Source organism: Talpa europaea (assembly GCF_964194135.1).
Source record: "Talpa europaea genome assembly, chromosome: 5".
In the NCBI taxonomy this organism is placed as follows: Eukaryota; Metazoa; Chordata; class Mammalia; order Eulipotyphla; family Talpidae; genus Talpa; species Talpa europaea.
The window spans coordinates 143,091,455-143,150,512 of NC_140071.1; the positions used below are offsets into that span (position 1 = coordinate 143,091,455).

The window sequence follows — 59,058 nt, forward strand, 5'->3', positions numbered from 1 at the left end:
CTGAACGAAGATGAAGAGCTGACCCACTACGGCCAGTCTCTGGCAGACATGGAGAAGCACAATGACATCGTGGACAGCGACAGCGACGTGGAGGACCGGGGGACGCTGTCGGGTGAGCACAGGAGGCGGGAAGGGGGCGGCCCCCTGAAGCCCTTCCGCCTGCCCTTTAGGCCGGCTCTGGGTCAGGCTGCTGCAGGTTTCCCCTCGGCCCCTGCCAGGGATGTGAGACCGGAGGGCGTGCAGCTGCCCTGGCCCTGACTTGCCACCCGCCCCCCGCCTGTCTTCCATGTGGCCTGAGCGCTGCCCTTGGCGTCTCAGATGCTCAGCTTGGGGCCAGGAGGTGTTTTTCTCTCTGGGCTTTGCTGGAGGGAGCCAGCTGTGCTGTGGGGGCTTTTCCTGGTATGTGGAGTCAGTTCTCTGGGTGCAGTTGGGAGGTGCTGGCAGTGCTGCCCCCAGCACTGGTGACGCCCCTCCCCATGCACTCAGCTTCACCCAGGGTCTCTGTCCTCTGTCTCCAGCCGAACTGACCGCAGCCCATTTTGGAGGTGGCAGCAGGCTCCTTGCTAAGAAGGCCCCTCAGCAGCAAGGCGAGGAGGCCGAGAAGCCAAAATCACGCAAAGAACTGATTGAGGAGCTCATCGCAAAGTCAAAGCAAGAGAAGGTGTGGAGCGCCCTGGATGCGGTGGCCACAGTGCTCTGAGTCTCTCTGGTCCGAGGCTGTTTTTCCTGTTGACACCTCGGGTGCGGAGTAAGTCGGGGATCCTTGTGTGTGGCCTGCACACTGACGTCAGGCTGCCCTGTCTGTCCTTTCTCCCCAGAGGGAGAGGCAGGCGCAGAGAGAAGACGCCCTGGAGCTCACGGAGAAGCTAGACCAAGACTGGAAAGAGATCCAGACTCTCGTGGCACGCAGAACGCCCAGGCCAGAGGGCAGCAACAAAAAGGAGAAGCCCAAGGTGCGCGTGGGCAGCGCCAGAGCCAGGCTTCGGCCGCCACCTGGCCATCTGTGGGGAGGGCGCCGTGCGGAAGTCTGCCTGTGGCCTCGGCTGGCACCTCTGGTCTCCATATCTGTGAGGGTCTGCATTTACTGCTGCGCTTTTCTGTCAGCTTTCCCACTACCCGAAGGGAAGAGAAACCTTTCATAAGCCCCCGTGGTGTAAAGCCCAGAGTCAGCGACCATTAGTTTTTATTTTATTTTTTTTTTAAAGATTTATTTTACTTATTTATGCATAGAAGAGCTGGGGTACAGGCCAGAGGGGCGGGGGTGAGAGGACTCACCAGAGACAGAGTGGGGAGCAGAACAGGGGGATCCACTGAAATGCACTGCTGAGGGGAGCAGCGGGCAAGACAGGAGAGGTCTGCTGCGCCCTGTGGGCAGCTCCCTGGCTGGGGACCGAACTCGTGCTGCAGTGGCTGTGGTGGCCCCCCCACTAGTTTTTTTTTTTTTTTTTAAAGATTTATTTATTTATTTATACAAGCACTGGGAACAGTGAGAAGCGCGGGAGGGTGAGAGGATCCACCAGAGCCAGAGCAGGGAGCAGAGCAGGCAGAAGGACTGAAGGACACTGCTGAGGGGAGCAGCGGGCGGCAGGAGAGGTCTGCGCGCCATGTGGGACCCTCCTCCAGTGGCCAGGGAGCAGCTGGGGATCGAACCGGCGCTGCAGAGGCTGCGGGCAGCTTCACAACCCAGCGCTCAACCGCTGCGCCACCGGGGAGGGCCCCCCCACTAGTTTTTATATGGGAAGATATTTCAGTGTTTGCAAACCTAAATGTGTCCAATCGTACCAAGTAGCCCACAAAGCCTGAGCTGACAGCAGCGCGCGCACACGCGGGCGCCCGAGTGGGTGTACAGCCTTCCTTCCGGGAAGGGCGGGCTCACCTGGACTGGGCGTGCTGCTGAGCAGACATGACGCTTTGCCCGCTTTTTACCTTTGGGTCTCTGTGAGCAAAGCAGGCGCCAGCACAGGTCTTTGTGACAGTGCAGCGGTGTGCCACGGGCCTCAACGCGGGGCCCTGCATCTGGTGTGGTGTCCATGTGGATGCCGGTCCTGACCTGTCCTCCGCCTTCGTGGTGCCCCAGAGGTGTGGGCTTCCTGGGGCATGCGTGCACGCCTGCAGGAGCACTCCCCCCCGCCCTCCCCCCACGGCGTCTGGTTCTGCGCACTCTGTCTGGGTTGCTGGGAAAGGCTGCGTCATCTGAGTGCCTGGCTTCGAGAGCCGAGAGCTTCACCAGGTGACCTCAAGCCATCTCAAGTCACCCTTCTGTCCACCCCAGCTCCTTTGGGGGCTTATCACGTAGGTGAGCTGCATTTAGTTTTGTTAAAGCAGATTTTGAGAAGAATTTTCTAGCAGAGGCCCAGTGATCACAAAGCATCCCGAAGACCGGTCCCTGAAGACGAGCCTGGCAGGGCACGTGCAGCGTCTCTGTGGCGTCCAGCCGGCTGCACAGATCTGTCCTTAACAAAAGGCTGAGCGTCGACAATTTCCCCCCGCTGCCCTAGCCTGATGCGTACGATGTGATGGTGCGTGAGCTCGGCTTTGAGATGAAGGCGCAGCCCTCTAACAGGATGAAAACCGAAGAGGAACTGGCCAGGGAGGAGGAGGCGCGGCTGCAGGGCCTGGAGGTGAGGCCTCCGCCAGTGCCACAATGCTTATTTTATTTTTGTTAAAGTCTCCCACCTGCTGCTCCTGGACTGAACCCAGGACGCAGCCCGGTGGCTGGGGCACCCCCTGCAGGCCTAGCCCTGAGGCTGTGCTTCCTCCTGCCCAGGCTGAGCGGGTGAGGCGCATGCTGGGCCAGGACCAGGATGCGAGCGCCAGGAGACCCCCCCACGCTTCGGCCGATGACCTGAGTGACAGCTTCGTCCTCGATCACGACGACAGGCGTCTGCTTTCTTACAAGGTAAGGTGCTCCCTTAGCTTTCTTTCCTTTTTCTTGCTATTGAGAACCTCCCTGTCGCTGCATTTAGGAGATGCTGGCCACGGGTGGACCTCGTACCTCTAGAAGCGGTTTCTCCGCTGGGGATGCCATAGGCCCTCCACCCGGGAGCGGGAGTGGTTGAAGGAGGAGGCCCAGCGCCAGTGCCGCGCCGGCACCAGGCTCGCAGCCCGCGCAGACAGGGGAGAGGCGCGCCCCGCGCGCGTGGCGTTTCCACAGGGTCACAGGAGGCCGTGGCCCACTCCCGGCGGTGTCCCTCCTCTGTGCCCAGGATGGAAGGATGGACGTGGAGGAAGAGCCAGGCCAGGATGCCAGTGATGGCGAGAGAGAGGAGCGGGGGGGCGAGGACTCGAGCGAGGACGACGCAGAGCAGAGCAGTGGCCCGGACAGCCACTCGGACTTGGACTCGGACCTGGACTCGGACGCAGAGAGCGAGGAGCGCGGCGAGGCGCCCAGGGGGAGCGTGCCTGGCGAGGACCCCAGCGCTCGGGCTGCGGCCAGCACAGAGCTGCCCTACACATTCGCAGGTAGGCAGATGCGGGTGTCCCGGGCTTGGGGGTGACCACGCCCCGGCCGCGCGCCTTCTGTGCTGGGCTGCGGTCTGGAGTGGAGCCGAGGATGCACGCTGGACGCGTAGACACATCCCCGTCCACGTGACCACGGGCAGTGGGTGGCCACCGCAGGTGAGGACACGCGCCCTCCTGTGGAGTCTTCTGCCTGCCCCGTAGACAGGTGCTGCCCACGAGGCCCAGAGTTGCCTGTGACGCGGCTTCTTCCCTCAGTCCCGGGCGTCCTTGCTCGGCCACGTGTGCCTCCCGGGATGTGGCTGCTTTGTCTGGCGCACAGAGAACCCGCCCCATGACGCAAGCGCCGTCTGGGGAGCAGGGCGGCTGGTGAGGCGGGCCTCCACCAGGCGGACGGCTCGGCTCGGGGCTCCTTCCCGCGCCCTCTGACCCAGCCTGACTCGTGGCATGTCGGGACTGAAGCGCATTCTAACCAGGGAAAGTTTGGTTGTCTCTGCTTTGAGCCTGTTCTCGGGTCCTCCCGGTCCTCAGGACGCGCTGGTGCCTGTGGCTTCTTCCCACGTGAGACGAGACCCCGCCCCTGTGAGCTGGCCAGTTCCCTCTCGGGCCAGTAAGCGGGCGGCGTCCGTGCTGTCGGCCGTATCTCCGCGTTGTCAGGAGCGTGCGTGACGCTCACTTGGAGCGCTCAGTACGGGTGTTGGTGGTTTGGACAGCTCCCGAGTCTTACGACGCTCTGAAGTCTCTGCTGTCGGGACGACCCCCGGAAGAGCAGCTCCTGGTGGTGGAGAGAATCCGGAAGTGCAGCCACCCCAGCCTGGCAGTGGGGAACAAGGCCAAGTTAGAAGTAAGCTGCAGGGGCCCCGGCTGGGGAGGGGCGGCTCCGGCAGCAGAGGCGTCGCATCAGTCATCGGTGGGGCGGACATGCCGACCAGGCCCGCGGTAGACCCAGGAAAGGCGCCGTGCCCTTGGGTGCAGGGAGCGCGCCTCACCTGCCTGTGGCGACGAGCACACATTCACTCTGCTCTGAGTAAATGCCGAGCGCGTGCGGAGCGGGGCCCCGCGCTGGGCCTCTGCTCCCTGACAGGTCACCGGCTGGCCTGGGGACACAGTCCTCGCGCTTCCCTTCCCGCCCCGCCCGCTCTGGCCAGAGCGCTGTGAGCCTGCGGTGGCTCGTGGGTCCCCCTGAGCTGTGCCCACTCACACTCCTGCAGAAACTATTCGGCTTCCTCCTGGAGTACGTTGGAGACCTGGCTACGCGCGACCCGCCAGACCTCACAGTCATCGATAAGTTGGTTGTGTGAGTAACACGGCTGTCCGCAGCGTGGGCCTGAGCCGAACAGGGTGTGTCCTCTTGGGCCTGGGCGTGCCTTCCCCGTCAGCCAGCCCAGCCCTTCAGCAGCCACGCAGCACCACGAGCGGGACTGCGCCGGGGGTGGCCGCTTGGACGTGTCCTCTTGGCCAAGCCCCATCGGGCCTCTTCCGGGTATTGGGCGGCTGTTTCACTCACCGGCAGGACCCCTGGCTCTGCTTGGCTGGGCAGAGGTGCGGGGCCTGTGGGTAGCACCCACTGCCCCCGGGAACACCCTGCAGTCCGCGCCCCAAGGTGCTGGGGCACCCTCGCGTTAGCACCCCTCGGGGTAGGCCTTGCCACATTGCTGGAAGACTGTGCCTCAGGGGTGCAGGCGGCCTGGGGGCGCACGCCACGTCCTGAAGCCTTGGCCTCCGGGTGCGTTCACACGCCCAACGCCTGGGCCGCGCCGTCAGCCGCTCGGAAAGTTACCTGGGCGACCCAGGCCCGCGAGCGGAAGGCGAGTCCCCGGCGTCAGGGCCCCGGTTCTCGCCTGCTCGGAGGCGGCCCCCAGGAGGACACCAGCACGGAGTTGTGGCGCTTTCCGTGCCGTCCCTGGACGTGGCCTCCTGACTGGCGTTCCGACTCGCAGGCAGCTGTACAGCCTCTGCCAGATGTTCCCCGAGGCCGCGAGCAGCGCCACGAGGTTTGTCCTGCGTGACGCCATGCACGACGTGGAGGAGCTGGTGGAGGCCAAGGGCCGGGCTGCCTTCCCGGGGCTGGACGTGGTGAGCGGAGCGGGTGGTGCCGGGCAGGCGGGGGCGGGCACTGAGGGGTCACTCCCCCCTGCGCTGCCAGGGCAGGCGTGTCTAATAAGAGGAGAAGCCCTGGCTTGAGTCCACGTGACTGGCGCTGTTTGGCGGTAGCAGCAAAGGGGTCTTGAAGCAAGCACGGCGCGTCCCCCAGGAGCCCTGCCCTGCTCTGAGGCGGCGGATCCAGCCAAGGGGGCGCTCTCCGCCCCGGGGCCCAGTCTCCGTCCACGGCTTGCCGCGCTCCCGTAGCGCTGGTCGGTGCTGGAGCTGCTGCCGGAGCAGAAGGGCGAAGTGGGGCTCCCGGTGCCGACAAGCCCCACCGTGCTCGGGGCCGCGTGTCTCGGGAGCTCTCGATGCCCCTGGGCACGCTGGGGCCCTCCGGAGCCCCCACGGCCTGGCTGCCCTGACCCTAGCCGGGGTGGGGTGCCCTGAAGCCCCACCCGGGCCCTCGGCCCCTCCCCCGCCTGTCCTGTCCACCTGGGTCGGCTGAGGCGTGTCCACGCGTGTGCGGGACGGTCCCTCTGTGAGCCGCCTTCGCACGGCCCCCGCCCGTCTCTCCGCCAGCTGGCGGGCGTCTCGGAGGCCCAGGTGTGTGGGGTGACGGGGCTTCGCCCGGGGCCGCTTTTAGCGAGAACAAGCCAGTGGGACGTGCGGGGTCCTCTTCGCTGGTAGCCGCTCTCCTGCCCGGGGCTATGCCGGCTGCTCCTGCCTCTGGCCCGGGCCCCCCACCGCTGCGCAGCGCCGCGCTCCCAGCCCATCCTGCGGGGCCAGGCAGGCCAGGACTCCGTCTCCTCGGCCGCCGTGGAGGCTGTTTCTTCCGAGTGGCCCCTTTTCAGAGGTCCCGGCGTGACGCGCGATGAGGGCAGCCTGTCCGGGGCAGGCTGGCGGCCCGGGTGAAAGGGGCGCCTCCCGGGACGCCGAAGCCATGTCTGCGGGCCGGGCGAGCAGCCAAGGCTGCTCCCGTCACCGTGCAGGCCGTGGGGCAGGCTCCGGGCGGGAGCAGAGAGGTGGGGAGGGCCCAGCTGTGGCCCCCCATCCTTCCCGCTCACAGAGCCCCTGTCCTTCCTGCTGGACAGGGAGGGCGGGCTAGAAAGAGGCTCCCCTCCCTTGGAGCTGGCGCCCCAAACAGCTGACAGTGCTGGCTCCAAGCTGCGGCTGGCTGGGGAGGAGGGGCCCCTGCGCCCCCGTCCTGGAGAGGCGGCGCTGGGGTCCTCAGCAGGGCCAGGCTTGCGGGGAGCCCCCTTCCTTGCCCGGGGCGTGTGCGGCCACCACGATGCACGTCTGGATGCTTCGTGGCCTTTCAAGCCCTCGGGAGGCCTGGTTTTAGCCGCCGCTGCTCCCTTGACGCTGTGGTGCCCTCTGTGTCCAGCTCGTTTACTTGCGAATTACTGGGCTGCTGTTTCCGACCTCTGACTTCTGGCACCCCGTCGTGACCCCTGCCCTGCTGTGCATGAGCCAGCTGCTCACCAAGGTGCGTCTGCCCCCCTCCCCCAGCCGGGCTGGGCCCTGCAGGCGGACTGGGTCCAGAAACGTGGGTCAGCGGGAGGGGCCTGGCAAGGCAGGCGGCGTGGAGAGAAAAGCAGCAGAGCTGGGGGCCTCGGTAGCCCCGGGGGTGGGGGTCCGCTGCCGCCTTCTGTTCCTGTCTAAAAAGCGATTCCCTTTTCCCTGGTGGGCCAGGAGGGGGCGCCCGCTGCAGGGATCTGCCACGTGGGGGCGGAGCCCGAGCACCCCGCAGCCTGATGGGCCTCCTGGGGTCCTGCAGCACCAGCGGGCTGCCCTGCTGGGGGGCGGGGAGCGGGGGCGCCGGCTGGCAGGCGGTGGGTCACCGGCCTGCTCCCCCCGCAGTGCCGCGTGCTGGGCCTGCCTGACGTGGTGAAGGGGCTCTTCGTGTGCTGCACCTTCCTGGACTACGTGTCTCTGTCCCGGAGGCTCATCCCCGAGCTGCTCAACTTTCTGCTCGCCGTCCTCCGCATGGCAGCCCCCGGCGGGCCAGGCCAAGGTGAGCGGCTCGAGGGGCCACCCGCAAGAATACTGTGCTTTTAACTGTAGAAAGCTTGGGGTGTGCGAGGTGGAGGACAGCCCCCCGCCCCCCCCAGGCCCCTGACTCCGCCGGGTGGAGCCGCGGCCCCACCTGCTGCCGAGGCGCACGGAGCCCGTCGTCGGGACCGACTGTTGCCAGAGGGGTGGTGTCGTGCTTCCGGCCGAGCAGCGTCTCGCTACGACTTGTCCATGCGCTTTCTTAGACTCTGGTCCCCTCCCTGTGGGCCGCAAGACTCCGGCCGCCGCAGCGTCGGGCCTCTGTCAGCAGTGGTCAGTGCCACCCTGCGCCTGGCGGCCTTCTGTCCGTCCACTGCTCCCTTCCAGTACGCCGCCCAGTCTGTTCCAGGCCGGTCTCCTCACGAGGGCCGGCCAGCCCGTCTGGGGCCTGGCCCGCGGCCCTAGAGCCACATGGCGCTTAGTAGGCCCACAGGAAGCACCGGTTGAAAGCAGCCTCCGGCGTGGGGGCAGGCCTGCGTCTGCTGCCCCCCAAAGCTGCCCATCCGCCTGGGGTGGACGTGCGGGCTTCCGTGCAGTCTGCCCGGGCGCTGCAGCCCCTCCTTGCCCGTCGTGCTTGGCATTCAGGTCGCCCCCCAGCACACCCTGTCAAGGCCCTCGGGAAGAGCGCGGAGCTGCTCTTGGTTTCGGATGACGAGGACGTGGCCACGTGGCAGCGGAGCAGCCTTTCCCTCCAGTGGGCGAGCGGCCTGAGGGCCCAGACGAGGACGGAGGCCAACCACGCCAGGTGCGGGCGGCCCGGGCAGACGCGGGGTCTCCCCTGGCAGGCGGGTCTGCTGAATCCGGCAGGTTGGGGTCCCGGGCGGTCAGCAGGCTGTGCCTCAGGAGGGGCGGGGGCTGGGGGTGAGGGCGCCGAGGGGGGTGGCCCTGGGCCTGTGGGGGGCAGGGCGGGGCCATCCCAGCTTCTGCTTCCCGGTTAGCGAGGGGCAGCGCAGCACCGCCGCGGGGTGTGCAGGGCAGGGGTTGTGGGGTGGCCGCAGGTGTTGGCCACTACCTGCAGCCACCCCAGAACCCGCCTTGCTGGTCAGGGCTGCCGCGCACACTCGCTCCCCGCCGCTCCCCGGCTCCCGGCCCCCCTTCTTCCTCCTCTGCGGGCCGGCGCAGGGGCTTCCTCCGCCCCTGCCTGGGCTCGCCTGGCCAGCGGCAAGGACGGGACCCCCTTCTCTGGGGCGCGGTGGGCCGGCGCGCCTCTCCCCGGCTGAGCGAGACCCCCGCGGCCTCCCGCAGGCTGTCCTGCCTGGCCGTGTGCCTGGACCTGCTGCGGCGCTGCGCGCTGACCTACGGCCCGCTGCCCGCCTTCCACGACCTCACCCAGCCCCTCGGGGCGCTCCTGGAGCAGCACCTGGCGCGCGGCGTGCGCCCCCCGGAGCTGCAGGTGAGGGCCCGGCCGGGTCTGTCTCCGCAGCGCCCCTGCCCCGTCCACCCCCACGGCCGGGGCGCGCGCACAGCGTCTGCACCCACACCCCGTTATTTGGCCAGGGGCGGGGGGCTCAGAGGCCTGGGGGGGCCGCGCCCCTGCCCTTCCAGGCGCTGTACCGGAGCGTGTTGGCGGAGATGCGCGCCCAGGAGCGGCGCTACCGGCCGCTGGTGTGCGCGAGGAGCCGGCCCGCGCCCCTCAGGCTCTTCACGCCGCGGCTGGTCAGAGTGTGAGTGCGGGGGGCCGGGGGGGGCGGGGGGGCCGGGCCGCCCCGCGCGCGCTGACCGCCGCCGCCCGCAGCCTGGAGTCCGGGAGGCGGCAGGGGGGCAGCCGCGAGGAGCAGGAGCGGCGGCGGCTGATCCACAAGCACCGGCGCGAGTTCAAGGGCGCGGTCCGCGAGATCCGCAAGGACAACCAGTTCCTGGCGCGCGCGCAGCTCGCCGAGGCCCTGGAGCGGTGAGGGCGCGGGGGGCGGGCGCGGGGCGCGGGCGCGGGGCGCGGGGAGCCGGCGCGGGGGGCGGGCGCCGGGGCGGGGGCGGGCGCGGGCACCCCGGGCTCACGCCGGCCGCCCGCAGGGACGCGGAGCGGCGGCGGCGGGTGCAGCGGCTGGTGCAGAGCCTGGCGGCGCAGGAGGGCGAGTGGAAGGCGCTGAGGAGGAGAAAGTGCAAACAATAAACGCGTTTCCCACAGGCCGGCTCCGGCTCTCCCTGCGCGGCGGCGGGCGCGGGGGGTCGGGGGGCGCCGGGGGTGCGGCCGGGGGGCGGCGGCTTCTCGCGGGGGGCCGGGCCGCGCCCAGGTCCCCCTGCCGGGTCCCCCGGGCGGCGGGGCGCCGGCGGGCGGAAGGGGAGGCGCGGGGCGCAGCCGCTTCCGGGGCGGGGGCGGCCGGGCGCGCAGGGCGCGCAGGGCCGGGCGGGGCGCACTCGGCTCCCGGGGCGCGGGCGGGCGCGCGGGCGGCGGCGCGGGCTAGAGGCGCGGCGTGCGCGGGGCGGCCCCGGGGCTGGGGGCGCGGGCCCGGCCCTCGCGGGGAGGGGGCGCGGGCGGGGCAAGCGGCCCGCCATGGGCTGGGGGGCCGGCGGCAGCTGCACCCCGCGCCCGCCCATCCGCCCGCGGCCGGCGTCGGAGCGCCGCGTGGTCGCCGTGGTCTTCCTGAGCCTGCTGCTGGACCTGCTGGCCTTCACGCTGCTGCTGCCGCTGCTGCCCGCGCTGCTGGAGCGCCACGGCCGCGCGCAGGTGAGCGCCCCCGCCCCGCGGCCCCCCGCGCGCCCCCCGGCCCGGCGCGCCCTCATCGCCGCCCGTCCGCAGGACCCCCTCTACGGCTCCTGGCAGCGCGCGGTGGACCGCTTCGCCGCGGCCGTCGGGGTGCCGGCCGAGAAGAGCTACCACAGCGTCCTGTTCGGAGGTGGGGCCCGGCGCGCGGCGGCTGCGGCCCGAGGAGCCCGAGGCCGGGGCGCCGGGCCGGATCCTGACCGAGGCCCGGCCTCCGCGCAGGGCTGGTGGGCTCCGTCTTCTCCCTCCTGCAGTTCCTGTGCGCCCCGCTCACCGGCGCCGTCTCCGACCGCCTGGGGCGGCGCCCCGTGATGCTGCTGTCGCTGGTGCGGCCCCTGGGGTGGTGCTGGGGGTCCGAGGGGCGTCGCCCGGCTGGCCGGCCCCCCTCCGGGCCCCGTGACAGCACCTGCCCCTTGGCCCGGCCCACGCAGGCAGGACTGGCCGCCTCGTACGCCGTGTGGGCCGCCTCCTCGAGCTTCGCCGCCTTCCTGGCCTCCAGGGTGATCGGGGGCGTGAGCAAGGGGAACGTCAGCCTGTCCACGGCCGTCGTGGCCGACCTGGGCTCGCCGCCCGCCCGCAGCCGGGGCATGGTGAGTGCCGAGGGCCGCGCGGGCGGGGGCCTGGGCGCGGCCTCCCGCTCAGCCGGCCTCTCCCCAGGCGGTCATCGGGGCGGCCTTCTCGCTGGGCTTCACGCTGGGCCCCATGCTGGGCGCCTCCCTGCCGGCCGACGCGGTGCCCTGGCTCGCTCTGCTCTTCGCGCTCTCCGACCTGCTGTTCGTGCTCTGCTTCCTGCCGGAGACGCTGCCCCCGGAGAAGCGGGTACGGGCCGGGCCGCCGCAGAGAAACCTGGCGGGCGGGGGCTGGGCCGGGTCCCCAGAGGGCCGCCCTGGCTGAGGCCGAGGCAGGCCCTGCTGGCGGGGACTCCTGGTGTTCAGGGGCCACTGGGGCCAGGGGGCCGGGGCCTGCGGGGCACAGTAAGCTGGGTGGGCGCAGCCCGACTCCCCTCGGCGGCTCCAGCTCCACAACCCCCGCCCAGGCGCCCTCCTTCGCCCTGGGCTTCCGGGCTGCCGCGGACCTGCTCAGCCCCCTGGCCCTGCTGCGCTTCTCAGCTGTGGCCCAGGGCCGGGACCCACCCTCGGGAGCAGGTAAGAGCCAGAGCCTCCAGGGCAGGGGTGGCGGGCTGGGGGGGGGTGCGCCCCACCCGGCAGGGCCGTCTGCCCCCAGCTGCTCCTGTGCCCAGGGCTCAGCCGCCTGCGCCGCCTGGGCCTGGTCTACTTCCTCTACCTCTTCCTGTTCTCGGGCCTGGAGTTCACCCTGAGCTTCCTGGCGCACCAGCACTTCCGGTTCAGCAGGTGGGTGTGGGGCCCACCCAGGGGCCTGCTGGCTCCTGGGGGGTGGGGGCTGGGGACGTGGGGGCGGGCCGGCGCTCACGCTCCCTCCCAGCCTGCAGCAGGGAAAGATGTTTTTCTTCATCGGCCTCACCATGGCCACCATCCAGGGCGCCTACGCCCGGCGGATCAGCCCTGGCCGGGAAGCAGCAGCCGTGAGGCGGGTACGAGGGGCTCCCTGGAAGAAGCGGGGGTGGGCGGCGTCCTGCAGCTGAGGGACGTCCTGAGTTGGCCGTTTGTCCCCCAGGCCATCCTGCTGCTGGTCCCCGCCTTCCTCCTCATAGGCTGGGGGCGCTCGCTGCCAACACTGGGCCTGGGCCTGCTGCTCTACTCCTTCGGTGAGTGGACCGGCCAGGGCTGGGGGGCTGGAGCACTCGGGGCCTGCCTCTGGCTGACAGGCTCCCCGTGTCCCCTCAGCTGCCGCTGTGGTGGTGCCCTGCCTGTCCTCCATGGTCGCCGGCTACGGTGAGTGGCCCGTCCCCCGACAGGGAGACCCAGGCCCCTGGGGTGGGGGCTGGCCCCTGACAGCCTTCCCCACCCCCCCCCGCAGGCTCACCCGGGCAGAAGGGCACCGTCATGGGCACGCTGCGGAGCCTGGGCGCCCTGGCCCGGGCAGTGGGGCCCGTGGCGGCCGCCTCAGGTGAGGGCTGCAGGGAAGCCCCGGGGCGTGGGGCGGCGCCCCGCCTGCAGCCTGCCCCCTGACTCTGCTCTCCCGCAGCGTACTGGCTGGCCGGAGCCCGGGCCTGCTTCACCGCCTGCTCGGTGCTCTTCCTGCTGCCCTTCCTGCTCCTGTGGGACCTCAGGCCTCCGGAGCAGACACTCAAGGCCCAGTAGCTGCAGCCCCGCAGCCCCCGGGACATGAGACCTGCCCTCCCCGTGCGGGGCAGCCGCCCTGTCGTGCCGGCCAAGCGGGCTGGGCTTCTGCGCTTTCCACCCCGCGGACAGCCCAGGCCTCTGAGCCACAAATAAAGCAGCTGTTACCACAAGTGCCTCTGTCATAGCCCAGCGCCCGCCTCGCAGGCCCCGCCCTCAGCAGAGGCCGCGTGCGGCCACCGGGACGTGCAGCCACCGGGACGGCCGTGCAGGGACGCTCTGCTGGGCTGTCCTCGCCACAGGTCCCGCCCCATCTAGGCCGATCGCGGGGGACGGGCACCGGGACACGGCCTCTGCTCCTGCCCCCACCGCAGCCCAAGGCCAGCTCCAACGCAGGCACCCGCGGGGAGACGGGCGGGGGGTGGGGGGTGACGCAGCGCGCTCCCTGCTGAGGTTCAGGCGAGGAAACTGCTTAAAGGTTTTATTTGTGAGTAAAACACATTAAGGTGAAGGACGCGGCCCGTCCTCCCAAGCCCGCGCCCGTGCGTGTGACTACACTTCATGTGGTGATACGAAGAGTTAAAATAAACTACAAAAGGGAAATCAAGGAGCTGCATGTGTGGGAGGCGGCAGCGGGGCTGCAGGAGGCGCTGGCGCCTGGCCAGGGGACCACGCCCGCAGCCTTGGGTCCTGCCGGGCCGGGCTGGTGGGACCCCGGGTCTGGCACTGGCCCTGCCCCTCCCAGGCCTGTCTGGAGGGGCTCCTGGGGCGGCTCCATCCCCGGGAAGCATCCAGGTGCCATCCAGGGAAATAAACTAAGCCTCGAACCGGGCTGGGGGCGCCTGGGACGGCGGGTGCCAGGCAGGAGCCGCGGGGACTGTCGGGACCGACCGACTCTACCTTGAGTTACGTTTGCGCGTGGTCGCCGTCAGAGGCGGGGCGGACCGCCGGCCTGCTGAGCTGCTCCAGGAAGGTCTCACCCGCTCCTGACATGCCCCACTGAAGTCTGGGGGCCCAGGGGGTGAGACACGGCCCTGAGCCCGGTTCTGGCGGGTGGCTGGCGAGACCATGCATAGGTTGAGCTGGGGGCGCACAGGGGCGCTTGCTGCTGGGGTTCCCACCTTGTCGGGGCCCTCGGGGCCCCAGGCGGGCACTTGAGTTCTCACAGGACTGAGGGTTTGTACAGGAGCAGAGTCACCGAGCGGAGGACGCCGGCGGGAAGCCCCGAGACCTGGGGGGGGGGCCCAGCAGAGCGCGGCTGCCAGGCTGGGTGACCCACCCTGCCCGCCGGGACGGCAAGACCGAGGCGGGGAAGTGGACAGAGCGGGCGCGGAGGGGCCAGGAAAGCGCGTCTCCTGGCGGTGGGCTGGGGGTGGGGGCGGGGACCGCGCGAGCACGAGGGTAGCACCGGTCTCCGAGGGGCTGGTCACGCTGAGGGGAGCGCTAGCTACGTGGCGGGCGGGCGGGGCGGGCGTCGCATTCCATGGCGTGAGAGGAGAGATGAGAGGAGACACAGGGCGGGGGGGGCCTTCAGGCGTCGCTCCTCTTCTTGGTCTTCTTCAGGAAGGAGGGGGTGCGGAACTTCTTCTTCTTCTTGGACGGGGACTTGCCGGGGGACCCGTCGCTGCCCGGGTCCGCGGGGGCCCCCTCCTCGGCAGCGGGGGAGGCAGCCTCTTCCGCCGCCGGGGCTGGGGCCGGCTCGGGGCCGGCGACCAGGGTGGGCCCTTGCGGCTCCGAGGCCGGGAGGCCCGCTGCGTCCACGGGCTCGTCAGGGGACAGGTCGGGGAGAGTTGGCTTGAAGGTGGCCGCGTCGCTGTCGTCTCCCGAAGTTGGCTCCGGCGGCAGGTCTGGGGGCGGGGGAGGAGAGGCCGGGTTAAAGGGCGACTGCCCAGCCCTCCAGGGGGGCCCAAGACAGGCAGCGTCCCCCCGCACAGAAGCTGCCTCTGCGCCCAGCTCGGCGTTCCCCGCGACCGGTGTGGGCGCGCCGAGGGGCTCGGGGGCGTGGGGCTGGGCCGCAGCGTGGGCGGCGCGCCCCGGGCCCTCGTGGCACACAGGGAGCCGACCCACCCAGCCCGGCCCAGGCGCGTCCCGTGGCTGAGGACACCCCAGCCATGGGGACATGGAGGGAAGGTTTGCTCCAGAACCTGGGGCGAGTGGGGGGCCGGGGGCACTAATAGCAGCAGCAGCAGCCCTGAAATGATTTGGGTCCACAGCACCTGGTCTCCCCGAAGGGGGAAACCACGGAAGCCGGTGAACCCCCCCAGACCACACACGCTGCAGAGCCAACAAAGCCGCTGCCGGCCCGAGCTCATGGACACGCGTGCGCAGTGGCTGGCTTTGAAGAAAGCCAGGGCAGGCCCCGGGGAAGATTCCGCGCGGTTGGGGGAAGCCAGTTTTCTGGATTGTGTTGATCAGCCTACGAAGTTGCAAGCGACGGGCCTGTTAGCAACACGGGGTTTGGCCGCTGGGAGTCAGCCCAGGGTAGGGCGGGGAGACCTGACTGGGCGGCGGGGCGGCCGTCGGGCTCGGCCGTCACACGCGGCACTGTGGTGGCGCCTGCCGGAGCGAGGCCAGACGGGCGCGGCCCCCATGGCCGCCCGCCCCGTCTGGGCCCGCCTGGACTGTGTGTGACCCCACACGGCAAAACCTTCCCACCAAGTCTGCGCTGAACAGGACAGACTCTGAGGCCCAGGGAGCCCGGGCAGCGCACTTGGGCCCCTACCCCTGCCCCTCCCAGAGCGCAGGGGCCTGTTTTTATGTGGAATGAACAGAAAACAAAAGCGGATGAACAACGAAGGGGGGGGGCAGAGCAGGCGAAGCGCGGGCTGGCGGCGGGCGGTACTTACTATGGCGACAGGTACTCTAGCACATCCGCCTCCCGTCTGTGCCGCAGCCACAGGGAGAGAAAGCACAGGAAGAGAATCTACGCACGCGGCCGTGGCCCCGTCACAGGAGAAGGGCCGGGCCGTCCCGGGGCCGCGGAGGGCGTGGGAGGCGAGCCGCGGGCTCCTGACAGGCAGGGAAGCACGAGGACGAGACCGGGGCGGACACACGGGCCACAGACATGCGGGGGCCGCCTGCGGGGCCGGACGCCCCCCGACGGGCAGGCAGGCATCCTGGCACCGACACACAAGACCTCTCCAGAGGGGAGTCGACAGCGAGGCCCAGAAGGTGCAAGCAGTGGGCAAAGCCGACGTCACAGGAGGTGGGCCCGAGTCACCGCCCACCTTGGGGGGGCACCTCAGGCGGAGTGTTCGGCCTCAAGTCACCAGGACAGAAGCAGGCGGGCGGCCCAGAGCACGTGACGGACGGTCTCCCGCGCACACGCACGTCTCCACGCGGCCTGCCCTCCCCGCACGCCCAGTGCCCTCCTGCTGGATGACAGCGCGCCCCCACCTGGCCCGGGGCTCACCTTCCTCAGGCTTCACCGGGGTGCTGGGGGGAGTGTGGGGGGCCGTCGGGTGCTCTGGAGGGCTCTTTTCTTTCTGTTCTTCAGGCTCATCCGGGTTCTCTGCAGAAAAACGAGGAGGAGGAGGAGGACGCGGTCAGGATCGTCGGGGTGCCACGAGCCCTCCCATCTGGCCATCACAGAGGGGGCGGCAGGGAACTCCAGAAGCATTTACTCAACCTTGGACATAAGGCTAATTTCCACCGTTACCTGGACGAGAACCTCCCCCAACGGCCCTGCTGCGCAGGGAGCCAGCGGCACCCCCCAGAGGCCTGGCCCGTGAGCACTGCTCTGGCTTTTCCCACGTTGAGTATTTTCTACCAGGGATTGTAATTTGGCCGTTGTAAGGCCTGTTTTTAGTTTCTGAAGTAAAATACATGCATAAGGACCAGAGGGAAAATGGCAGGAATTAGGGCCCAGAATTTGGAAAATCTACTTTCTCATTTAAAGAAAAATGCAAGACCATATTATCCTTCTTCTTTAAACCTCCTCTCCTTGCATTTTTCACATTACTAACTTGAGCCAATAGGTCCCACTTTGGAACAGCAGCTGTGAGCAGAGCCTCAGGCCTCACAGAGCTACCAACCACCTTCCTATGCCAAAGGCCTGGGCAAGTCTTGCCTGCATGAGCCAAGGCGAGGCTGCCCGTGGCCACCCCCACCAGAGGGACTGATCTTGACACACACCTTGAATTTTACCCGTGACTCACGGCCCCTGGGCCTCAAAGGCCAGCATCAGTGGGGGCCGGAGTCTCCTGGCAGCCGCTCACCACTGACAGCTCAGGATGGAGGGCAGCTGCACCACCCCCCGCACTGACGTGCAATAATGTCCCTCCTGACAGGGCTCAAATGAGGGGACACTGTGCATCTTGTAATTTGACTCAAAAAAAAAAAAAAAAAAATCCAGGCTTTCCAGCTACCCAAGGGCCGCCACACTGAGAGGCACAGAGGGCACCGGGTCCCGGACAAGGGCCAGCATGCCCAGGCCGTGCACCCAGGGTGAGGGCTCAGGCGCTGTGTGCAGGGAGGGGCCCCCCGGGGGACACACGTGGAGGCAGGACCAGCGAGGGCATGCAGAGAGCCTGCCTCGTGCACACCACTGACAGGAACCAACAGGCTAGCCCTCAACCCAGCTCAGCAACAGCGTCCACACGCTGCGTCAGTCACACAGACTGGAGAGGCAGGCTGGGACAGACCTGGGGCGGGCGTGGGAGCAGAGCACAGCTCCCTGATGAGCCCCACCTGGAGGGGGATGATGTGAGCCTCCTGGGGGACCCAGGGCACCTGGCGCCAGGCAGGGCACTGGGGAGAGTGTTCAGACCCTCCTGGCAAAGGGGTCAGGGGAACCCCATCTCTCGTCAACCTTCAGGCAGCTCACAGCCCAGAGCCCGCCGTGTTGAGCAGCCCGCCCCATGGCTCCAGCTGGCAGCCATCTTACTCTTCTGTGGTCAACTCGTCCCATCACGTTCACCGAAAAAAGACTGCCCTGGTCAGCGAGTTACCGAGAGAAACAAAGACTGCACAGGCATGAGGTCGCCCTCACCCGTGAGCGGGGACGGGCTGGAGCAGCCAGCACGCCAGACCTGCCTGGGGTCCCTGGGAGTTCTGGAGGCAGAGCACCTGTGAGGAACCCCGTTGTGAGGACTGAGAGGAGGGTGGCTGTGGGGATGGCTGGGCACGTGGAGCCGCCGACGCCAGGCCTCCGCGTGGGGCCCGAGAAGGTGCCGGCAGATGTGCTGGGTGAGCGCCCACAGGACACGTGGAGGAAGGAGCCCCGCTCAGAGGCTTTGGCAGAGGACAGCGCAGGCCACTGGCCCCAGCACCTCAGATGACTGCTTCGCAGACGCCACCTTCTCCAGGAGCAGGCTGGCAGGGCCCACGTGCAGCCTGACACCCCCACAGCAGGGCCCGTGTGTCTGTGTCACACTTAACCAGGCGTGCCCGCTGCCCTCCAGACACAGCAGTGCACACGCAGCGGTGTCTCCCACCACGGAGCTGTGGCACGTGTGACCAACCGTGCCGTGTTTCCACCGGACACATCCAGGCAGGCTTCCCCACTAACAACCCTGGTCAGGAGTTCCTCTGTCAGTCCTGCCTGCTGCCCAGGGCCCCGGGGGCAGAGAACCCTGTGAGCACTGCCAAGGCCTGGTAGGGACACCCGGGCTGCTGTGAGCGCCACACGGGTCCACGCCCTCCTGGCCCTGCCCTCCAACCCGCCGTGTGCAGGAGAACGGGCCTGGCTGGTGCTGGTGGGCACATGCGAGCCAGGGCCCCACCGTGTCTGGGGACAGCACAGAGGCTGTCTGGAAGTCAGGGGAGGGATGTGGTCTCTCACACGGACTCTGGGCCCCTGCTGCCCAGGACCACTGACAAGCGTGTGTGCCTTCCGGGCCCTTTAGACCTACTCGATCGAGTGGGCGAGAAACGGCACCGGCATCGTTCTCCCGCCTGTCCTCAGTGCCACCTGTGCCACCCTCTGCCCAGACCTGCTCACCTTCAGGGCCCCTCTGCTTGCGCGCCACCTCCCTGCGGTACTCCTCCAGCTCCCGGTCGGTGAGCGTGTTGAAGGGATTGGGGCCTGTGGTGCTCACGATGACGTGGGGCTGGTACTCCTTCTCGATGATGGCCTTTGAGGCCGTGACCAGCTCCCCCTGTGAACGACAGAGACACCCCATCTGCAACAGCCTGCCAGGAGTAGGGCTTCCCTCCTCCCAGGCCAGGCCTCAGGCGGGCGGGGTGCCCCTCAGGACTGCAGAAGCCCCCTCTCCTGACACAGGCGTGGGGGAGGACAATCTGCCAGCTCCATCACCCTCCTGACGCCAGAAAGGGCCCTGGGCCGCAGCACTGGGGAGGCTGCCTGGGGCTCTGTTTTCTGAAGAGCACAGCTACGTTCTGTTCTTGATGATGCGTTTCGTTTAAAATCATCGCCTAGAACTTCCCCCAAAACCTTTAAAGATTACAAAATGGTGCCAAACAGCAGCGCTTATCTGGGAAATCTGGGAGACTGAAAATGGTACTGCACAAAGGGAAACCAAGCCAGGCACAAAGGGGCCTCCCAGGCCAGGCCTCAGAGCGGGGTGCAGGCAGGCCGCCCGCCTGCCCTGCACGGTGCTGTGCCCCCAGGCTCTGCGGCTGCCGGAGGGAGTTAAGCAGACCCAGGCCCCGACACCTGGACAGGTGCTTCAGAGCCGCTCGGAGCCCAGCCAGGCCTGGTCGGGGCTCCTCTCAAGGACGGGCAGCACCGGGGCGGGGGCGTCCTGCATCGAGCACATGTGGCAGGACCCGGGAAAGGGTGCATGTGACGGCTGGCCAGGCCGCAGACCGGGGGCGGGGGGCGGGCCAGGGTCTGCTGGGGCGGGCAGCCTGTGACCAGACAGCGGGAAGGCCAAGGGGAGCCTCCTCCTGACAGCCTGACACCTGGCTGGCAGTCTCCTTTACAGCAGCCCTGCCTCACTGGACAGGGTGGCGCCTGCGCCCGTGCCTGACCCAGGCCTGCCCCCACCTTCCCGAGGGTGCTGAGCCCCGCTGAGCACTGGCGCGCTGGGATCTGGGCCCCTGGCTGGTTGCATTTGCACCAGGCTTCCCTGCCAATAAAACTAGGTGGTAAAAGGCTGGGGAAGCACCAAGGTCACGTCAGTCAGAAGTTCAAAATCAGTAAAGGAACCAACCGCAACCCATGGGCAGCCTGGCCCTGGGCTGGGCGCAGCGCCAGGTCCCGCCCCCACCGGCAGGGGGCCCGCCTCCAGAGGTGCCCAGCCCCGACAGGACCTAGGGACAGAGGCAGCAACCTGGGGGAGAATCGAGGGCTAACTGCTCTCCCCCACGGGCCCCACGGAGGCCCTGGTTTTCCTGCTCCCAACCGCCTAACAGGCGCCTCGGCAAGAGATGCCCAGGAGCCACCCGCACCCAGGCATGACTGGGATCGCGGCCCTGTCGCTGACGCGGGGCAAGGGGCTGGCCTCGCTGAGCAAATGGGCTCATCTGTGAAACCCACTTGGACTGTGACATACACCCTTAGCTCATCATGGGTGCTCAGCACCCAGCCACCACGTGAGTCCACAAGACAGGCCCAGGCCCTAGGCATTTCTGCCCCCCCCCCACGGCAGGGTAGGCACAGGCCAGGGAAGCTGTGCATGCAGATGGCAGAGGCCTGCCCACCCTGAGCTCAGCCTGAGCTTTCACTGCTAGACTTGTCTGTAACGAGATCCAGAAGGCAGTTCAAACTGGGTATGCCACGCTTGAGGCTGCGGCCCTTCCTCCGCAGAAGACGGGACAAGACTCCCCTGCAGGATAGGCCAGGCCTCCCTGGTGGCGCAGGCGGTTGAGCACCACACTGTGAAGCTGTCCGCAGCCTCTGCAGCGCGGGTTCGATCCCGCCGGGCAGTGAGAATCCCACATGGCGCAGCAGACCGCTCCTGTCTGCCCGCTGCTCCCCTCAGCAGTGTGTTTCAGTCAGTCTGCCTGTTCTGCTCCCCGCTCTGTCTCTGGTGAATCCTCTCACCCCCCTCCCCGCATGTCTGGCCTGTACCCCGGTTCTTGTATGTATGTATGTATGTATGTATGTATGTATGTATAAATAAATAAATAAATAAATAAATAAATAAAGGAAAGGCCGTCTCCAGGAAGAGAGAAACCGACCCTTCCAGAAAAGCCCACTCCGAGTCCCCAACACCAGCCCTGCAGGTCTGCGACCAGAAAGCAGGAGTCCAGACACTGGCCTCCCAGGAAAGAAATATTTTCAGGTATTTGTGGAACACCATCCTCCCCACCCCATCAAGGAGAAATCTGACTTGCTAGTGAGCCAGAGGGAGCAGCGTTACCTGCGCTGAGGCCCACGCGGGCCGGCCTGCCCCAGCGTCGAGGGCGCCAGAAAGGAGAATCACAGCCAGCCAGCGGGTACAAGCGCAGGCACCAGGAAGAGCACAGTGGACAGGAGAAAATGTGGAGCCCAAGAGGGTTCCAGGCCTGATGCCCCAGCCCTGGCTCAGCACGCTGCCGCTGCCCTCTCCCCCTGACCCAAGCCCACTGCGCAGCACTGAGACTGGAGCATGAAGAACTGTCAGAAACCCCAGCCCCGCACAGTGACTCCCAGGCAGCAGAGCTGGGTCTACACTTCAGGAAGCCACGGGTCGCTGAAGCCACCACGCCTGAGCTGGACACCTGACTGGGCCGGGTTGGTCCCAAAGGCTCCGCTAACACAGCCAAGCAGCCTGCCTCACTGCGGCACTAGCCAGGCACACCCCGCAACCTTGCACCGCAAGGCAACCCCAAGTCTGCCAAGTGGGGCTGTGGGACAGGCGCTGGCTCATGCCCTCACATCTGAGACAAAGACTTACAGGACCATGACCTTGACCCCTCACGCGCAGCACCGAAGCAGGACAAGAGGCCGAAGGAGCCAAGGACCGGCACGGCCTCTGCCCGGCTCTCGGGGGTGCCCCCGAGATGGCAGCAGGAAGTCAATCCCAAGGGCCAGGAAAGGAAAAGCAGGCCCATCAGAGACAGTGGGGAGCAACATGTCACTGGCGGGGTCCTAGACAGGACTGCAGAGTCTCGTGACCGGGACACGGCTCAGGTGCTCTCACTGGACAGCGAGGCCTGAAGACAGCCCCTGGGGTGCCGTGAAACTCAGGCCGGACTGGACAGAGCCGCAGCCTCCTCTGCCCTCAGCACTGAGCTCCGCACTCCAGCAGCCCGCGGGCCAGAGGCAGTTTCCTTCTGCCAGGAAAGTCAACCCCGAGCTCCCACCCATTCAACAAGGAAGTGTGCGTGTACGTGGAGAGATGAACGCTCTGGATCTCAAATATTCACGTCTCTCTCCCTTGTAACATTCAAGGATTTTATCCAGTGTTTTCAGAGGTGAAAACGAGCACAGCGCATGCATCAACAGGGCTGACGAAAGCTGCCTTGTCTGATTCACACTCTCCTGAACTGATGTCTTCCAGTCAGACAACCCTAGTGCTGCCGGCCTGTGGCATCCAAGGTCACGGCGCAGCAGACAGGTGGCAGCTGCTGGCAAGCAGCACCTTGTAAAAGACAAACTCCTAAAACCCCAGAATATGCACCAACCACAGCCACATGCAGAACCTTGGCAACGCCTACACCCCGGCGACGGGGGCCTCTCGACCACAGCGCGCAGCCCAGCGTTGTGAGAACCCCCATCACACACTTTAAGAGAAGGCAGCACAGAACCTTCTGTGGGCTCACGGACAAGCCAAAGGTCCCTACCAAGCCACCGTGGCAGACGAGCCAGCGCCTGGCGAGCGGAGACCAGGGGCGGGGGGCAGGCCGAGCAGCACTGGCAGGCGGGAGGCGCGGGGCAGTGAGTACCTTTCTACAAGACAGAGATCTAGCGGGGCTAAAGGTCTGCCCTGTGAGCTCGAGCCCTTCGATTGTCTCCGTACAGTCAGAGAGGGGCGCATCCTGCAACAGTAAACTGAGTCATCAGAGCCCACCAGTCCCAAGCTGAACCCCCCCGGCCTCCCTCCCCGAGGCAGGGCGGAGCTGGCAGGAGCATGCAGGAGGGCGTTGGCGGGCAGGGAGGGCGGTCACGTGCAGCAGGCTGGCAAGCCACCAGGCTGGCCAGATCCTGGGAGCGCAGCCCGCCAGGTCGCGGGGCCAGGCAGCAAGCACCAGGCGGCGCCTGACCCTCCGAGGCCACTACCCTCGCACCCTCTTCCAGGAACACCAGGGCAGCCCTTCGTAGAACGCAGCGGGCGCCCCACACTCACCACCTCCGTTGCCAGGCCGCGCCGTGCCGCGCACAGCAGCATGTATGGAGCAGAAGCCCAGGGAGCCCACCCTCTCCTGTGGCTGGCACTCACACGACCACCTCAGGCCAGGACTACCCAGAGCAGGTGGCCAGCTGTGGCCCCAGAGGCATGCGGGCACAGAGGGCAGGCTGGGGACATGGCCTCGCATGCGGGGGGGGGAGGGCAGCTCAGCGGCTTGGGGGAAGTGGGCAATTCCTTATCAGGAATCATTTTCAACACCCGGTTGCCTCTGACACTTACCTCGGGGGCTTTCACAATGTAATGGTTTCGGGGTCACCATCAATAAGGTCACACCCATTCATGGCACAGACACCCTGAGCTCTCACCTGGACGAGGCTCCTGTCCATCACAACGCCGCACAGAACCTGCGACTGGGGGCCCGCCGTCTTGATGTCCTGTAAGTTCTGCTCCCGGATCTGAGGACCACAGAGTGACAACAGGTCAACAGCGCAGAGGCCTCGCAGTGCGTCAGGCATAGCCGCACTGCCACTCTGCCGTGCCCATGGGCTGGGGGCCACCACGCGGCTGGATGGTGCCGCTTTGGCCTGCCGAGGACCTCGTGCAACTGAGGGGACAGAGGGCCAGGCTGACTTGGGCAGCTTCCCAGAGCCCTGGCAGGCTTGGGTCGCCCCAGTGCGCAACAGGTCAGAGCTGCCCACAGGTGTGCACCTCACGTGGCTCTGCGAGCCCTGGCAGCTCATGTGCTGCCACCCTGGACACTCAAGAGTGTCTGAGTGAACCCTGAAAGGCAGGCAAATTTGGGCTGCACCCCAGGCATAGGCTTTCCAGCTTCCAATTCTGCTCCGTCACGTGAGCCAGCAACAGCTCAAGAGCCAAGGGCCTCAGTCCGTCCGCTGACCTGGCATCACAGGTGAGCGCAGCTGCAGAAGTGGTGCAGGAAGCCGCGGGCCGGGACTATCTGCTGCAGCGCAGGCCCGCCCACCTGCACACCCCTCCCTTGGGCCCCCCCAGTGCCGCTGGCGGCCATACGCACCTTGTTCCTCATCTCCTGGACCTCTTTGGGGTTAGTGTTCAATGGAACAAACAGGTTAGGGACAGCAGAGGTGGAAGTTCTATGTCCCTCCTCTTTAGTCCACTGCAATATCAAGAACAGCGACAGTCAGAACGAGGCACTGTCGGGGGAGCACAGCGTCCACGTCGCCCAGCGCATCTCACACCTGGTCATGCACTGAACGTCACAGAGAATGAACCAATGACCACACCTCCTGTGTCACCACCGCGGCAGGACGGCCACCAGAGTGTGACTGGCTGGCCAGTGCCATTTGGAAAGCCCAGCTGAGGCTTGGGGCGCGACCGGCTGACGACAGCCAGGGCCCAGGCCGGCGCGGGACCACCAGAGCACATTGGTTCACTGCCCCGGGCGTCGTCAACACCGAGCCAGCCGGAAGCATGAGATGACAGGCCGTGGAAAGCGATGAGATGTCGCCCCCCCCCACCCCCCCACCCCCGGTAGAGAGGAGGCTGGGCTGCACGGGCGTCGCCGGCGCGGCGCTGAGACAGCATGGGAAGCGCCTCCCTGGGCCGTCTCACCTGAGAGGACTGCTGTCTGCACCCTGACCGGGGCCGCCCGGAGAAGAGCTGGGTGACGCCGAGTATTTCACATCACTCAGTACTCAAGTACTACAAAATACCCCGGGCTGGAGGCGCTGCGTGAGCCTGACTTAAGGGGCCATTTTAGCTGCCAGTGCATCTCGGCGGTGCGGCACCTTGTGCCCCGACGCCGCCTTTTGGATTCCAATCAAAAAGGAGCATTTTAGTCAAATTCCAGCTGTTAGGCGCAAGCAGGCACTGAACATTAAAACAAGCCCATCCTAGAAAGCAAATGTTACATCTTTTGGGATATTTTCAGGGCGATCGGATGGCCATCAGCCGCAAGAGTGTCGAGGAAGCAGGGCACTGCCAGGCGGGGCCGCCGCGGAGGGTAGGAGGGCATGGGGCCGAGAGGTACTCACTGACGGCATCTTCTCAGAAAAATAAGTCCAGCTTTTTGTTAGGAACAACTTTTAGTCAAAACAGTGAAACAGCCTCAGAAGTCTGAACAGTTAGGGCAGGTCAACATACCAACCTGGAAGCTCTGCACGGACTCTGCGTGACTCCAGAGCAGCGAGAAACAAGCGTGACGGTAAGCAAGGTCTCCCGCCAACGCACACACTGACTCAAAGACCAGAAGTGGCTGAACGTCTTTTCAGACCAACGGGAGCTACAGCTTGAAGCTGCTGCCTCTACACACACTTGGGAAACTGTCGGTTTCTCGGCCTATGAACTTGCGTCATCAGCAGAAGGGTTTTTAAGGCGCATTGTTGTTTAACAAGCAAATTACATAAGAACTAAACAAACGGAAATAAAAACAAGGGGAGAGGGAGGCAAGGAGGGAGAAAGGAGGTAGCGGCCGCGCCCACACCAAGCCGGGCCACGGCCAGAGTCTGCGCCGGACCCGACGGTTCAGGACACTCCAGAACCACCTGGGGGAGAAAGAACTTTCCTTCAAGTGACTCTGTGAGTGAGAGCACGTCATGGGCCCGGGAGGCGGGGCTGCCGTGGGGGCCACCGCTCTCAGGCCTCCGCACTCATCCAGCAGAACCGACAGCCGTGCACACAGGAGTGCGTTCCGCCTGGTCTCCGCAGAGACGCCACCCAGGCCTCTCCTGCTCTGCACAGCCGGACGTAGTGAGGGCTGGGACCCTGCAGCCCCAGGACAGCGGAGTCACGGCGGCGGCACCGCACTTGGGTCATGCCGCACCCAGCAGGAGCCAGAGGGCCCCACTATGGCCGTCTACTCACATGCAACAGTCCATGCAGAAGGTAGCTGGCTGGTGGCGTTCGGAGGCTTTGGGACAGCAAGCAGGGGACAAAGCTAACGAGAGAGGACGAGGGTCAGCTGAGAGAATGCCCACGAGTCACGAGGGAAAACTGCTTAAGAAAACAGAAGACTTTTGAGAACAAGCTCCAGAGACTGGGTGGGAGCACCGCGTCCACCACGGCGAGCCCCAGGAGGCGCGGGCGCTCCTGTGGGGCAGTGGCCGGAGCAGGCCGCGGCCGTGCCGTGTCGCTAGCGGTTCCTGGAGAGGAACAGTGAGCGCATCTTAAGCAGTTTCAGGCCGACAGCAGTAAGTCACAGCGACTGCACACAGTGGGCGTGGCCCCGGCCAGAGGAGGCTAGTGAGGAGGGTTCGCGGTCAGAAGGGCTGGATTCCCGAAGCCTCCGAAGCCCCAGCTACCCAACTTGCTCTACATCGTCTAACTATGAACAGTAAGGTAGGCACAGACCAAGCAGTTGGTAATACAGCTTGGCACGCAGACACCGGACGAGAGAGACTGCAGCAAGGGTTTCACGTGATCGTGTGTAATGTTCGTCCACACCTTAGTCTTCGCCTTGGGACTGCTTCCATTCTGCCCTTCCTCTGAAGCATCGTCACCCCGGCCAGAGTTCAGCCATCTTGTCTTCTCTCGCTGCTGCTTCTGAAAACTGTGTCTGAGAGGGGAGCCAGCGCCCGAGTCCCCGTCACTAGCAAAGGAGTAACCTGTGACGCTAGCAGGGACCTCCACGTCGCTGTACTTTTTACACCTCTCTCTCAGAGCAGGGTAGCGGTAAGGGTAGCCGGTTCTGTAACCCTGGGGTTTAGAAGAGGAAGAAACAGTCAAAATCCCGCTGGAAGGTTGTGAAGACACAGCTGCCATGGCAGAGCACAGCCCCCTCGGCTCAGCGCCTCCGCACCCAGGCGCACAGCCCCAGGGGCTCAGGCACACGCCGCCGGAGCAAGGGACGAACGCCACCGCTGCACCCCTCCTGCTGGTCACCCCCAATCAGGCGCAGCCGAGAGCCCACAGTAAGCGTTTGCCGACTCGTACGCTGCCCCTGCACAGGACACAGCTGCGGCACACAGAAGGGCCCCACCAGCCAGCGCCGAGGCCACAGGCTTCGGAGAGGACGCCGACTCCACCGGGACTCTTTGCCGCAGGAAGAGGGACAGTTGGCGCCCTCGGGTGGGCTGAGGGCTGAGGGTGCTGGTAATGGAGTGAGCTCAGTTCCTCTTTAGCGCGCGGAATGCCCGCCTGGGTGTGCTCTCCCAGTACACGCTGCACCGAAACCCAACCCGGAATGTAGAGCGCCAGGGCTCCGCGGCGCGGCTCCAGCGCAGGCCATGCGGCCCAGCCCACACGCTGACACATTCTCCCCTTTGAGTCACGCCGAAGCAGCATGACAAGTCACTTGTCACTGCCTCTTGAAGGGTCAGCTGTCAGCCCCAACTCTGCCCCTGACATGCCCTGGGCTCGGTCAACACACCCCCTCGGCAGGTGGCTGCAACAGCGCTTACCCCGGTGCTGCCCGGCCGGCCACCGGCTCGGGCACGGCTCGCTGACAGCGACCAACGCAAGGAAGTGCCTCGTGCCCCCTCCTGAGCAGGGCTCTGTGTGGAGGCAGGAGGGGCCACAGGGCCACACAGGCCCCAGCTCCCAAGCTGCCCTCCTTGAGCACGGGAGGGGCCTGGACTTGCTTCCAGCACTGGAAGTGGGCGAGAGTGGTGGACGAATCACACACGAGGGCAGTGCCCACCAGGAGCGCCGTGTCCGCTCCCAGCTCTGAGGCAGCAAGCTGCCAAGGCTTCCCATCTGAGCAAGGAAATTCTGCCCAACACCCGGGGGGCTCGGAGAGAACCCTCCCCCTTTAGGCAACACCCTAAGTCAAGGACCTGGCTGGCTGGGCCTGGACGCCAGCCACATGGTTTTATGCTGGGGTTCATGTTCCTGGCACCTTCACAGCATGGACCCCACAGGGCTGCTCACGAAGGCCCCGAGCCCAGGGGCTCTGGAGTCACTCACCTATCTCTCCCCCCAGGCTCTCCTCACATCGGGGCCGCCTCTACAACCACCACTCCCTTTAACACACTTAGAAGGGCAGTGCCAGCCTGCAAGCGCCATCCTCAGGAGGCCGGGCGTGTCTGCACTAGGGCGCCCCGCTGCGAGCAGGCTTGGCTGAGGAACCGCAGGAGTGACTCGGCTATAAGGAAGGCCGCAGAAATACCGTTATTACTGATGCAAGTCTCCTCTGGCCTCAGGTACCGGGGCTCTTGAGCAACCTCCAAAACACCAGGACAAACCACCCAGGAACCCCCAGAATTTCACCCTGAGAGGGTTTGGGTTTTTCTTTATTACATGCTCTCAAACCGAAGTGAGAGGAGGTACTCGGAGCTCAGGTCTTCCAGTTAAGAATATCGACTGTTCCTTCACTGAGAAGCTGGGACTGCATCTTGATTGGGGGGAGGCAACGCAGCGTCTCTCCTACTAGTATGTGCTGAGCGTCTCTTACGGCATGTGACTTGTAGGCGGCGCCCTGCCCCGCGCGGTGACCAGCAAGCGTGGGCAATGCGAGCGCTCGGTCAGAGACTGCCCTCGGTCTCACCACCACGTGGCCTTCTAGCACGACAAATGCGACACTCACTCCTGGGTGCAGGGAGCCCATGAGAAGACCCCGAGGACGCTCACCACACCCTGATCAGACCCAGACGTTCTTTTCACTCCGAAATACTCAGGAACGTTAAGCCTCTGGCTCCTGAAGCACCTGGCCAAGCTGGCCTTGACGGCGTCAGGCTGGACCGTGCCCCACTGCCCCAGGGGCCCACGCAAGGAGGCTAGGCCTTCTCGAGGCTTCTCTCCCCCACGCCGGCTCCGAGCGGGCCCCCCCGTAGCCCAGCTGCAGCACGAAAGGGTCCCGCTGTGGGCTGTGTGTCTTACATCTGGTCCCTTAGTCTGAGTACTTAAGCCTCCAGGTCAGACCAAGGGAGAGCCTGAAAGGCAGGCGCCCACCATCCTCCAGGCCTGTCCTTTCCTCGTGACCCTCCTTGACGCAGCCCCCATCTACCATGCCTCACTGGGTGCCCTGGCCATGCCATGTCCTGCCACCATGGTGTCCACACCACTGTTAGTCCAGAGGCGCCAGCCCCACAGCTTCTGTGCGGGCAGGCTGTGTCCCGGCAGGAGGTGGGCAGCAGGTCTGTGGGCACAGCGATCAGGTCCCGGGTCACTACAGCTCACGCCCGGAGCCTGTCCCACTACTCCAGACTCTCCCCAGCTCCCGCCCCATGCAGGCCAAGCATGACCCACCCCTCTCACGCCATCACACTCTAGCTTCAAAGTGAAACTGCGCTGCCGCGCCTCTGCACCCCGAGGGCGGAACGCCAGCACAGCACCAGGACAGCCGCCCCTGCGCGGTCAGATAAACGCCACCGCGTGCTCTGAGCGTGGTCTCTATCGTCAAGTGGCAGCACAACTCTTACCAGATTGTCGAGCATCCTCATGAGGGCTTCAAACTCTTGCTCGCCAACCTGCCACTTGGGAGGCGCGCCGCTGCCCCCCGCCACTGGGGAGCCTGGGGAGCGGGCCTTCGCTTTGTACTTTTCAGGGTCCAGCAGGACCAAGTTGTCCGGTCCTCCCGAGCTGGCCAGAGTCCGGACCTTTTTGGAAACAAGCAAACATGACGGTGTGATGCCCGGACCGAGCGCAAGCAGGGCCTGGCCCAGAGAGAGTGCGTGAGCGGGAGCGCAGGATTCAAAGGGCCACATCAGTAGGGCAAAGAGTGAAAACTGCACGGGGAGAGCCGGAGGCGAGTCACAGGGCCCTCTGCATCATTCCTTCCCGGACAGGAACACTGGCGCTCGCAGTGGAAGGGGAGCGGAGGAGAAAGCACCTTCAAGAGCGCGGAAGGAAGACTCAGCTGTGAAGCAGCTGCCCAGAGAGAGCCAGGTGAGTGGCCCTCGGGGCTCGGAGCGGGCAGCTCTGTCTCCCCGCACCCGCTTTCCCGCAGCAGAGCCGGGAAGGGCAACCAAAGTGCCCCGGGTGACACACGCAGCGCCTGACAGCAGGGCTGGCACAAGGTCGTGTTCCGTAAGAGGCAGTGACTTGTATTTGAAAAATTAGAAATTAGAAATGAAAAGTCCACTAGTCATCTGCCAACTTACGTCAGTGAAACGGCATTTGCCCTGGCCCATCTCCAGATCTCGGAGCTCCTTTTAGCCAAGGGGGCTGCTCAACGAGTCAGTCCTACGCAAGCGCCAACATGGAGGGGAGCCCCGCGACCTCCTGGGGCTGCGGCTGGAACGGAGGGCAGGCCTACCTGGATCTCGCAGGCAACCACGAGGTTGTGGATGTGGTAGAAGGCCTCCTCCACGCTCCCGCCGACGGACACGAGCCCGTGGTTGCGGAGAATGAGGACCTGGGGGTGCAGGCTCCCGTGAGCTAGGTAGATGGGGTGCAAGGCCCCGTCCCCCCTCGAGTACCGAGATGCCACATCAGACGCTCACTGACCTTGCTTCTAGGGCCCAAGTTTTTCTGAATTAAAACTTTCTCTTCCTCATCGACCAGGATGCCGTGATAGTCGTGGTAAGTCACTTCTCCAAGGGACAGGGCCTCTGGGGACAGGGGTAAGAGGCCGCACCTCATGGCCGAGACCTGGAAACCGAGGCACTGGCGTGAGCGGGAGCAACACACACCTGGGACACCCTGCCTTCCCTGTAGAGTCAGGCCAGGGCGACATTTTAGGTTGTCTCCCCTCGGAAGTAAATGCACCCAGGAACTATATGGAAGGCTTCCTACCAATCTCCACGTACAAATAAAAGCCATCCCTGAGCCGGGAGAGGCTCAGAAGGAACGTGACCTCTCCCTGATCTCCCACCCTGACCACGGACACACGCCCCCAGACAGCACTGCCGGAGCCCAGGTCCTGGGAGGCTGCTGTGAGCCCCGCCGTAGACGGCAGGCGGGGTCCAAAGGCCTGCACAGTAGATCACAGCGAGCTCACTGGGGGGGTTTGTACGCCACAGCACTTGTCCACGTGTACGTAAGTAAAGGCTGCGTGTTCTACAGAGCCCTCATACTGCATTTGAATTTCTCGAGCTGACTTGATGCTAAACTTGATGTCCTTTTTACCTAAAGAGGCTCCAGAAATTCAAATATCCACAGGCACAATTCCAACAGAAAAGCTCATCTAAAAGGAATGGTATGGGATGCCACAAAAAAAAACAAGCACCAAACCATATTTCACCCCGTTTACAGGATCAGCCTTCCTGTAAGAAGCAATTTCCCCACCAAGTAAAGTTATTTTGATCAATTTTAAAACAAGCTAGAAAGCAGCTGTTTGCAGCCACTGTCTCCGGCGCCTCCCTAGGCCTGCACGGCCACTGGCTTGTGTGGAGCGCGTGTACCCTCCTAGGAGGAGTTGCGCTGCTCAGAAGGGCACGGCAGAGACAACTGGCAGCTCTGCAGTAAAACACCAGCGCAAACAGGCACCCAGCGCCCCCAGGGCACGAGGCAAACGTGTCAGACACAGTTGGTCAGCATGACCGAGCCAGCGAGGCCAACTGCCGTCCAGGTCGTTCATGCCTAACACGGGTGATAAAGGTGGGTTCAAGAGAGGGCTTGAGTGTTCGGCTTTCGTGTGTCCTTGTGCCCAACAACCAGGACATGCATTTTCATTCTCAGAGGCCTGGGTGTCGTCCAGGAGGCCATTTTGCGCCAGACGCACTGGGCACCGATGGTCCACACCGTCTGTGCCTCTCCCTGTGGTGACACACCTGGGCTCCAGGGGCCACAGAAGGTCTGTGGGGAAGCCCCAGGTTTCTCTCCTGGGCCTCGCCCCTGGTTTCCTTCCCAGAGCCCACAGCACCACCACCCCCACCCCCACCCCGACCTCCCACCCTGTGGAGGTCCCTCCCAACTGCAGTCTTCAGCACTTCCCTGCCTGCCCCACGCTGAAACGGCACCACCGCAGCTGGCCGCCGGGACGCTCTAACTGTGACGGTTAATGGACACGAGTCCTGGAGCTTTCCAGCCCAGGCAGTCTGTGGGTTCTCTGAAGAGTCTGTGAGTGTAATTCCAAGGTTATGTTTACTGATTGTTGCAACAGGAACAGGCCTCCGGGGGAGCAGGTGATGGTGCCAAGAAGCCGCCTGGGGGCACTCACCGCGGCCCCAGCGGGCGTGTGAATGTGCACCACGCACTTCACGTCCGGCCGCGCAGCGTAGATGGCGGAATGCAGCGTGAAGCCAGCCTGGTTGACGCCGAGGTTGGTGCTGCCCCGGTCCACCACATCACCTTGCAAGTTGACTTTGATCTGAGGAGGCAAGAGCGACAGGACAAATGTCAAGGCCATTTCAAATTCCCCTGCCTCAAAAGCCCTTCAACCACACTGTGAGATGTTTGTGACTCATTGTAAAGGTTTCCCTGAGTTCAGCACTCCCCATCTCCTCCTCCCTGGGCTTCCTCTGTCTGACAGGACTAGACAGTCTTCGATGACGTGAGGGGCCCGCGCCGACGTGAGCCCGCAAGGAGAGGGTGCATTCTTACCAGGCTGGACGCAGTCACTTCACTGTAGAGAAGCCCAAAAGGCACAATGAGGAAGTGCTCCTGCTCGGAGCTCACTCTGGTCTGTGAGAAAAATCCTGAGTCAGCTCTAAGTCGACTGGAGGGACCTGCATTTCCTCCAGGCTCCAGCCCGCACCCACAGGCCGCGGGGGGGGGGAGGGGGGGGGGTAGATAGCGCAGCCCTGCTCCCGGGACGAGCGCAGACACTTCCCGGCACTGGGCCGCAGGTTACCAGGCACACACAGGCCCCGGGTCACGGTGTGACAGACTGTGGAGGAGGGACCGCTCTGTGCTGGTCTGGACAGGTCGCAGGCTATCGGGAGGTGGCCCTACCTGGTTCTGGTAGACACAGAACCAGGCTGGGCAGGACATGACAGCTCTGCACTTTTTTTTTTTAAATTAGTATTTATTTTGCGTAGAAGACCTGGGGTGCCAGCCAGAGTTACAAGGGGTGAGAGAACTCACTAGAGACAGAGTGGGGAGCAGAACAGGCAGATCTACTGAAACCAACTGCTGAGAGGAGCAGTAGGGAGACAGGAGAGGTCTGCTGTGCCCTGTGGGTCAGCTCCCTGGCCGGGGATCTCATTCAGGCCACGGCAGTGACAGCCTGAGACTCAACCCCTAGGCCACAGGGAAGTCCCAGCTCTGTGCTTCTATAATCACCTTTTTAAAAAATTAAAATATGATGTCTGATGAGGTATTGCACTCTGGCTGTAATTTAGAGTTTCCCGGTTACTAAGGAGCTCAGCAGCCTTTCAGATGCTTATAAGCCACTCTTATTTTCCCTTCTCTGAAATTCCTTCCTTGTCCTTTGTCCATTTTATACTGGGTTATTCTTTTCTTATGGATGGTTCTTTATCTATTCTGGTTATTAGTTTTTTGTAGATGACCTGTGAAGCACTATCTCCCAGGTTGTCGCTTTTACTCTCGCTCTCTTTATGGGGCCTCTGGATGGCAAGAAGTTTGCTGTTTCAGAGTCGTCAGACTGTCCAGGGGCTATGGTGGGCGCCCTGGTGCCCTAAGCCATCCAGCCTGAGGTCAGAGGTGGCGGGGCTTCACCTATATTGATTCTAAATTAAATGAAGCGTTGCCTTTCCATTTAATCCTCCCCATTGGCGCTGCACTGGAGTATGTAGATGAAGGCAGGAATCCAACACGACTTCCAGCTCCTGTCCTTCAGCCTGTCTACGCCAGCACCGGCCACTGTCCGGTCAGCACCCCAGAGGCCTCCCGGCTCTTCACGCCTGATTCCAGGCGAGGCCCTCCGCTCCGCACAGGCCCAGTGTCTCTTGTCCCCAAAGCCCACGATTCTAATCACCAGCAATTTAGACTACGTTTGACATTTGGTGGGAAAACTCTCCGTACCTACTACTTCCGAATTCTGTTAGCTATTCTTCATCTTTTTTGCTTCCCTATAAATTTAGATGCAGGCTGTCGGCTCCACACTAAGGAAATACCACCTAAGGGTTTTGAATCATTCCCCTTTTCCATGTCTAAATGTGCACGTTTCAGACAGCTGTGAACAGCATGTACATTTTGTTTTCTTTTTTTAATAATTACCGTTCATATTTTCATATGTTCCATACAGTTACTTTTCATGGTGTTCATGGCATAACATTCCCTCAAATTAACGTTAAATAAGTAAGTCACAACTGAGTGATTTCCACAATTGCTGGATTTTGTTTAGGCTTTTTCTTAACTGATATTCACTTCAGGAAATCAAGTCTGCAGACACAACGCCGACTCTCCAGGCACGCCCACCTCAGCCGTACCACAGACGATGCCGTAACGTGCCTGCACCTCACACTTTCTGATTTGGCTTGATTTCAGTAACATTTATTTCCATGGTGAGCTTAACAAATCCACACATTTCAATAGGGAGAAGTCTAAACGTAGGATTTTCTGAGTCTGAAGCACACCTGACAACGCGCGAGATACTGATGTGGCGTGAAAAGAGAAGTCATTTCAGAACAAGCCGGCTTGGCTGGGTCCCTCCCGAAGGACCAGCACCGGCCACACTGAGTCTTCCCAGGACTCACTGTCCCCGCAGCCTGGAGGCTCATGGCACATCTCAAGTCACGTCTGCCAAGGCCCCACATGCATCCCCGAGCACGGGGCACCAGTCCACAGGCTGGCTCTAGACCACACCCCAGTGGCTGGCATTCCCTGGGGTCCAGAACAGAGCCAATCCCGGCAGTCACTGACCCGAGAGGCATTCACGGATGAAAAGGCCTGTCCACAGGCATAAAACATAAAAGCACAAGCCCTGTTTGTCGTGTTAACTGGGTCGAACTGTCCTCTACCCGCCCCCCAACCCCGGAAGCATCTGCGTGTCCAACGACTCCTAAGATGGAGCTCCGATCCACATACCCCTCCCCCGGCACCTGGCAGCATTTCGCCATGCCTGAAGAAAACCCCACCAATCCCCCAAAGGGTACAACAACCTATTAGCGATCTGTGATTGCACTGACAGATACTATTAAGATTTCTTTTGTTAGGTGTTGAAATGATAACACCTAGATTGTGAAACAAACAAGAGAAGCTATGTGTGCGTACAGACAGACAGACATACACATGCAAACAAACTTTCCTCCTCAGAGTCCCTAATACAAAAGACACAGGAGAGGGCCTCCCCTGTGGTGCAGTGGTTGAGCGCTGGGTTGCGAGGCTGCCTGCAGCCTCTGCAGCACCGGTTCGATTCCCGCCCACCGGGCGAGGGTCCCACATGGTGCGCAGACCTCTCCTGCCGCCCGCTGCTCCCCTCAGCAGTGTACTTCGTCACTCTGCCTGTTCTGTTCCCCTCTCCGGCTCTGGTGAATTCTCTCACCCTCCCGCGCTTCTGACTGTACCCAGTGCTTGTATAAATGTATAAATAAATAAATAAATCTTTAAAAAAAAAAAAAAAAAAAAAGACACAGGAGATATTTTTTAGTAACCTGAATTTCTTCTTAACTCAGTAAAAGAACTCAAGCAGGTCACTTACACAAGAGCAAACACGTAACCAACATTTTGATTCTGGCAAGTCCTAAACGGTACAAGGGTTGGAAACAGCAACCAACCTAAGAAATTCAAACTACTGCCCCGGCTTCCGTGACAGGACTAAGTGGTAAACGGCATTTAAAAGTCTCAAAGGACAAGAGGCCGTTGTCAAAGCCGAGGGTTACATTTCCTGCTACAACCTGCACATTTTCAGGGAACCAATTTCTAGGCGACCATTAGCATCGCAGTGAGCGGCTACCCAGGTCGCTCTGCCCATGAGGGGCGGCGGGCACAAGGGAGCAAGCGCGTTCTGCTGGCCAGGCCCTGCTCAGAGCCAGGCCACTGTGAGCCTGCTCCGTGCCCACCCCAGCTCCTGGCGATGCAGCAGCAAATGCAGCTGGGAGCTGAGCCCCGTGGGAAGAGGTGGACAACACACAAGTGGGCAGTAAGGGGCACAGCCTGTGCTGGGGGACGGATGCAGGCAGCAGAATGGGGGCACTGCGCTGCCAGCCTGTGTGACAGGTGCCACGGGACCAGGCCTGCATTCTGGAAAATTCACTTTAGTAGCATCCCAGACCACCAGCAAGGAGAGAGTGACTCGGGGTCCCTGGCATCCGAGCAGCACAGAGAACTGGTCAGCACCACCAAAGTTCCCGCCTCAGAGTCCAGAGTGGAGCTGAATCGAGCACCACAGGTTGTGAGTTCAGCCCACGCGAGCCGCTGAGAAAAGGGCCAGCAAGCAGAGGGCGCCGGCCTCTCAAGGAAGGAGTTCTCCGGGCACCGGAGTGAGGTACCTGCTCCAGTGAGTCATTTAAAACATGCAGAAATTACCCCAGGAAACTGAGATTGGAAAAAGGAAGTCAAAGGAGACTGGGATAAGTATAAAGTCAGAAGAAGGAGCCATTCACAGAAGGCACGGCCCCAGAGGAGGAGAGAGGGGGGCCGCGCCGCGAGGAGGAGAGCTGGGAGGCTTTCGTCAGAGAAGGAAAGAAACATCTTCATTCTTAGACGTTCAGGACTAAACGTCACCTCAGGACCCACCTGGACCTGGTGCACACTCCCGTGCAGGGAAGGGCCTAGAAGAACCACTGCTCTCGACATCTGCACTCAAACCGCAACTCCCCAAACAGTGCTCAGGGTCGGGAACCGGGAAGCGGGGGGCTGCCCTCCGCCCTCCCAGACAGCGCCCGCCCAGCGCCCCCAGCCCAGAGGCCCGGCCCCGCTTACTGTGATGTGGTTGTAGATGAGCTGAGCCCACCCAAAGAGGTCGGCCAGCCGGTAAAATGCCGCCAGCTTGCAACGCAGCAGCTTCTCCCCTTTGTCGTAGGCGATGGAGTCGGACCCTCTCAGGTCGTTCACAGGCGTCACCATGCCGAGGCCTGCAACCAGGAAAGCAAAGCTCAGAGGCAGGACGAACGCTTCCTGTCAAATGCAGCCCCGCAGCAGGCTAGAGTCAGTCTTTGGAAAATTGAAGACCTCGTTCTCCACAGCTCTGTAACACCGCTAAATTAGAAGTCAGTAACAAAAAGCAAAGTGTGGGGGCCTCCCCTGGTGCGCAGCGGTTGAGTGCTGGGTTGAGAAGCTGCCCGCAGCCTCTGCAGCGCCAATTCGATCCCCGGCCGCTGGGCGAGGGTCCCACATGGCGCGCAGACCTCTCCTGCCGCCCGCTGCTCCCCTCAGCAGTGTCCTTCGGTCCTTCTGCCTGCTCTGCTTCCCGCTCTGGCTCTGGTGAGTTCTCTCACCCTCCCGCGCTTCTGACTGTACCCAGTGCTTGCATAAATACATAAATCTTTAAAAATAAATAAATAAATAAAAATTCTCTTAAATTAACCATCCAAAGGGCCTCCCCTGGTGGCACAGCAGTTGAGCACTGGGCTGTGAGGCTGCCCACAGCCTCTGCAGCACCAGTTCGTTCCCTGGCCGCCTGCGAGGGTCCCACCAAAAAAAAAAAAAAAAAAAAAAGTAACCATCCAAAATTGTCTTCCACAGCAGTGACACATTAAGAAATTTGTGGAAACTAGAAACCAATCAAAGTAATGCAGGACAGGGAAAAAGAAAGGAAGAGAAAAGAAAATCTAGGTAAAAGCGAGGGAGGGGGACAGAACAAGACTTCATTAATGGAGCTGCCGGGTAGATGGATGGATGATGGATGGATGGATGGATGGATGGATGGATGGATGGATGGATGGATGATGGATGGATGGATAGAGACAGAGAAATACAGATCCTTTTTTTGCCATATATTTTTGGAACTTCACAAAAACAACAGAAGAGGGAGCACGAGAGCCATGACATCGAGAAGCTTTCCTGAAAGTCCCCAAGGGAAATCATTTCATGTAAAAATGAACCAAAAATGGTCATGCAAAATATTTACAAGAAAAAACAGAATAACGTTCCTAGAGATCATGAAAGCACATGGGAAAGACATGTCCACAGAGCAGATAAGAACTATGACCTATTGTTTCATAACAAGGCAATAATAAAGGCATTAAGAAAATAAAAGCTGGGCATCCCCGATGGAGCAGCGGTTGAGCGCTGGGTTGTGAACCTGCCCGCAGCCTCTGCAGCACCGGTTCGATCCCCGGCTGCTCCCCGGCCACCGGAGGAGGGTCCCGCATGGCGCGCAGACCTCTCCTGCCACGCTCGTTGCTCCCCACAGCAGTGTGAATTTCGTCGCTCTGCCTGTTCTGCTCTCCCCTTTGGCTCTGGTGAATCCTCTCGCCCTCCCGCGCTTCTGACTGTACCCAGTGCTTGTATAAATAAATAAATAAATCTTTTTAAAAAAAAAATTACCTCTGCTTTAAAAAAGAAAAAAAAAAAAAAGAAAAGAAAAGAAAAGGGGCCTCCCCGGTGGCGCAGCGGTTGAGCGCTGGGTTGTGAACCTGCCCGCAGCCTCTGCAGCGCCGGTTCGATCCCCGGCTGCTCCCCGGCCACCGGAGGAGGGTCCCGCATGGCGCGCAGACCTCTCCTGCCGCCCGCTGCTCCCCTCAGTAGTGTCCTTCGGTCCTTCTGCCTGCTCTGCTCCCCGCTCCGGCTCTGGTGAATTCTCTTGCCCTCCCGCGCTTCTGACTGTACCCAGTGCTTGTATAAACAAAACAAACAAACAAACAAACAAATAAATAAATAAAAACATGCCTCTAAAAAAAAAAAAAAAAAGAAAAAAGAAAGAAAAAAAAAACTATGAAAGAAAAAATTCATAAATTAGGGCTAGAACATAAAAAATCAGATAAAATAGAAAAATAATTTTAGAAGTAAATATCAAATTAAGGTGAAAGGAGATAAAAAATTTCAATCAAAGGGCCTCCCCGGTGGCGCAGCGGTTGAGCGCTGGGTTGCGAAGCTGCCCGCAGCCTCTACATTGCCGGTTCAATCCCTGGCCGCCAGGCAAGGGTCCCGCATGGCGCGCAGACCTCTCCTGCCGCCCGCTGCTCCCCTCAGCAGTGTCCTTCGGTCCTTCTGCCTGCTCTGCTCCCCGCTCTGGCTCTGGTGAATTCTCTCGCCCTCCCGCGCTTCTGACTGTGCCCAGTGCTTGGATAAATAAATAAATAAAAATAAATAAATAATTTCAATCATACATGAAGAAGTTAACATGGACTTGGAAACCATGCGCATGACAAAAGACAAAGAAAACCCAACCTTTAGGGGCCACTAAAGAAGGAAACAAAAACAAGAGAACAGAATAAACACTAAAAACCAACTCAAGAAAATACTTCTAATGTATGCAAGAGCTGGAAGGTATATCACCTGAGAAAATTGACCCAAAATGACCAACACTAAGACACTAAAATCTAACACTAAGATCTCTGGTAAAACTTCTGGACTCCTCAGGAAAAAAAAATATTTTGAACATTTAGGGGAAAAAAGCCATATTTTTATGAGAAGATGGTCTTCAAATTTTAACATCAAAGCCTTGCACCAACAGAAAATGAATTCCACATTTAAGACACAAAAAAGAAAAATATAAACCAAGAATTTTATACCCAAACTAACCAGACCAAGTCAACACCGAAGGCCACGTGCACACACACTCAGTGAGCCGCGGGCAGTACCCTCCAGGGCGGCTCCACAGCACAGCGCGGGCTGGCGGGCGCAGGAATCCAATGGAGGAGAGGACAGTCACTGACCACAACACTGAGCAGCGGGGAGATGGTCACACACAGTGGTGACGTGCTGACAGCACAGAGTGACCACTTCACAACATAGGCCCCTGCCCAGCACCAGTGCTGCATGGCGTGTGAGGAAAAGTGCATGATGACGTAATACTCTGTTTTGAGAACCAGAATTCTTGGGGTGGAAGAAAGGAAGACAAGTGTTAAACAAAGAGGGCAAATAAAAATCCCTTAATAATGAATTTTAATTGAGTCATGACTTCAATATATTTATAATTTACTTACAATTTCAATATACCAATAAAGAATACTACCCATGATTTCCTATTTCTGGCCACTAAAAAGTAAAAGAAAGATAACGTGATGACAAAGGACATTCCCAGCACCCACACGAAACTCCACTGCCCCAGAAGGAACAAGGTTTCTAGGAGAGGGCTGTTCCAGACGGGCAGGGCCAGCACCGGGCACCGAGACCCGCCTGCCAGAGACAGCCGGCCGGGAGGCGGTCAGAGACTGCTGGGCTCAGGGGTGGACTTGGATCTCCCAGTGGTCCAAGATGGGACAATTTGGGTAAGAAAAGGTATAACTACAACGTTTCCAAACACATTCAATGTACTGAAACCAGTAAGTTCAAAATAATACTAAAAACATGGTGCCTGGTCACCTCAGAGGGATGATAGCAAGCAGACTTCTTATTTTAAACAGGGTTGCTTTCCTGCACAAACCGTTCCGAAACACACTGGGTAACCAAAAAGAGGACGAGGGGATGAATTCCTTCACTGAAAAATTCCAATAGCCATGGAAGGAGGAGTGACCATCTTGGCACCTTGGTTACGTAACGGCATGGAGCCTCCACGGCTGCTGACCTGGCAAAGGGACCCCGCGGACACCAGGCCTCCTGAGAGGGCACCACTGTCTGCGCAGCACAGCTGGCGAGATGGCAGCCGGGCCTGAGGTCATGGCAAGTGCAGAAAATGAAGACACACTAGTGCCGGGGATGGAATCAGCAAAAATCAGCATCTGGGCACACTGCACAGGTCAACAAACCCATCTTTTTCAAACTTAACTTGCAAGGAGGAAAAAGGGAGATGAACTGTGACCTGTGGTTTATGTATTTTTTTTTTTTTAATAGAGGCATGCTTTTTTTATTTTTTATTTGTTTGCTGGTTTGTTTTTGTTTATACAAGCACTGGGTACAGTCAGAAGCGCGGGAGGGTGAGAGAATTCACCAGAGCCAGAGCAGGAAGCAGAGCAGGCAGAAGGACCGAAGGACACTGCTGAGGGGAGCAGCGGGCGGCAGGAGAGGTCTGCGCGCCATGTGGGACCCTCCTCCGGTGGCCGGGGAGCAGCCGGGGATTGAACCGGCGCCGCAGAGGCGGCGCGCAGTTTCGCAACCCAGCGCTCAACCGCTGTGCCACCGGGGAGGCCCATGTGACCTGTGGTTTAAAGAGGGTTCACAAGCACTCAGTAAACACAGAGCCGCACAGAAAGGTGGGGCAGCCCCGGCCCGGAGCAGTCAGGGCAAGAGGCCAGCGCGCATCCTCGGCCGGGCGGTCACACGGGCGTCGCCCCCCAGTCACCTGCAAGCTCAGTATCATCTGTCCTGTCACTACCTTCTGTCTGCATTATGTTCTACAGCGAAGGATAACATCTGTTTCTAAAATTTTAGGAAACTCTTAGATCAATTAGGGCGAATTCTATTTTTCCCTTGCTTTTTCCTGTGGCATTACTGAAATAAAATTTCCTCTATCTGATTAGAAAACAATATGTAGGGCCTCCCCGGTGGCGCAGCAGTTGAGCGCTGGGTTGCGGAGCTGCCCGCAGCCTCTGCGGCGCTGGTTCGATCCCCGGCTGCTCCCCGGCCACCGGAGGAGGGTCCCGCATGGCGCGCAGACCTCTCCTGACGCCCGCTGCTCCCCTCAGCAGTGTACTTCGGTCCTTCTGCCTGCTCTGCTCCCCGCTTTGGCTCTGGTGAATTCTCTCACCCTCCCGCGCTTCTGACTGTACCCAATGCTTGTACAAATAAATAAATAAATCTTTAAAAAAAAAAAAAGAAAAAGAAAACAATATGTAAGTGCCTATTATTCTTTCATTAGCTAATAGATGTGAAATGTCATCAAAATCCATTAAGAGGTCATGTGAAAATATGAAAACCTTTCTAACTTCAAGACAGAGGTTTGCGCTGCTAAGTCAGCGATTCTTAAGCCTTTCCAGACACTAATGACATCACGCTGGTGAAGATCAGTGCATTTCTAAGAACACCCTGGGACAGAGAGAGAGACAGCAAACACCAGGTGACCGAACAGAAACCAGCTCCTTCCCTCGTTCGCACAGAAGCTGGCTAGCCCACGGGCCGTCGGAGACTGGCGGGCACAGCACACGACAGGTCAGACTCTGCCCTGGGTGCCGCCTTGTCACGCTCTATTGACACACTTAACAGCCGCGCAAAGCTCTGCCCTCCTGGAGCTGACCATTCTTTGCTCACATTCACCATCCAGCATCTCCCTCTGCTCTCCCTCGGGGAGGAACAGAGGGAAAGGAACACTGGCCTGGCTGCAGTGGGTCCCAGCAGTACTGACTTGCGCCTCCACAAGTGTCCTCTCACGGGTCACATACAGTCACCTGCCTGAGAAAGGACAGCCTCCCTGGCTCACAACAGATCCCTCCAAACTCAAGACATTTTCAGGTGCACAGCCTCCCCGTCACTCTAACTCACACATGCTACTTCCCCAGAGATTCAGCACTGTGTGTGATGTGGTCAGGTGTCCATTCACTTCACACGAGAAGGGCCAGAAGTTCCACACGCAAACAAAAGCGCACAGACAGAGCCGGGAGCTACTCACTCATGTTCAAGGCGGCCATCCCTCCCTGCGGAGCTGCTGGGTAGACATTCGGGACGTTCGTGGTCATAAAATCCGCAATCTGCTGCAGTGCCAACAGGCCTGTGGGGTTCTTCCCCTTCTTAAACTGCTCCTGGATCATGGATTCCAATTCTTCACAGAAAGCCTGAAAAAGGCAAACCGAGACAGTGAGACGCCCCTGCTTCTGTCCGGGGTGGGCAGGCTGAACTGTCACACAGACGGCTCCACTCAGTTCTCGGGCAGAGCAGCACGGCACACGCATACGTGCATCCAGCCCACGGCCAGCAGCATCCTAGGCTTGCCTCCGGGAGGGAGCTGAGTGGTTGGAAAGCAGGCACTCCATCCCTGAGAGAAGCGCTTAGGAAATAATCACAAGTGTGCTCAAAGACGTATGCACGGGGCCTCCCCGGTGGCGCAGCGGTTGAGCGCTGGGTTGCGAAGCTGCCCGCGGCCTCTGCAGCGCCGGTTCGATCCCCGGCTGCTCCCCGGCCACCACAGGAGGGTCCCACATGGCGCGCAGACCTCTCCTGCCGCCCGCTGCTCCCCTCAGCAGTGTCCTTCGGTCCTTCTGCCTGCTCTGCTCCCTGCCCTTGCTCTGGTGAATTCTCTCACCCTTCCGCGCTTCTGACTGTACCCAGTGCATGTATAAACAAAAAACAAAACAAACAAACAAATAAATAAAACATGCCTCTATTAAAAAAAAAAAAAAAAAAGACTTACGCACGCCTGCGCTGGCGACAGAAGGGAAAGAGGCTACGGCACAGAGAACTGACTGAATACACTGACCGCCTCACAGTGAAATTCATACACACGCATTCAACATGCAAGGTCAAAAAAATTAAGTAACTGCTCCTGATCTGTTTTTGAATGAAGCTTACAAAGCACATAACCAGTTTTCATAAGAGCAAGCATGTTTCTGAAAACAGAAAAAGACGGCCTGCTCCCTGCAGTTCCGAGACGGATTATTAGCCATTTTCATGTTCTATACTCTGTGCTTGCGAACATCTTCAAAACTCATGTCTTAAAAAAATAATCCTGAAACAGCCGCTAGCAAATAATCCTATATAGAGAAGTTCAGTTGGGGCCTTCCTGGTGGTGCAGGGGGTTAAGATGCAACTCCTATGAAGCTGTCGGCAGCCTCTGCAGCATGAGTTCCATCCCCAGCCAGGGAGCTACCCACATGGCGCAGCGGACCTCGCCTGTCTCCCCTCAGCAGTGTGTTTCAGTCCATCCACCTGGTCTGCTCCCCACTCTGTCTCTGGTGAATCTTCTCACACACACACACCCCCACACACACCTCTGGCCTGTACCCCAGTTCTTGTATGCATAAATGAATAAATCTTAAAAAAAAAAAAAAAAAGTTCAGGGCCTCCCCAGTGGCGCAGCGGTTGAGCGCTGGGTTGCGAGGCTGCCCGAAGCCTCCGCGGCGCCAGTTCGATTCCCGGCTGCTCCCTGGCCGCTGGAGGAGGGTCCCACATGGCGCTCAGACCTCTCCTGCCGCCCGCTGCTCCCCTCGGCGGTGTTCTTCGGTCCTTCTGCCTGCTCTGCTCCCTGCTCTGGCTCTGGTGAATCCTCTCACCCTCCCGCGCTTCTGACTGTACCCAGTGCTTGTATAAATAAATAAATAAATCTTTAAAAAAAAAAGGTTCAGTTGAAGGTTATTTTACTGCCAAGTCAGTGCTGAAACAATGCAGGGGATTGATGGTATCGCCAAACTGCAGTAAAATAATTTTTCACACAAGTCACAAAGAAGTAAGCATCTTCTGGTCACATCGTGGCGAATGCTATCTAGCAGGAGCTGCGAGCTCGCGAAATGCTTGTTTGCAGCGAGTCACAAGCACTTGGGCTTTTCCGCGGTTCTGTTGCACACTAAACATCTCGAGCTCACACTGAGTTTCAAAGGGGCACTCCAGAGACAGCCCCGCGACCAGCACGCAGCGATCGAACGAGCAGGAACGTCCCTGCCCCTCCCGCACTGCGGACGCCTGAGGCCACATGGAGGCAGGGGAGCGAGAGCGACAGGCTTTGGCTGCGATGAAGTAAACCACACAAACGAGCCACGCGTCTGTCACAAAGCAGAACGTAGCAGGACAGGCAGCCGTGTGCGGATACAAAGTGCCACGGAACACGGGGACAGAGACCAGGCCGCAGCGGACATGCTGGGCACAGGGACACCACAGCGGCCTAGGCAGCCCTGCCCCGGCGGGTGCGCCTTCTCGAAACGCGACCATCTCTTCGAACAGCCCTCAGGTCCACACAGACAGGTGCGGGAAGTGCCCTTCCTCAGGCACACTGTATGCGCTTGCAGGCGCGCTCCAGGACTCAGCCTGCGCACAAGGCCAAGTCCAAGACACTGCTCTAGGCACTGAGCAGGAAAACATGACAATCAGAAAACTACAAGGGGGCCTCCCCGGTGGCGCAGTGGTTGAGCGCTGGGTTGCGAAACTGCCCGCAGCCTCTGCAGCGCCGGTTCGATCCCCGGCTGCTCCCCGGCCACCGGAGGAGGGTCCCACATGGCGCGCAGACCTCTCCTGCCGCCCGCTGCTCCCCTCAGCAGTGTACCTCAGTCCTTCTGCCTGCTCTGCTCCCCGCTCTGGCTCTGGTGAATTCTCTCACCCTCCCGCGCTTCTGACTGTACCCAGTGCTTGTATAAATAAATAAAAATAAATCTTTAAAAAAAAAAAAAAAAAGAAAAGAAAATTACAAGGGGTTTGCAAAACCAACCCCTGGCCTGGGCTCCTAAAGCCTCCTGGACCTGCTCACGCTGCCTCCCGGTGCAGGCCCCATTGGCAGCTTCTGACCCCTACACTTCTGCTCAGGCTGCTCCCGCCCGCTTGCTCCCCACTGCCCTGGAGGGCAGGCTCCTCCCTGACCCCACAATTCAGACAGTGCCTCCCTCCTCAGAGGCCTGCTCACCCAGCACAGCCCCACCGCAGGCTGCTCTTAAGCAGTGCTCCGGCCGGTCGTTCACACTCATCTCCTTCAACTAGGGGCTGAAGTGTAGACCTGAGCGGGGCTATGTGTGTGCCAAGACTCCTCAGGCCACGTAGCTACAACCTGCGCACACCCCCACCAGCGACGCCGCGGTAACCAAACAGCCAAGAGGGCCGCCCAAGCTAAGACACCTCATGGCTTACCTACTAACCCCCCGCTGCTCGAACGGCACTTAAGAGACACCAACATCCGTCCATGAATGAAAAGGGACTGCATGCCCACAACCCCACACCCCCCCCCCCGAGGGACCCACACAAGCAGGCCAGAAGGGGAAGAAGGAAACACACAGGCAGCAGCTTCACCCGGAGAAACGACGCAGCGAGCACCGCGAGAGCACGCGGGCAGCCCCCCGAGGCCGGCAATCAGCCGCTGGGGCCGCTGAGCTAGCATCCCGGTGTCGCAGCATGAAGAGCCATTTCCAAAGGTCCCCATGTGGAAAGACCCGAGAGAGAGTGAAGAGGAGAAACAAACGGCTCCTCCTCTTTAGGACGCTGAAGGTTTTTCACTTATTGTGTCTGACCACTCGCACAGGCCCCTTCAGCAGCCACGCCCACGCCCACGCCCACGGCACTGACGTCCTGCATTAAGACAGACGGGACTCGCGCGGAGAGCCGCGTCCAGGGTGGAGGGCCCCGCGGGCGGGGACGCTGCTCTTACGGGGCTCTGCAGAATCATGGACACTCTCTTTTTTTGCTCCATCATATTGAAGTCCTGGCGAAGGTCTGGTGCCATGTTCCTCTCTCGCAAGTATTCTGGATTGTTCTCATCCACCCTGTCGAAGTATCTCTCTTTGTGAGGCGCCGTGGTCGGGGGTGGTGAGGTCACCACGGCAGCCCGAGTATCACCATTCATTGCGCGATCTTGCGAGGTTCCTATGAAGCAAAATAAAAGAAAGCATTGTTTGGAATCAATGTCCAAAAGCATTTCACACTGAGCACGTCAGCCTGTAAACATGTCTGGCGTGAGGACGCTCTGGCTGACCTACCCGCCGGAGCCGTGAGGGTGAGGACTCCGCGGCCTGAGGCCCATGGCTGACCCGCCATCTCCCACCCGCCGCTAAGCAGCGGTGTCTTCTATCCGTGCCGTTGTCCTCCACCAGAGAGTAAATAATCTAACGACGCTGTCATCCCCTCTGACAAACCAAAAGGGAACCAGACACTAAAAATCTGACCACAACAAGTCACAGTGTTGCCCCGTGCCCACACAGTCTGCTAACAGCCACACGGTTTGTTTCTGGAGAAATCTCACCTAACAAAATTTTTACTAAAAAGCATCAGTAAAAAATGAATAAATAAAAGGCACCAGCAGTGACCATGCAGGACCCCCGGGACAGATGGACAGACAGCAGTCGCTCCCATCTGGGATCCACGCACATGGGAGAGCTCCCGAGGAACATTTTTAAAATATACAAATGCTTTAGTTCATAACTATCCCAAAGTGATACCCAAATGGCTCCAAGGTAAAAGCCTGCTAACAGGGCTGCGTGTTTCACATTCTTCAGCCCCACCTGTTATCTGAAACAACAATGCTAGGGTCCCATCCATCCTGAACCACCAGGTCGCTAAGCAGCACCTTCCCCAGTCCCAGGAAGAGCTCAGTCTCTGCTGCTTCCATGACACGCGGAGCCGCGGCGTTAGCAGCATTTAGGCCCAGGCAGCATTTACTGAGCATCCGCAACGTCCACTCACTGTGCTGGGCACAGCACCCAGTCAGACGCGGCCCACAGCCGGGCAGGTGGGGCCTACAGTCTAGCAGGGAGCGCCTTCTGGAGCCAGCGGCACAGAGGGTCGGGGAAAGTTGGAGGCGGGGAGCCAAGCTGGACAGCAGAGACTGAGCAGAACAGTCTCCAGGGCACAGTGCACATTAAATAATTTTTGAATATTTAAGAAGGAACTGCATGGAGACAAGAAGAGAAAGTGCCTCAGAAGCCACAGGCAGAGTTTTCGCGGGGAGCAGGTGGAGAGCTCCTCGTGTCACAGAGCAGGAATCTGAGAGCTCACAAATCAGCAATTAAAAAACTGGTGGCAGGCCTCCCTGATGTCGCAAGAGGTTAAAACGCAACCTATGAAGCGGTCCGCAGCCTCTGCAGCACCAGTTCAATCCCCAGCCGGCCAGGGAGCTACCCACATGGCGCGGCAGACCTCGTCTGTCTCCCCGCTGCTCCCCTCAGCAGTGGATTTCAGTCCGTCTGCCTGTTCTGCTCCCCACTCTGTCTCTGGTGAATCCTCTCACCCTCCCCCGGCCTCTGGCCTGTACCCCAGCTCTTGTGTGCATAAATAAATAAATCTTTAAGAGCCTCCCCAGTGGCGCAGCAGGTTGAGCGCAGTGCTGTGAAGCTGTCCTCAGCCTCTGCAGTGCGGGTTCAATTCCTGGCCGGCCAGGGAGATTCCCACATGGCCCGCAGACCTCTCCTATCTCCCTGCTGCTCCCGTCAGCAGTGGATTTCTGCCTGTTCTGCTCCCCACTCTGGCTCTAGTGAATCCTCACTCCCCACATCTCTTGCCTGTACCCCACTTTTTGCATGCATAAACAAATCTTTAAAAAAAAATACAGGGCCTCCCCTGGTGGCACAGGCAGTTGAGCGCCGCACTGTGAAGCTGTCCACAGCCTCCGCAGCACAGGTTCAATCCTGGCCGGCCAGCCAGCAAGGGTCCCACATGACGAGGAGACCTCTCCTGTCACGCCCGCTGCTCGCCTCAGCAGTGTCTTCAGTCCGTCTGCCTGTTCTGCTCCCAGCTCTGTCTCTGGTAAATCCTCTCACCCTCCCGAGAATCTGGCCTGTACCCCGGTTCTTGTGTAAATAAATAAATAAATCTTTAAAAAGAATACACAACAGGGCCTCCCCAGTGGCGCAGCGGTTGAGCGCGGGGTTGCGAAGCTGCCCGCAGCCTCTGCAGCTCCGGTTCGATCCCCGGCTGCTCCCCGGCCACCAGAGGAGGGTCCCACATGGCGCGCAGACCCCTCCTGCCGCCCGCTGCTCCCCTCAGCAGTGTACTTCGGTCCTTCTGCCTGCTCTGCTCCCCGCTCTGGCTCTGGTGGATTCTCTCACCCTCCCGCGCTTCTGACTCTACCCAGTGCTTGTATAAATAAATAAAAACAAATCTTAAAAAAAAAAAAAAAAAAAAAAGAATACACAACTGATTGTAACACACATGCTAAGATCCGTGCGATACCGTCCTGTGGAACCAGGGTGCTTTCCTGTCACCACATGCACAGAGTGACACGCTAAGTGGAAATCTACACAGTCCCCCATCCCCGATGCCACCGATACACTCACCCTAACCCCACACAGGGTGCTGGTTGGCACAGGGGCGGGGGAAGGGCAGGCGGGCTCGCCACACGGAGCCCTCGGCAGCTGTCTGAGACGCCCACGACCCCCTGGCTGCCAGAACAGAGCCCTCCAGGCCCGTGGCCTCTGCCTGCCACGGCACAAGCACACTTTCACAGGCGCTTCTGGACAGAGCTGCTGACACCAGACGAGCAGCAGTTTGGGACGGACACACCTTTCCAGTGTCCCGGGGGTCACCCTCACCATGGACCTGCAGATAATGGGCACCCCTGGGCCTCCTCCCCTCAAAGGCCCAGGCTCAGGACAGGGACCACACTAATGAGTAACTCAAAGTAGACCAGACTCCTGCTTCTCTGCACAGCTGCTGAGCTCGGGCTAAGCCGGGGCAGGTTCAGTTATTTCTCAGCACGTCCCTCCTGGCACGACATCTGGTTAACAGCTAACAGTCTGACCACTGACACGCTGACCTGTGTCCGAGCGGCTGAAGTCAAGGCGCGCAGACCAAAGGCTGAAACGAGAAGGCAGCCGCCAACAAAGCCACCTACAGCAAATGCCTGCAGGAAACCCAGGTCTTGTCCGTTTCTGAACATCCTTAGAACATTCCTCCCCGGGAGCAAGGTGCCTGCCCGGTGAGAAGGATTCTGCTCCATGGAAAATCAATCAGGAGACACCAAATCGTGAATAATAAGGGTGGTGGCCACTGCTGGGCCCTTGGCTACCCGACACCCTCTCCAGACAGCCTTGTGGACTGTCCCTGGGAGAACAAGAGGTGACCTGTGCAGGCACCGCCTTCGAGCTGAGCCTCCCCGGGGCTACCCCCACAGACAAAGCAAGGCGCCACTGACCGAAGTCACAGCGTAAGGAGGGACAGACAAATTAACGTGACACCCTTAGTGCCAAGACTCCACTCCCGTATCAGCAGAGACAGGACGGACGCAGAGTGGGTGCGTGGGTACACTGTGTCCCCAACCCATGCGTGTCGAAGCCCTAACCCAGCCCCTCAGGATGTGACCTTATTTGGAAACAGGGTCGCCGCAGACATGATCAGCAAAGATGGCCGCAGGCCGGGTCGGCAGGGGCCCTGACGGACTGGCGCTGGGGACTGACAGGAAGAGGGAACCTGGACACATGCAGGCAGGCACCAGCCGCGCGAGGATGAAGGCAGAGGCCAGCCGGGGTGGGCAGTGCAGGCTGCAGTCGTGTGGCTGGCGGACAACCTCCCTCACGGCCTCGAGGGCAAGCAGCCCTGCCCGTACCATGCCGAGACTCCTCTCCCCAGAACTGAGCCACAACCCCAAGTGCCCAGCTGCGCGCGTGCCACGCTGGCAGGCCCGAGAGCAGGTGCCGGTGGCGTCCCCGAAGAGCGCGTGGCGGGAGGGCTGGCGGGCGGCAGGCGCCTGCTGCAGGAGCAGCCACTGTGCGGGGCAGGGGCGGCACAAGCAGGGCCCTCGCGCGGACTCCCAGGGCCAGCGCCGGTGCCCGCAGCAGGTGCCCACAGTCTGGGGGCCCCCACACGCTGCGGTCCTCCTCCGCCACGCTCAGCCACCCCCACTCTGCAGCCACTCAGCCCTCACGGGGACTGTTCTCCAGCCCGACCTTGGCCCCCGCCGCCTGTGCTCCCCTGCGCAGAGGGGCAGGTCATCTGTGCAAGTGCTTGTGCCTTTGCCAGGGCCCGGCCTGGAAAGCCAGTGTCGGGCCTTCCCACTCTGGACTCGGCCGCGGTTCTGCGGGATGCAGACACACCGGGCCCACCCGCTCCTTCCACAGAGGCCTCTGGACTTGCCCTCACCTCCCCCAGGATGAGCACACCTCCCCACCCCCGCATCGCTGGGGGTGCGGGGGGGGGGGGTATCAGGTCCCGTCCACTTGGTTCTGGGTGGTTTCCCAGACCCCCACAGCCCCATCCCTGTTGGGGGAGTCCTACTCCCAGCCCCCAGGTCACCTGGGCTTGCACTGGGTTTCCTTCGAGTCACAGCCTCGGCCAGACTGCCCAGTCACCTGCCGACCCGCAACAAGCTGGGAGAATTTCTGGTCCGTTTCCACCTGTGCAGCGGCGAGGCCAACAGCACCAGCACCAACCGGCACCGCTGAGGACAAGCGCCGACACGCAGGAGGGTCACGGTGCCAGTATCGCTGTCAGACCCCCGCCTTCACCCCTATTGGCATGTGAGCCCCAAGGAGGCCGGGGACTCACGGTCTCAGCCCCTGCTGTGTTCACCGGGCCAGAACTTGACAGCCCCCCACGATATTCAGCAGGGAACTAACGCCCTCGGACTGGTCGCACGCCAACGTGGGCTCGCCTGGCAGGGAGCAAAGCCACCAGGCTGGCAGGCCCCGGAGAAGACAATGGGCAGACCCGGGCACTTGGGCACACCCGAGGCCCGCAGGCAAGCGCCGAGGGACGTCGTGTATGGGGCTGGTCTTGTGTCTTGAGCTTCACGTTTCTGAGAACCACAAAGTTGGCATAAAACACGCTGCAGAAGCAGCCTCCAGTGGCTTGGACTGGGAGAAGCCAGTGTGCGCAGCTGCCGGAGGCAGGCAGAGCAGACAGGGGAAGCCGAGCCTCCAGAGGGTGCCTTGCTGGGCAGCCGGATGCACTCGAGACCCGCCGACAGCGTGACTGCCAGCGTGACGCGGTGGCCTGGCCTCTTGGTCCCATCCCACCCGCTCGGTCAGCACCGGCTTCAGAGGAAGGAGCCCTGAGCAGCCAGAGTCCAGCTCAGTCGGGCAGAAAGCCCCCTGCGCCAGGCGCTCCGACCAATCACACCACCAGTTTCAAACACCTTGGGCACAACGAAACCTCACCGCCAACAGCACCAGGCACATGAAGGCCTGCAGTTAGAACTGCCCAGAAGGCCCGCGCTTCCCTACATCAATGCTAACTCCTCTCAACATAAACCCCAAGTTTAAAAAAGCATAAGCTTCTTGAGACTGAGGGAACCCCGTTCTTGCAGACCCCGCTCCTTTAAAAAAGAAAGAGCCGCCCATTACTTGTCTCTGAATCCTTGAAATCATGAGGTTAGATTAAAATTCTGGAAATAAAACCTTGCAATTCAGGTCAGAAAGCAACCTGCAGACAGAGGGATGCACATGCCTCACACCGCTGCCGGCTGGCCGGCCCGGACACACTGGCTGCGCACCACGGAGGGCCCTCGAGATCCAGGGGACACGGAGGAGCATGCCCACACCAGGGCGCCCGGCACCCTTCCCAGAGAAGAGACCTGTACGCGGCCCTGCACCGGCCCTGAGCACCGACTTGGCCTGGCTTGCGGACCAGCGCGTGACCCGCCGTCCCGGGAGGCCGCCCCGCGCCGCCACGGCAGCTGGGGCCCACGTGGCCTGGCCGATGGAGCGACATGGTTCAAAGAGCAGGTAACACACTTCTCCTCGGTTCCTGGAGCAGGTAACACACTTGCTAGGATCCTCACCGGCACCCAGGGCTCCCCTGCAGCACGTCTTCCCCGGCCGGGGGGACGCCGGGCACTCAAAGGACACGGCCGGTGAGATGAACAGCCCAGAAAGCGGCCCTGTGGGGCAGGCCGTGCCCAGGCCGCGCTCACCAGGCAGCTGAATGGAACGGGGTGGCCCGTGCAGGAAGGGGGGGGGCACCCCTCTGCAGTGCTCCTGGGGCCTGGAGCCCCTGCCTTCTGGGCTTTTTTCTGGAGAGCAGGTGAGGGCACCTTTCACGGCCATTTCCACCTGCAATTTCCCAGGGGGCCACTGATCGCCTGTCTCTCTCTTGCATGTCTCTCTCTCTCTCTCTCACAGTCGTGACGCGCTCACTGCAACTCTGAAGCGAGCACAGTACACCTACTGGCCTATGCTCGGGGCTCCCAGAGCCTTCTCTCCCGTGAGCAAGGGCCTGGGCAAGAGCGTCTGTGCACACACAGCCCTCGTCCTCCACCGCACTGCTGCTCAAGTGGCCCAAGCAAGTTTTAGGCTGTCGGGGCCTCCCTGGAGGCGCAAGGGGTGAAGACACAATAGCTTCTGCAGCACGAGTTCCATCCCCGGCCAGGGAGCTGCCCACAGGGCGTGGCCGACCTCTCCTGTCTCCCCGCTGCTCCCCTCAGGAGTGTGTTTCAGTCTGCCTGTTCTGCTCCCCGCTCTGTTTCTGGGGAATCCTCTCACCACCCCCCACACCTCTGGCCTGTACCCCAGCAATTGTGTGCATAAATAAATAAATCTTTAAAAAAAAAAATTCTCTGACAAACGCTTTATTTTGCCTTCTCCCGTCGCTGTAATTGTAGACATTTCCCTGTAATCCCCTCTGGACTTGGACGGCGTTTCCATCTCTTCAGCAACAGCCCCCTCCGGCGGCATCTTCGCGCCCCAGCAGCACCCACTGACTCCAGGCAGCACCCCCACCCCGCCACTTGCCTTGGGACCTCGGGGCACCTGGTTCCTCATGGAACCCACGAGCCCTGCCCAAGGCTGCAGGGAAGCACCCGGCGTGACGCCTGGCACCCGGGTCCTAGTAAGACGGCGTCTACTAAGCTAAAGGCTGAGAGATGGTAACAGGGTCTGACTGAACCGTTCGTTTCAAAAACTTCAAGAACATCATTTAACAAGCTGTTATTTTAATCAGCAATAACTTCCTATTGGAATCGCCTCCCGCCCCGCTTACATTTTAAGCACAACTAAGTGCCCCACCTGAGTCAGCACAGGCCAGACCCCAACGTCACCCCACCCCGTCACCCCACCCCGGCTCACTGAAACAGACTTGGGTGTGGTTCTGAAAACTGGGAGAGGCAGCTAGAGATAAGCCAAATGAACCCCTCCAGGAACTCCAGCGCACCCTGCCCTGTTTACATTTCCATCTGCCAGCCTGCCCCCTGCCGAGCCCCAGGCACCCAGGCCGCCCCGACCCCTCCCGCCAGCGCCGACCCGCCACTGCCCACCAGCCCAGGGTGGCCCACCACCTCATCTGCCCCTCCAGCTTCAGCTCCACCCTCTGTAAAATGGGGCTGACGCCCCACTGGCCGCCCTGACCTGAGACTGACAAGTCAGCCAAGTCCCGGGGGCACCGGACACACCCTGAGCAGCCCCACAGGGACCAGGGCCACTGGGGAGAGACTGATGTGGGGTGGAGGGGGGAGGAGCAGAAGAGCATCCTGAGGAGCAGGAGCGGGTCTCCTGCTGCACCCCAGGCACTCCCATAGGCCGGTGAGGGGTGCCTCCTACAGACCCTCTGCTGCAGCGTCTCCCTCAGCCCTCCTTTTCAGGTACTTACAGGAGAATCTAGTTACCTTGTCTGGGCTCCTGTCAAGCAGGACTTTTTTTTTTTTTTTTTAAAGATTTATTTATTTATACACACAAGAACTGGGGCGCAGGCCAGAGATGGGGGGGTGAGAGGATTCCCCAGAGACAGAGTGGGGAGCAGAACAGGCGGATCCACTGAAATCCCCTGCTGAGGGGAGCAGCGGGGAGACAGAAGCATGGCTCGCTCCAGCTGTGCCTAACAGAACCCCCTAGACTCAACGTGCCCCTTATTTGCGAGGCCTCACCACTCAAACCAATGTCATCTGCAGATAAGAAATACTTGACACCGAGCCCCGCCCCCGGTAAGCGAGCAAAGACTGAAACTGTCAGGATGAGACCGGAGTCGTCGGAACGGAGTCCCTCTCACAGCAGCAGGTGTCACGCACCGCACCGCAGAGCTGGGCTCCCTGGCAGGGACCGAACTCAAGCCGTGGTAGCTCTGGACAGCTTCACAGCGCTACGTCCTAGGCCCCGCGCCACGGAGGGGAGGGAAGGGGCATGGGGCAGATTTAAACTAAGCTCCTCAGAGTAAGAGGAGACGGGGCTGTGGGGGCAGGACAGGCTACAGCCCGGAGCTGCGAGCCCGCTCCCCACCTCGACCCCCCCCCACACACCAGGGAGTCCAACCCACAGCCCAAGGCAGCCTTGGAGCACCGCAGGGGTCGCCGCAGACACCTGCATGTGGGGAAAGTCGCGCAGGTGGGCGCGGGAACGGGGGCGTCTCTAGAAGAGCGACTTGGACGTGGCCAGGGGACACGAGCGCTGGTATCGAGGGGCCCTTGCGCCTGAGGACGCGGCAGCAGGCACTGTGCAGCTCCAGAGCCGGGGGCCGCGGCGGCTCCCGACAGTGAGGAGTTGCAGAAGTCACCCAGCGGCGACAGAGTGACAGCGCGCATGCAGGACGAAGCGCACGGGACAGTGCACTGGCACCACGCCTGCCCCACCACCGGGGGCGTGCCGAGACGAGACTGCAGCGTGGGGCGCGCGCCAGTCCGCCCTCGCCCCTGGCTTCCTCACCCGCAGACGGGCCCACAGCACACCCCAGCAGGTCCACACGGCATGGCCACGTGACCACACCACCACTGACACGCACCACTAACCGCTGTGGTGACTGGACCGGCCCCACACACACAACCAGCTTCATCCAGTGCCCGTGTCAGGCAGTGGGCACCTGCTCAGCTTCCTCCACAAGCTCACAGCCAGATGCGCCTTTCCAGATGCCTCCCCTGCATAGCCTGCCCTTTCGGGACAGCCACCAAGCGGCAGCAGAGAACCATGTGCAGAGGGACAAGGCTCCATGCCCAAATGCTCCCCCAAACACGACCTTGACCTCTAATCAAATGTCACCTCCGAGAAGCCCACCTTGCTCTCCCACCCAAAGCAGGCCCTGCCCGCAGTCCTCGCAGCAGTTCTGACTACCTGACACTACGGCACTTCTGTAACCCCTGCCTTCTGTTCCAGAAGATAAGTAGCCAAGGTGGGGGCAAAGAGTGTGTCTCAGCGCCTGCCCTGTGGCCAGGATGTGCCTGCGTGAGACAGGTGTCCCGCAAATACATATGAGGAGATGGAACTGACATGCAAGTGAGTAAAAGCCATAGAATTAAAATATGCCTGCAAAATAGCAAAATAACACTTTTAAAAGTTACTGTTGTGGGGCTTCCCTGGTGCGGCACTATCAAGCCATCCCCGGCAACTGTGGCCTGAGGTCTGAGTTCCGCCAGGGAGCTTACCCACAGGGAGCCCTCTCACCCCCCCCACACTTCTGGCCTGTACCCCAGTTCTTGCATGCATAAATAGAGCTTTTTCAAGAATAAATTAATTAATTAAAGCAGCCAAAGAAGAAGGAAACGCGATATAAAGGAACAAAGATCATGACAACAGATTTCTTTGCCGGAAATAGCAAGGCAGTGAAACAACACCTTCAAATGAAAACTGAGATTTCAGCCCAAAGCTTCAAGACCCCCAATCTTTCGGCTCCAGTCTAAATTCTGGGCGCGCTGAGCTGCACGCCGCCTCTTGTCCCAGGCCGTCGCCTCGTCTGGCTAGCTCAAAGGAAAGGCACCCAGCCTCCCCTGACTTCACAGTACAATGTTCCACAGCCAAAAGGCACCAAATAAACATCTGCTGAGGGTGCACGTAAGGAGCATTTAAGGCAATACTGGCATGGCTCCCCTCTCCGTTTCTGCACCCAGGCATAGTGACTAAGCGTAGGATAGCGCAGCGCACCTGCAGGGAAAGGATTTTCAGGCTTTCCTGCCCTCCTGCCATGAGGACTGAGGCCTGATGATGGAGCACCGGCATGTGTTTGTTGCACTGCTGTAAGTTGCGTTGTTTACTTCTGCGAGCCATGGCAGTTATTGATATATTCGCCAAGAGAAGCAGAGGCGGGAGACAGAACCGGAGTGAGAAGGGGAGAAAGAACGCCAGAGAACCCAGAGCCAACATCTGGCACAGGCTGAGAGGCCAACTGGCCTCCTGGCCCCCCAGCAGCCCTGCCGGCCGTGTCCCTGGTTGCCACACTGCATGTAGAAGCCTGAGAAACCTACCGAGGGCTCCAGGACTCTCCTTTACCCCGTCTGCTCGGATCAGAGAGAACCAGCTCTGCCCTTCCTGCCGCTACAGCACCCTTACGGTGGCACCGACAAAGTACTTTTCATGTAAGCTTCCTGCAAACACTACAAAGCAGGCAAGGAAGGTATGACCCCACCCACTGGGTGAAGAAACGAAGTTCAGAAAAAGGGAAGTGACTTGCCCAAAGGCCTGTGGTGGAGGGAGGGAGGGAGGGGGTGGGAGGACAGGGACCCTCCTTCCGGGCAGGCGGACTGCCTGCCAGCTCGCTCACACCTCACCTCACCCCCCAGGAGCCCTCTCCTCGCCAGCTCAGGAGAGGAGAGTAATTCAGCAACGAGAGTTAAGCAGCAGGGTGTGACCGGGTCTTTCTGACTCCAAGTAGCTCTATTAAACCACAACTAAAATATATTACAGGAAAAACATAAGATACAAAAATTCATTCTGGGACAGAACTAGAATAATGAAGTAGAAAATTCTACTCAAGGTAAAACGAATTTCTTGTTTTTTTTTTTAAAGATTTATTTATTTATACAAGAACCGGGGCACAGGCCAGAGGTATGGGAGGGTGAGAGGATCCACCAGACACAGAGCGGGGAGCAGAACAGGCAGACGGACTGAAGACACTGCTGAGCAGCGCAGCGGGTGAGACAGGAGAGGTCTGCCACGCCATGTGGGTAGCTCCCCAGCCGGCCTGGAATGAACACGCGCTTCAGAGGCTGCGGACAGTTTCAAAATGCTGTGCTCGACCGCCTGCGCCACCAGGGAGGCCGTAAAGCGAATTTCTTAGTGAAAAGAAAGACTCTTTATCTCATTTATTATAATGGACAAGACCCCCCCACACACAACTGCTCAACAAGCAAACCACCTGGTGTTTCAGAACAAAACTCCTACAGTTCCTTAACGCAGACTAAAGCATGAGGCGACAAAAGAATGTCACCCACAGAACAACTCAGTCCACAGGCAGAATTTGATCTACAGATAAAACGCAGCCTCCTTGGGAAGAAATGCGAAATGATGGTTCCCGGCCCACAACCAGCCCACTGCCTCTTCTGATAAGGGCGAGTCAGGAAAGTTTGAAAAGGCTGGAAGAAGAGCAGCAGCTGAACGGAACTCCGCTACGTGACAGGCGCCAGGTCACTCCAGGTCTCAGGGTCCGCGGGAAGGTCGCGGGGTGCAGACAGCACGCTCACCCGCACGGTCGCGCTGCCTCTGTGCCATGGGAGCAGAGCCGCACCGACACAGAGGTCACATGTTCTGAACAGCAAACACACGTGTCACCTGGGCCTTTCCGAAGCCTGCGACGGTGGCCTGAAGGGACAACACGGGCCACGCCACCTTTTGTGATGTCAGTGAAGGTCACTTCTCACAACGAAGCTTCTAAAGAACAACTGCTGATCAGGCCTCCCCGGTGGCGCAGCGGTTGAGCGCTGGGTTGCGAAGCTGCCCGCGGCCTCTGCGGCGCCGGTTCGATCCCCGGCTGCTCCCAGGCCACTGGAGGAGGGTCCCACATGGCGCGCAGACCTCTCCTGCCGCCCGCTGCTCCCCTCAGCAGTGTACTTCGGTCCTTCTGCCTGCTCTGCTCCCCGCTCTGGCTCTGGTGAATTCTCTCACCCTCCTGCGCTTCTGACTGTACCCAGTGCATGTATAAACAAAACAAACAAACAAACCAGCAAACAAATAAAGCATGACTCTATAAAAAAAAAAAAAAAAAAAAAAAAAAAGAACAACTGCTGATCACTGACGCAAACACGCTTGTTAAGGATCTGCTCTTCGCAGACCCTGTCTAGACCTAGGAAACAGTGCAGTAAGCAAGGCACAGTCCCGCCTGGTGGGGACCACTCGGCCCACGGCAGCGTACAATCCAATACCAGGATGAAGTGTGCGGAAGCAAGCAGCGGAGCTGGGGGGAAGGGCTTGCTGGAGCCAGATGCCCCGGGCTGAATCCCAGCTCCGTGACTCCTAACTGTCACCTCCACAATCAGTGACACTCTCTGGGCTTTTTTATGTGGGAAAGAAAAAAATATATGCTTTTTTTTTTTTTTTTAGAGGCATGTTTTATTTGTTTGTTTGTTTTGTTTATACAAGCACTGGGTACAGTCAGAAGCGTGGGAGGGTGAGAGAATTCACCAGAGCCAGAGCGGGGAGCAGAGCAGGCAGAAGGACCGAAGTACACTGCTGAGGGGAGCAGCGGGCGGCAGGAGAGGTCTGCGCGCCATGTGGGACCCTCCTCCGGTGGCCGGGGAGCAGACGGGGATCGAACCGGCACTGCGGAGGCCGCGGGCAGCTTCGCAACCCAGCGCTCAACCGCTGCGCCACCGGGGAGGCCCATATATGCTTTTTTTTTAAAGATTTATTTATTGGGCCTCCTCGGTGGCGCAGCAGTTGAGCACTGGGCTGCAAAGCTGCCCGCAGCCTCTGCAGCGCCGGTTCGATCCCCGGCTGCTCCCCGGCCACCGGAGGAGGGTCCCGCATGGCGCGCAGACCTCTCCTGCCACACTCGTTGCTCCCCTCAGCAGTGTATTTTGTCAGTCTACCTGTTCTGCTCCCCGCTCTGGCTCTAGCGAATTCTCTCACCCTCCCACGCTTCTGACTGTACCCAGTGCTTGTATAAATAAATATTTAAAAAATAAAAATTAAAAAATATTTATTTATACACACAAGAGCTGGGGTACAGGCCAGAGGTGTGGGGGGTGAGAAGATTCACCAGAGACAGAGTGGGGAGCAGGACAGGCAGACTGACTGAAATCCACTGCTGAGGGGAGCAGCAGGGAGACAGGAGAGGTCGGCTGCACCATGTGGGTAGCTCCCTGGCCGGGGATCGAACTCGTGCTGCAGTGACTACAGCGAGCTTCATAGATCATTTCTTAACCCCTTGCACCACCAGGAAGGCCCAAGAAAAAAAA

At 61.0% G+C, this 59,058-nt stretch overlaps 3 protein-coding genes across 3 annotated transcripts in view; 2 read left to right on the forward strand and 1 right to left on the reverse strand.

The window, feature by feature from the left end:
* NOP14 (NOP14 nucleolar protein) overlaps window positions 1–9,716 on the forward strand; it is a gene marked incomplete at its 5' end in the record, with an annotated part of 11,520 nt that extends 1,804 nt beyond the window's left edge. Inside the window, 16 exons of the mRNA XM_084233445.1 lie at window positions 1–112; window positions 519–661; window positions 819–953; window positions 2,499–2,621; window positions 2,768–2,899; window positions 3,207–3,462; window positions 4,173–4,303; window positions 4,671–4,756; window positions 5,400–5,535; window positions 6,929–7,030; window positions 7,405–7,558; window positions 8,182–8,341; window positions 8,842–8,989; window positions 9,142–9,260; window positions 9,332–9,487; window positions 9,607–9,716. The exon at window positions 1–112 is cut by the window's left edge and continues 30 nt beyond it. Coding sequence (XP_084089571.1) covers window positions 1–112; window positions 519–661; window positions 819–953; window positions 2,499–2,621; window positions 2,768–2,899; window positions 3,207–3,462; window positions 4,173–4,303; window positions 4,671–4,756; window positions 5,400–5,535; window positions 6,929–7,030; window positions 7,405–7,558; window positions 8,182–8,341; window positions 8,842–8,989; window positions 9,142–9,260; window positions 9,332–9,487; window positions 9,607–9,706 — 2,193 coding nt within the window. The 3' untranslated portion in view covers window positions 9,707–9,716. The remainder of the gene's footprint in view (window positions 113–518; window positions 662–818; window positions 954–2,498; window positions 2,622–2,767; window positions 2,900–3,206; window positions 3,463–4,172; window positions 4,304–4,670; window positions 4,757–5,399; window positions 5,536–6,928; window positions 7,031–7,404; window positions 7,559–8,181; window positions 8,342–8,841; window positions 8,990–9,141; window positions 9,261–9,331; window positions 9,488–9,606) is intronic.
* Window positions 9,717–10,087: 371 nt separating this feature from the next.
* On the forward strand, window positions 10,088–12,663 carry MFSD10 (major facilitator superfamily domain containing 10; the record flags this gene model as incomplete). The annotated part of the gene is made up of 11 exons (XM_084233041.1): window positions 10,088–10,430; window positions 10,520–10,623; window positions 10,729–10,887; window positions 10,955–11,116; window positions 11,334–11,442; window positions 11,538–11,649; window positions 11,741–11,849; window positions 11,933–12,023; window positions 12,103–12,150; window positions 12,236–12,325; window positions 12,404–12,663. The coding sequence occupies 11 exons, from the start codon at window positions 10,088–10,090 to the stop codon at window positions 12,517–12,519; spliced, it is 1,443 nt and encodes a 480-aa protein (XP_084089167.1). The 3' UTR covers window positions 12,520–12,663.
* Window positions 12,664–14,028: 1,365 nt separating this feature from the next.
* ADD1 (adducin 1) lies at window positions 14,029–45,888 on the reverse strand (the record flags this gene model as incomplete). Its single annotated transcript, XM_084233044.1, is given in 17 exon segments — window positions 14,029–14,345; window positions 15,911–16,009; window positions 18,440–18,596; window positions 22,273–22,365; window positions 23,042–23,131; window positions 23,710–23,811; window positions 25,518–25,535; window positions 25,537–25,563; window positions 26,097–26,348; window positions 29,012–29,188; window positions 29,848–29,946; window positions 30,039–30,182; window positions 31,693–31,842; window positions 32,076–32,156; window positions 36,300–36,451; window positions 42,025–42,187; window positions 45,694–45,888. Coding segments are annotated over 17 exon segments (2,316 nt in total).
* Between the last annotated feature and the right edge of the window lie 13,170 nt (window positions 45,889–59,058).